The 72,089-nt window shown below is 37.5% G+C and overlaps 1 pseudogene; it reads right to left on the reverse strand.

The window, feature by feature from the left end:
• Nucleotides 1-27,091: 27,091 nt before the first annotated feature.
• Nucleotides 27,092-49,253, reverse strand: LOC145633019 (rRNA-processing protein EFG1-like; annotated as a pseudogene).
• Nucleotides 49,254-72,089: the final 22,836 nt, after the last annotated feature.

Raw genomic sequence — 72,089 nt, forward strand, 5'->3', positions numbered from 1 at the left:
ACAATAATTTCCCGCAATAAAGTGTTTTATAAAATCCCAATTTAAGTTGAATAAATAGAAATTATACAAGAACTATTAACTACAACTAACAGCAAAGTTGGAAAAACTGAACTATGTTAATAAAATTGAAGCAACAATGGCGGAAACTAACCTTGACAGAGCTTAGGTTGAAGGTGAAGTTGGAGAGTCAACAGTGTTTAGGAGTGACAAAAGCCAAACTTTATATTATAAAGGGCATCAAATAGTAGGGTATGTCACACGTGGGTAAGGCTGAGCAAAACTACCCGAAAAACCGAAAACCCAAAAACCCGTTCCGTTACTGTTCCGAAAATTAAGGTACCCGATCCGATAACCATAACGGTTCGGGTACCCGTTCCGATAATTTGTTATCAGGTATGGTTTTTGGGTATCATTTAAAAATTAACGGGTACCCGTTCCGTTCCGATAAGCAATTATTTTGTTTTTTTTTCCTACTTAAATCTATCTTTTCAATATTTTAACTTTTACATTACTTCATAATCACTATAAATATCAATAATTAGTAATGTTATTAATAATTTGGTCAAGATCATGTGGTATTGTCGTTAATTAGTGTTAAAAAATATCATAATAACTAATTTTTTAAGTTTAATTATCACTATTGGATACACTAGTAGAAAATTGAAAATGCCACCGCTTAAAGGCCACCAGTTTTTGAAAACCGGTGGTTTAAAAAATGGTCGGGCATAAGGCAGATATTATTGCCACCGGTTCAAACCGAACCCGTGGCAATAATGCTTAAGGCCACCGGTTTTGAACCGGTGGCATATTTGAATACATAAAAACGCGCGGCCCTTCTTCTTCTCTTTCCCCATCCAGAATACTTCACTGTTTTATTTCGACCAAAACTCCACTACGAGCCACCAGTGACGCCGCACCACCATCCAAACCCTACCACTACACACTCCACCAGCGATGCCGCACCACCATCCACCACCTCCGCACTCCCTCCGAAGCTCCTCCACCAGTGAGCAAAGCAGCAAGCAGCCACCACCGGACGAAATTTCGAATTTTCGGGAGAACTCCCTCCACCACTGACTAGGTGCGTGGTCCGTCCACCACCTGTCAGCACTGACGCCATAGCCACCGCACCACCATCCCACAGCCACCGCACCACCAACCCACAGCCACCGTTCGAAATTTCAGTTTAATTGACGGTAATTTTTTCTGAATTTCTGGGTTTTTTTTTTGTTGTTGTTAGGGTTAAAAGTTGAGAGAATGCATCTTTAGAATGCAAGAAATTGATAAATTGTGTGCATCTTTAGAATGCAAGAAATTGATTAATTGTTCATGAATTAGGTTATTTTTTAGTTATTTTTTCTGAATTTTCTGGGTTTTTTTTGTTGTTGGTAGGGTTAAAATTTTAGAGAATGCATCTTTAGAAATCAAGAAATTGATTAATTGTGTGTATCTTTAGAATGCAAGAAATTGATTAATTGTTCATGAATTAACAGTATAATGGAAAATATATTTTGAATAATTTTTTAATTTCTTTCACTGTATTATTATTATTATCCATTTGTTGTTGTTGCTTAATTTTTGGTTAATTATAGTATGAATTATTGAATTATTTTGGAGTTAGATTGAGGAGTAATCCGTTTTAGATTACATTACATAATGATTTTCCTAATGCTTTTAGGAAATATATGGATTATGGAGTATAATTTGATATGTTGGAGTGGTGTTAAATTGATTGTTAGGTTTTATTAGGAAATTTTGAATAAATTAGAGATTATTAGTAACCTTGTTACTTAATTAGTTGAATTTGGTAGTATATTGTTGTTTTACTTTCTTTTATATTATTATTATTATTATTATTATTATTATCAATTTGTTGTTGTTGTTGCTTAATTTTTGGTTAATTATAGTATGAATTGAATTATTTTGGAGTTAGATTGAGGAGTAATCCGTTTTAGATTACATTACCTAATGATTTTCCTAATGCTTTTATGAAATTTATGGATTATGGAGTATAATATAATTTGATATGTTGGAGTGGTGTTAAATTGATTGTTAGGTTTTATTAGGAAATTTTGAATAAAGTAGAGATTATTAGTAACCTTGTTACTTAATTAGTTGAATTTGGTAGTATGTTTTAATGTGTAATTTTAGGTTGTTTTATAGTTCTTGACAAAATTACTAACTTTTATTTTTTGTTTTTGTAGGTTCATATTATGTAGTGAAGCACAAGTTTATTAGCTATTCAAGTGGGAAGTTCGAGACATTACATCCATTATACTTGCTATATTGGTATGAACTATAAACTTTATGGAGCTATATTTCTTTCTATTTATCCATTTGATAAAAGTTTGTTCATGATATTACAAGTTGTGTCTTGTTTAATTATAAATAATTACAATAATATGTTGAATGTTTGCATCATCATATGCCTAGATACCCGTTCAAGGCTTTCTCATTAGGAGAAAGTCTTGAATAGTCCCCGGTTGGGACTATTCTTGAATGTTTACTCTCACTTAGGTGGTGAATGTATGTCTTTTTTTCGATTTTAAGGAACATCTTGGCTGTTGTAGACACCCATTTGTGTCTCCCCAAAACCAAACCCAGTGATGAGTACCTTTCACGTCGAATCATAATCGAATGAAACGAAAGTGTGGAAAGGTCTAGTGTTGCGGAAAGTTTTATTTCTTTTCTTTTCTCTTCTCTCTGTTTTTGAAAACTTTATTTTAAGAAAACAACCAATCCAGTTTGGTTGGTCCATGATATGGGTCCAATAGTGGTGTAGTTGGATGGGGCTTGCAAAGACCTTTCCAACGATATATTATAAGCCCAATTCCGATGAATATTGAGGAATTTATGGCCAATTTACTAAACTGGGCCCGGTTTGAGTTTTAAGTACGGCCCAATGATCTAGGGGAGGGCCTAATATGATTTATCATTCCTAATGTAATTAGGAATGGTTTTAGTCTTCTAGAACATTCTAGAAGGTTCTTATCATTCTTAATTCAGTTAGGATTCTTCAGAGTTTTAATCAAGATCAAATAGCATTTTCGACTGAAATTATATTATTTTATCTTCCAGTACGGGAAATTTATCAGATTTTCGAAAACGCGTTGAAATCCAATTTGGCGTCCAACCCCAGGCCTTGGCGCCTGGAATCAGGATTGGCGCCAGACGCCAGCCATTGGCGCCTAGCGCTAGCCACTGGTCCTGGCGCCAATGAGCCAGGGCTGGCGCCAAGTTAGTTTTTCGATCTTCAGACTCTGTTTTGATAAATTATCTTTTTTTGGATGATTTTCTCTATAAATATCGTATCAAAAACTCCGGTTTCATTCATCAACAATCACTTTATGATTTACCAATAATCAATTCTTTTCATTCACCAACTCTCATCAAGATTTTCTCGATTATTCTCTCTCTCTCTCTTTTTCTAAACTAGCCTTTTCTCAAATACAAAATTCCGCATTCATTAGATCTAGATACACCTAGCCATATTCGAAGTTGCCTTCGCCCTAGACGTGAAAGGTTTTAATTTCTGAGGGTTTGGTCCCAAATCTCTCTTTCAATTACTTAATTTGATTGCTTTGATTATTATTTTCCTTGAAGTTACTAACGTGTGTATTTTGTTATTAGAAAGAGGTACGAGGCATCCAAGTAAGTACTTTAATTGATTTTATTGATATTATGATGTAGAAATCATGTTTATATTGTTATTATGATATTCCTAGTATCATGTCTAGGGTAACTTTAATATTAAATATGATTCCTGCGATGCTTCCTATTCTCTTCCTAATATTTATTCATGTTAGTATCATGTTAGGGTTAAAGATTTGATTTTTATTGCTTAGTGACATGCTAGGGTTTGTTATTAATCTTGTTAGTATCATGCCTAGGATCTTGCTATGCTTTAACATGATCATGATAATTTATGATTATGATTGATATTATTGTTATTAATGATGTTGATTATTTATTATGTTGCTTGATAGTTATTCTTTATTTCTTGATCACCTTTTATGCATGTTAAAGGGAATTTGTATTTGTAATCGCGCTTAATAAGATAATTAATAATCTTGTTTAGGGTTAATTGTGATTATAAATTCAAGTGGTCGCCAATAATAGTTTGTTTGTGCATTTAAATTCAACCAACATAGATTAAACAGGTTTAGGGTTAATCCTATTGATTGCATGTTAATCAGAAAGCGCGCATGAATACGAGCAGAATAAAGTAGAGGCCTATTAGGGCAGGTTCAATCTCTTTTAGGTTGGATTTGTACCATCATCCCCGAACCCTTATTTGGTTCATGACCTTATGGAGTTGACGATCTCTTGGATCGTTAAGGGGTGTAACCTTCATCCTATGAACGGTTTACAAGTTCCTTAAAAACTTGTTGGCGACTCTTTTGCTCTATCTTCTTCCCTTTTGGACGCCACCATACTTTAGTGTATGATCACAGTGGGGTTCAAGCTAGTGGGCTTTTAAAGGCTTGAAACTATTCCCTACAGCTTTCTATTTCTTCTCCATGTTCTCTGGGTACATGTGTGGGTAAGTAATTATCTACATGTTGTACTTGGAGAACTGGGGGGAAGTGCTGCCGGATTTATCTTAAAATTGGAAAGTTGACATACATTCACTAGTGAGAGTAGACGTTCAAAGATGGGTTAGGTTGGAGTGATAAGGACACTTTGGAAACATGCATTTGTTCACTATATGAATGGTATATTCACGGTGTGTACTTGAAGTTGATTTACATAAGATATGTAGCAATTGTACATTATTGATAATATGTTGCTATATATGTTTAGAGACACTTTACTAAATGGGAAAGGATCGTGGTTGGATGTATGGTAGACATGATACAATGGATTTTTGGAATGGGGTTCAAGAATTTTGCGAGACGGCTTTATCTTATCAGCGCAAAATTAGTGAGGAAGGCCTATATTGTCCTTGTGTTGATTGTAATAATGTGAAGGTGGTCAATAGTGTTGAAATCATTAGAGATCATGTACTTTGTCGTGGGTTTAGACTTAAATACCATGTGTGGATTTGGCATGGTGAAAGTGGAGAGTATAGTGGGGATCTTGATGGGAATGATGTGCATGATAGAAGCAATGAGATTCATGTGGACGAGGAATGCGAGAATGATGAATATGTTATTGATAGTGGTGAGGATGAGGTCGAGGATAAGGACGTGGATGAGATGTTGCATAATGTCGAAGGTGATGTGTTTGAATTACTATCGGAGGCTTCCAACAAGCCTTTGTACCCTAGGTGCAAAAAATACTCCGAACTTTCTGCCGTGCTAACACTTTTTAACATTAAGTCGAAGCATGGGTGGACGGACGTTAGTTTTACTTCTTTGTTGACCGCATTAAGTGATATGTTGCCTGATGGGAATGAAATTCCTTAGTCTTACTATTATGCAAAGAAGCTTATGTGTCCATTTGGTTTAGAGTATAAGAAGATACATGCCTGTCCTAATGATTGTATTTTGTATCGTAATGAGTATGAACAATTGGAGGAGTGTCCATGATGCAAGCAATCGCGCTATAAGCGCATGAGCTGCAATGCTGGTACGAAGGGACCTCCTGCTAAGGTGTTGTGGTATCTTCCTATTATTCCAATGTTTAAGCATCTATTCTCAACACCAAAAGACGCTAAAAACTTGAGGTGGCATGCCGAGGGAAGGAAGAAAAACAGAATGCTGAAGCATCCGACTGACTCCCCGCAATGGAAGAACATTGATTTAAAGTTTCTAGAGTTTGGTAATGAAGTCAGAAATTTAAGACTTGGGTTGTGCACAGACGGGATGAATCCATTTGGCACTCTTAGTACCCAACACAGCACTTGGCCGGTTCTTTTAGTGATCTTCAATTTGCCTCCTTGGTTATGTATGAAACGGAAGTATATAATGCTTTCATTGCTAATAACGGGGCCTAGGCAACCTGGAAATGACATAGATGTTTACCTTGCGCCACTAATTGACGATTTGAGAAAGATGTGGGACGAAGGGGTTTCTTGTTTTGATGCTCATAAGAACGAGGTGTTCACATTGCGTGCAACCCTTATGTGGACCATGAATGACTTCCCTGCATATGGCAACCTGTGTGGGTACAAGGTTAAAGGGAAAAAAGCATGCCCCATATGTATTGATGAAACATTAAGCATATACCTTAAGAATTCTCACAAAGATGTGTACCTAAGGACTCGAAGGTTCCTTAGGCGTGATCACCCGTACCATAGGCAAAAAAAGGCTTTCGATGGGACAGTGGAAGAGGAGACTGCGCCTAGGCCATTAACCGGTGTTGAGGTTTATGCTCGAGTTAAGGGTATACGAACAGTGTTTGGAAAATCTGAAAAAGCTCCGGTCCCAAGAGCTCTTTTTAAAAAAGAGTCAATTTTGTGGAAGCTTCCGTACTGGAAAGAACATGATGTTAGGCACTGTCTTGATGTGATGCATATAGAGAAGAATGTGTGTGATGCTCTTGTGGGAACACTTTTTAATATTTCAGGCAAAACAAAGGATGGAAAGGGTGTACGGTTAGATTTGGAAGAGATCGGGATACGTCCGGAATTGTGGCCTCAAGACAAGGTTACAAAGGGGAAGGATAGAAAGGGAAAGGAACCGGAACAAGAAACTGTAAATGTTTCAAAAAAAGGAAAGGGGAAGAGCAAGGGAAAGGGAAAGGCCGCAGATGCTTCAAAGAGTAGAGATGAGGGTAAAGGCAAGTTTGAGAAGACGTATTTACCACCGGCTTGCTACACATTGTCAAGGGTAGAAAAGAGGATGTTTTGTGCATGTCTTTACGGCATTAAGGTTCTATCTGGGTACGCATCTAACATGAAAAGATATGTATCCTTAAGTGGAGAACTGAAGCTGACAAGTATGAAATCCCATGATTGTCACATGTTGATGCAAGTATTTATACCGATTGCAATACGTGATATTTTACCGAAGCACGTGAAGGAAGCTATTACAAGCATATGTTCGTTTTTCAATACAATATGCAGCAAAGTGCTTGATCGTTGTACACTTGATGCTTTGCAAATGGATGTGGTTGTGACTTTGTGCAAATTTGAGATGTATTTCCCACCCTCATTTTTTGACATAATGGTGCATCTCATTCTTCATTTGGTGCGTGAGATTAAGTTGTGCGGTCCAGTTTTCTTGAGGTGGTGCTATCCTTTTGAAAGACACATGGGCACATTGCAAGATAAAGTAAGGAATCCGGCTCATCCGGAAGGAAGCATGATTCAAGGGACCGTGAGTGAGGAAATTGGTAATTTTGTGGCCGACTATTTAGCCGTTGCTGAACCTATTGGTCTTTCTGCTTCTCGACATGAAGGGAGACTGGATGGTCATGGCACAATTGGGTCGAAACGAATGTCACCGGATCGAGATCAGTTCTTACAAGCACACCTTTATGTGTTGCACCATGTTGCAGATGTTCACCCATATTTAGATGAGCACATGGCTAGTTTGCGTGATGAATTTCCATCGAAAGGTGAAAGGGCACTAATGCAGTTGCATAATAAGAGGTTTGTGAGTTGGTTTAGTGAACGAGTGATGAGTCGCTTGGATGATAGTGTCACCGATACAGTAAGGTGGCTTGCTTTTGGTCCTAGGGATGATGTTCGCTCATTTGAGGGATATGACATCAATGGGTACACTTTTTGGACAGATGGTCGGGATTTGAAATCTTCGTCGACCCAAAACAGTGGAGTAACGCTTGTGGCATCGTCAAGGGAGTTTGCAAGTGCTAAGGATAAATCACCTGTCGATGCAAAATTGTCATACTACGGTCGAATTCAAGAAATATGGGAGCTTGATTATAGTAACTTCACGGTTGCTCTTTTCAAGTGTAAGTGGGTTGATAATATCAGGCGTAATGTCAAGTATGATTACTTTACTCTTGTAGATCTTGGCCACTTGAATGATAGTGCGGAACCGTTCATCCTAGCATCTCAAGCTAAGCAAGTGTTCTATGTAACTGACCCATTTCAAAATGGTCCATTGTGCTAGCTGGGAAAAGAAGAATCCTAGGCATTGGAGATGTTGAAGATGAGGAAGAATACGATGCGTTTGATGATTCAGCACCTTTCACTGTTCCTAGACCTATTGCATCAAATGACATAGACGACCAGACATGTTATATGCGGTCAGACCACAACGAAGGAATATTATAATGAGGTACTGTAACAGTTAATTTGAGATTGTAAGCAATTAAAAGTATTATTAAATTTAATCAGAAGTTAGGTAATTTTATGAATAGTTTTTGGGGAAAATGAATGACATTGTTATCTTAGTTGCTAAATTTTCACAAAATCTTGTTAATGAATTAAGTATATCTCAAAATGCGTCAAATATGATAGAATTTAATTTTTTTAGTGTTAACGGTACTAGAAAATAACAAGTTACGTCAAAATGCGTCAAATTTGATAGAATTTCATATTTTATATGTTAACATGTATTATGACCTATATGTCAACATTTTTATCTCTTATGGACCTAATATCGTGTTATGTTTGTAATGATAGGTGTTTATAACTCATGGAGGACGATTATGACCCACTAGTAGAGGATTTGGAGGATGATGAGGATGGCTATGAGGGTGAGGATGAGGACAAGGACGAGCCATATGATTTCAACAAGGAGACTGGTTTGGGGGAGCCAGAAGATCAGGAACAAGATGCTTTTGAGCGCAGGCTTGATGAATATGAAATTTCAGCTGAATGTGCGCCAGCTATTGATTCCACAATTGTTGAGATTGTTGGTGAGAACACTACTCCTCAAACTCAAAGCCAAGGACAGGAGCAATTGAACACAAGTGGTGGAGTGGGGGTAAAGGCACCAGCTAAGAGAAAGGGTAGGGGTCCGACAACAAGTTTTAAGAAGCCAACCGGTCCCATGGTGCTGGAGTATGACAAAAGAAGCCGACCTATTGGCCAATGGATTCGAAAATATGCAAACCAAGTTGGCATATGTTCGCGCAAAATCCCCATTACACTTAGTTGGCGGTAAGTACCTCCAGGCTTAAACTTAGTAAAATGCTCTTTTTCTTTGATTTCAAGGCTTAGCCACCTATAACTAAGTATAATTTGACATGTTATGAGAAAGAACTTGGTCATTAGTTAAAAAATGTAGAAAATGGGCAAGTAGAAATCATTTAGGCCTTATTTAGGCTATTTAGGACGAAAATGCTACCTTAAACTTAGTAAAATGCTCTTTTTCTTTTATTTCAAGGCTTATCCACCTATAATTAAGTATAATTGACATGTTATGAGAAAGAATTTGGTCATTAGTTAAAAATGTAGAAAATGGACAAGTAGAAGTCTTTTAGGCCTTCTTTTAGACCGTTTTGACCTAAGTATTTAATTTTTTTACATATTTATTACTCACATGTTTAACTTAACTAATTTAATTTATTCTAACATAATTTATATATATATTCCAAGTTTTGCAAGGTGCAAAAGGGAGATCCGTTAACAAGCAAGGACCTTAATGAAGTTCGAGGCATGTTGGCATCTTTCATCACCTTCAATTTGTAAATGTGACATCATTTTGAATTTATACTTTGTTAATTATTAACTTTTAGACTACAATATTGACTAGTTAGTATTGTTTGTATTTATGTATATCACACTTTATTTGTTGTATTGCATTTGGTTTTTAATTATTAATGTCTAAATATATATTTTTAATTCTTGTTATGATTATTAATAATAATTATATTATGGCAGAATTTATAGCAATAATATGGCAGAATATTATAGCAGGATCAGTTGCAGGAATAATTGCAGGCAAAACGAAAAAAAAAAAAGAAAAAAAAAATTACATCACTATTATTGCCACCGGTTTACCGGTTCAAACCGGTGGCCAAAGTGAGTCTTCCAATCCCAAAAAAAAAACGCGCCATTTACATTGCCACCAGTTAACCGGTGGCCATAATTATTATTACCACCGGTTAACTGGTGGCCATAAGGACTTTTGCCACCGGTTTTGAACCGGTGGCCTTGTGTTGGTTTATTGCCACCCCCTAAATGACCACCGGTTCAAAACCGATGGCAATGGGGGGTTTTCAACCGGTGGCCATTGCATATTTTCGCCTAGTGATACTTTATAGGGTACCCAATAACCGTTCCGAAAATTCGGGTACCCGAACTTATCGGTTCGGGTTATGGATATCACTTTTAGTGATATTGGTTATCGGGTACCCAAACCGTTAGTACTAACGGTACGGGTACCCATCCCATGCTCACCCCTACACGTGGGACCATTAGTTTTATGTATTTATTTTAAATGTAATAAGTAACATGTCAAGGTCCTTTAGCTTTAGTTTTATGTAATTAGAATACTGGTTCGTATTTTAATATGTATTTTAAATATATATTTATTTATTTATTACTTTTTTTTCTTAAAATGAAACTACCAAAAACCATTGTCATTGATGCTCCCTTAAATAAAATTCGATTATTAATTATATAGTAATGTACCTCTTCTTTGGGTGTATTAATTATTTTGGTAACCCCTTTGTAACTCGTGCTTTAAGTTTAGTTTAATTCTATCACAATTAATTGTAGTCCAAGGTATGTTCACTTAATTCATATTGAATTCCGAGTTTTATGAGTTAATGTAAAGAGATACTATATACTAATATCAAAATTCTCCTTAATAAGGGAGTTACAAGGGGGGTTAGCAAAAGTTGCAAAGTTGCAAATTCACCTTAATAAAGGGTATATTCCATCTAATGACTTTATGTTGAGTGATTAAACCAAAGTTGCAAAATCATTTGCTTATTAAACCCAACTATTGTTACAAAATCGACTAATTTGATCGATCAATCATAGGGGTGAAAGTATTTCGAATTAAAACCGAACCGAAACGAAAACCAGAACAAATTACTAATTCGCGATGTTTTTTTTTAATTCGGACTGGATCGGATTAAAAAAATCAAAAAATATGGATTACGAATTCGGATTAAAGTGCGTTTTTTTAAAATGACCAAAGCGTGGTTTGCGGTTTGCGGTTTGCGGTTTGGTGCGGTTTCCAAAATTATTGACCATAAACCGCATTTTAATGCGATTTCCAATTTTTATACAATATTTTCATTAAAATTATATAAAATAACTAAAACATATGACCTATTAGTTAATTAATGGTTAATAAAAAGAGTTTTTCATTTACAAGAATCAACTAATTATTATAATTTAAAATAAAAGTTTTGTTTTAAAAAGAATAATAACAATTTTAATAAAATACGATTAAACCGCAAACCGGACCGCACCAGAACACATTTTGGTATTGTGCGGTTTATTTTAAAGTGCGTTTAGGTGCGGTTTGAAAAAAATAGAAATCGCACAATTGCGGTTTGGTGCGTTTTATGATTCAAACCACACCAAACCGCACCGCGAACACCTGTAGTTACAACCATTGTTACAAAATTGAGTGCTTTGATTGATTGAACAAATTACTTAAATCTAACCGTTCTTACAAAATTGACTAATGGATTTTAATTAAATATGAAAAGGAAATATAGTATATATATATATATATATATATATATATATATATATATATATATATATATATATATATATATATATATATATATATATATATATATATATATATATATATATATATATATATATATATATATATATATATATATATATATATATATATATATATATATATATATATATATATATAAGTTAGTTTCATGTAGTAATCCGGGGCATAGCCCGTGGTCAAACACTATTTAAGTGACTAAAATAAGGATTTGTTCACATACGTTTAATTTTCAATTCATGGGTGATTGAAGGAAATATGGTCATTCATTCATTGTTACAAATTCGACTTATTATGCTATGAACAAAAGACTTTAGACTATAATAAAGTAGTGATCTAAAAAGTATTTCCTATAAATTTAAGACTTTAGACTACTTATGCTATGAACAATAGTCTTTTGACTTTATCACAATTGTACTTCTCAATGTAAAAAGTAGTTATGTACAAAAAAAAAAAAAAAAAAAATCAGGACTTCAGAGTACAAATTGGTCAATTTCAAAAGTTAATATTGATTTGACAACACAATGCAAATAAGATTTTGATAAAAATGTGAGCTTGAGTTAATAAAGTAAAGTAAGTGGCGCATGTCTTGGTAACTTGCAATCCACTTGGTATGTAATTTTATTTTATTTAATATAGTTTTTAATATATTAAAAAAAATTTATAAATATTAACACTCAAACTTGATAGACTAGGAATGATTATCTATTAGACTACAAGGAAAGGGTTTAGACTAGATATTGTACTTGTCTGTAATAGAAGTTTTGATTTAAAAACATAAAAAGTGTCGATTTGACAACACAATGCACCCTTTTGCTAAAACCAACACACAACCTTTTGCTAATACCAACACAACTTCATCAGATTAATCAGTCATTAAAAAAAAAATTATTACATAAAGAAATAAAATACATTAAAATTCTTAATCATCACACCCCATTAGCGAATATAGAGCTGTCATTTCGGGTATTCAAGTCGGGTTTGGGTAAGGTCAAATCAGATGTTGGGTTTAAACAAGAACAGGTTATGTCCGGTCAATCTAGCTTTAGAGTAGGTTCAACATCGGCTCGTGTACAATTTCAGATCGGGTACAATTTCAAGTTTAAATTAAAGTCAAATTCAGATCGGGTACAATTTAAAGTTCGAATTGAGTCATTAGGGTTTTGGTTTAAGTTCAATTGTAATAAATATCATTGTTGTCAAATTGAACTATTTGGTCAAGCTTCACCAAAATTTTATTAAACCTGCAAACGATTAATTGGTATATAAGCTAAAAAAAAGATTTTAAACGGGTTGTAATTGGTTCAGGCTGTAATTGATTCAAGTTGACCTTAGTCGGACTATAATATTGTACGTAGCATAAGAGTTTCAATACCATAAAAAATAAAAAATAAAAACCTTTTCAATGTAGTGATCCGGGCATATCCCGGGCCCAAAACCAAAAACCAAACATCCGATAAACCTTTGGTCGGAATCAGTTGACTGAAGGACCTTTGACCAAACTACCGAGTACTCTGATTGATCGAACAAAATATGGACATTCATTGTTACAAACTGAATTCAACATTTTAATAGTGAAACACTAGAACAAACTTGGTAATGGACTATTGCAATGATCGAACAATCAATTGAAATCCAACCATTGTTACAAAATAAAGAAATTCATTCATGATTACGAAATTGATTACTTTTATTGAGGGATCAAATAGTCGAGTTAAATTATTTCTTGCAAAACCGAGTAAAATACGGAAATTCATTCATTGTTACAAAATCGACTAGTAACCAAACTACTAATAAACCTTTGACCGAGAAGTACCAATAAACCTTTCACCAAATAACCTTTTACGGGAATCAATTATGACGAATCAATTCTTTCAATAAAAATTGAATGCGTTTAATTTTTTAATTCGATTATGATTATAATTTATTGAATAGTTATTACTAGAATTTTTACATTATACTTATGATTCATATTGTGATCGAATACGTTATACGAATTTGCAATTTGATGTGGTCATTTGAAATAATTTATATTTATTTAGCAAAACTATTGTAACAATATCGAATAGCATATGAATTGTGTCATTGAATTGAATATGAATGGGGTCCCAAAATTATAATTTCAATTTTCCCCCATAAGTGGCCACATGTCACTTTCATATCTATAAAAAGGAACTTCATAACTCTAAAAGTTGCTCTTCCCCTTCATCTAATATTTTCCACATTCGAAAGCCACTCACTGAACATGCCTCCTATATTAAGCTTCACCTCTTTAGGTAGCCTTGTAATTCTCTACTACACCGCCCCACAAGGTGGTTTGAATGCCGAGTTTGACATGAATGAGATGGTTAACTATACCCAAACCAACCTCAAAACTAGCCCAACTAAAATTAAGGACCTTTGGAAGGCAGTGTTTGACCCCTCATTCCGTTTCAACAATGAACCTTCAAACTTGAAAATGGCCCCTAAAGCTAGTGGTCCACTATGACCGGCACACCTCCCATCCATCAAGGACTGGCTGGAAATGGACGAGAAGTTTAAAATCTTGCTCGACTGGTACTTCATCTCAGCACTAGAGAAGGAGGATTCACAAACCCTATTGCCGTCGTTCTTGATGCATTTAATAGACCCTGAGCCTGTTATTAATTTTGCAGCCCCTCCATTTATTATGCAGGATGATGATTTGCGCCTCTGGATGGCTTCATTCTGTGATGCTTTCCAGGTGGTCTATCTCCCCTCTGCACCACGCTTCCTACATCTCTATGTCATTGAGTCTCTCCCTCTAGAAGTGCCAAGTTATACTTGTGCAGTCATTCAACCAATACGGTGCAATCGAAGAGATAAGCACATGCTTCTAATGCCTCCTGCAACTAAGCTTGTTTGTTGGAATGTGCGGGGGATGGGTCGACCTTCCTTTGTTCGAAATTTCAATTTCATGTTAGAAATGCATCATCCTGATGTTGTCATTCTGTTAGAAATTAGAAATAGTGTTGGTAATCTTGTTGAAACGATTGCAAGGCTTGGTGGTAATTTTAGCTACGCACACTCTGTTCTTAACTCCTTTGAAGGAGGGGCAGCGCTGCTATGGCGGTCTGAAGTCCTTCAGACTCAGACCTACTACCAGGGTCCGGGGTCGCTTTGCATTTTAGAAGCCTATGTTCAGGTGATGGGTTAACCTATGTGAGTTAATTAAATGTTTTTTATTTTTTTTTAATTAATTTAGGTAATTATGAAATAAACTCTGTTTTTTACCTAAACATTAACCATTAAACATATTTTTGATTAAGTATACAAAATAATTTTAGCGTCATGTTTTGTCACAGGGCTATCCCCCAACAGCGAGGTGAATGACCAAGAATGGTGTCCAATGGCGTCCTATGATCTATCTAGAGTAATTTTGGTTGATGTTGTTGTTTTTTGGTTGTATTTTTGAGGAAGCCATTGGTGGTCGAATTGAGCGAAGCTCGGATCCATGTTATCATATTTTAAGTAGTTGTTTTAATTAATTAATTAGAAGTTGTTATGAAGAACTCCGTATCCTTTTTTGTAATTAAGGGGCATATTTTGTTTTTCTATCATACTATTTTGCCTCATTTATATAATTAACAATGCTTTTGTGCAATTTAGTATGTTTGTGTAATATTGTATGTTTTACATTAATTATTAGTTAGTAATTAAATGTAGTTGTTGTTAATTCAAATTAGAGTGATAATTACTATACTTAGAGGGTGATACTACGAATAATAATTAATAACTAATAATTAATGTCAAACATACACAGTAGTTAAGTGATATAAATAATTAGCTAATATAGTAGGTGATAAAGTTAAATTGCTAAATTACTAGTGTAATTAAATATTTAGTTAGTTTAATTACTAAATTTAAAATTAAAAGTTTAATTAAGTATTTAGTTAGTTCTATTCCAAAAAAAAAAAAAAAAAAAAAAAAATTATTTAGTTAAATTAGTAAGACTAAATCATCAAAAATCATTAAACATGTAGTTCAGATACAGTAAATTTCGCAAAAATTGGCAAAAGGTTGATCATTACACTTACATTGCAACTTAGTTTAGACTAGAATTTTTTTTTAGATTAGATCCCTTTTGGGTGTGACTTGTCATTGATGGAAATAGTCCTTTTTTTTATCCTAAATTCAACACCACAATTGAGTGGTGCACAATTCAAGTACATCAAATCAAGTCTATTGGATGACAATTTGAAAATGCTTTTTTTTTAAAGAACAATTTGAAAATGCTTAAGTATGGTATACATTATAATTTTTTTTGCAAATTATTATTTTTTGAATAGAAGTTTTTTTCAAATAAATTAGTGCAGTTAATTATGGTTAAAGTAAAAAATTATTAAATATAACAACGAAAATTCATTCATAGTGTTATACGACATTACAAATTAAAAATAAGGTTTTATTGTACGCACATTCACGTCTTAATGTAAATTAGTATTGTTAAAGGTACAAATTTCCATGTCATAATTTTAATTTCAAGCAACAAAACACAATAATTGTACGCAAGATTCTTTTATTGACGGGTCTCGTCGTTACTTACTTTTCTATCCTATAAAAGGAACATGGACAAATCTCATAACTCAAGCATTACGGTATTATCAACAAATTACCAAAGGCTAAAATCTACAAAAAAATTAAAAGAGTGTTAGCAATATTTTTGATATGGTATTGTTTTGAATGCGTAATCTCGTGTGAACTTCGTCAGTATGATTTGTTAGGTTTTAAATATTTAACATTAAAGTTTAAACGATATTTTCATAATTTTTTGTAGGCGACATGGAATCACCCAAATTTTGAAGTGGAGGTGAACGAAAGAAGGCTTGTTGGCATGGTAAGTTTTTATAATATCTAGCATTCGTTAATAATATTATGTTTTATTTTTTTGTAAAATCATGGTTTTTTGGACACCGAATTGTAGCGTATTCCGGGTAATTTAATTGAAGAAATGCAAGGTGTGAATGGAAATCTTGAAGTATTTAGGGGATATGGTAACGCATCGTGGAACGTACTCCTCCGGATCGTGGATTTGGGATCCAAGTGGAAATATTCTTTGGAAGACGGTTGGAAAAATTTTGTGATCGAAAATGACATAAGACTTGGTGATGTCTTAAAAATTTATTTATGTCACAACACATGTGTTCGTGTTAGGGTGTTTAGAGCAAGTGTAGAGGTTGTGGATCCTATTGTCTTAGCCCCAAACGATATCCCAAACGTTGTAGAAGAAGATAGACCGTGGTTTTTATCAACTTTTACGAGGTCTTACATGCATCTAGGCGTAATGGTAAAAGGCTAATTCAATTTTTTACTTTATTTGTCTTAAACAGACCCATATAATCATGTTTTTTATTTTTAAATTATTGTGTAGAGTGTTCCAATTGAATTCGCTCGGGAGAACTTCATGAATTTCCCTGAGGACACCGCTGCTTTATTACGATTTGGAGATAATGAGTGAGATGCGAATTTGCAAATAGAACGTGATGGTTGGAATAAAATCATTACTTGTTCCATTAACAAGGGGATTACGGATCTGATTCAACAAAAAAATATCCAGGCTAAGCAAGAATTTATTGTAGAATTTTACGACGATAACCCTCCTATTTTCCACATGTATTACCATTAGGATTATGTTACAAAACTAGTATGATTCTTTTTATTATGTTTAACAATTGTAAAAGGCATGCTACTTTAATTCAACTATTTGTTGTTGAACATTTACAAGCCATTGTAATAGTTGATCTTCTAAATGTTTTGTTATTAAATTAAATATTTGATCTTCTAAATGTTTTAAATTAAATATAATTTATTATCTCATTTTGCTCTTTATGCATTGTCTAATCAATGTAAGAGTTATGAGTAGTGTATCAGTTGGGTTGGTTTTCGCAAAAGTTGACATTGTGTTGTCAAATCGACAAATCTAGTCTAAAGTCTGTCCCTGTAGTCTAATAGATTTTCAATCCTAGACTACTTTAAGTTCTTCATTTTATATTAGTCACATTTAAAGTAGAGTTTATAACCAACATTTATGTTGGTTATACTTTACTTTAAGTATGAAGTAAATAATGTATGTAAGTCTTACATATAGTCAATATACGAATATGATTAAGTCCAAATTAATCGCAACTTTGGGATATTATTTGTGAGATATAAAATATTTCAAATTTGCGAGTAATTTGGACCGGATGTAGTAATATTGTTAAGTACATTTTAAAGTTTGAACACCTTTTTAATTTTTAGAAGTATGTAGTGTAAATACTGTTGTTGTTGATTAGTCATAGACTGTCGTAGACTCATAATAATGTCATAGACTCCTAATTGAGTAGTTTTGATTTTAATTTTTATTTAAATTGAACACTCTTGTTTACTACTTTTATTGGGTGAGAAGTGTAATACTTTTAAATATACTACTTTTAAGTATGATAGTTTTTAAACAAGAAAAATTACACTACAAAAGTTGATTGGAAAGGTTGAAAGTCAAGAGCATTGTGTTGTCAAATCATAAAATATTTTAATAGCACTACATCTTTAATGAAGTGCAATATATGGTCTAAAATCCTTTTATGAAGTCTAATTGATAATACTTATATGTATGAAAAATTGTTTGTTATTTTTTGTATATCAATTATTAAAAATTGATATTACTTAAATGAAAAGTTAAATATTTATATACAGACTAATTTTAAGGAGTGTAATAGGTTCTCTAAAACAATTCAATAACTTAATTAACATACGAGAATGGTATAAAATTTTGATTTATTAGTTTTATTAATTAATCAAATAATTAAGACAATTAATCTTGAATAATGAAGACATCTTTGTTAATTGAATTGGTTGGTTAATTGAATTGGTTGGTTCAAATATCTTAGAAAGACATCAAAGACATATGCATTGATAAATTTGTATGAAAAATTGTATTGAGCTTAAATAATTTGGTTGAAAAGGTACAAACACATTTGCATTGTGTTGTCAAATCAAGCCCTTTTTAATACTTTTCTACATAATCTCTATGCATTGTGTTGTCAAATCAAGCCCTTTTTAATACTTTTCTACATAATCTCTATGCATTGTGTTGTGTTATTATATTAAGAAAGTAAAGTTTGCATTGTATTGTCAAATCAACACAATAAGATATTGAAAATAGTAATTCTAGTCTAAATCACAACTTTAAGTTTATTGAGGAGTGCAATATCAAGTCTAAAGCCCTTTCATGTAGTGTAATTGATAGGCTAGTACTTTTTTTTTGAAGCAAATAGGCTAGTACTTATAAGTATGAAATATGTTGTAAAAAATATAACCAAATATAATTGACCTCGTAAAAGAAATGAAACATTTAGCAAAAAAATTAGCCCATTCACATTTAACATAAAACCCGGGTTAATTATAAAAATTAATAAAAAATTATACAGGAAGTAATTTTTTAAACTCTTTTAATGGATGATTAAATGTAGAAGCTAAGCTAGTTGAAGGTCTGATAAAGGTGGAGTTATAGTCTAAATTGATGTCTTGTGGTCTACTAGAGAGTCGGTCCTAATGTACTTCTTTTCAGTTTTCACATCCAAAACTTAAAGTATGGCATTTTGCTTGTAAAAATATATATATATATATATATATATATATATATATACTTTACAAGTTTCAACAATCTAGTAGAGTACCTTTACAAGTGTCCAAATATTATCAACCAAGATCTTTATATAAATTGGAATTTTTTAACAACACACTCCACTCCCTACCAAACCTACTCCCAGTACCTCTCCAATTTTATTTTTTTTTCGAAATCGATGATGAGACGTGGACGACGCACACAAGTAATTAATGACCTTGCTTCCGCAGTGGTGTTGAACACACCTTTGTGTGGTTGTCACCCACCCAGAATCACTGATGTTCGAGTTTCACCAACTATTACAAATCCAAGAAAGGCAACCACGACACAATGTTGGAGCAAACTGTATGAAGTGGGCGGCTCTTATAATTGTATTAGTTCTAGTGTTGCTTATTAAAGGTTGAACCATGTGTACAATGGCTCTTATAATCCTAAATATTTGTTGTGAATGGTCTTATCAATACACAAATGTATAACTCCCCGGGAATTTCAATTGCTTTTAAAATAAGAGTAAATGTTATTAGCTGTTAAGAATTGTACTTTTATAAGTTGATGTGACTATAACAAATTAACCCTTGGGGTAATGAAGCTGTAGAAGTGTTTAATATATTATTATTTCAATTGAATTGTGATATTAATTAAGCAATTGTTGTAGAAACAAATATTTGCAAAATGAATATAATTATTAATATTCAGATAATGATATTAAAATTAAAATAAGTTGACAAACATTCATTAGAACTAATGATATTTATATTTTATTTAGCGATAAGGTATAAAAAACAAATGGAACATATTACCAACTTTTTTAGATAATGTTATATTAGTCATTTTACGACATTTTTGGGTTTTAAATTTGTTCAGATAATGTTATTTTAGTAATGTTATTTTAGTAATTTTACGACATTTTTGGGTTTTTGAGATAACGGATTATTATATTTATAGGTAAGGGTATAACTATTAAGTATATAATTTTCATGCAAATTTTATGCGCAGTAAATCAAAATACCATGTAAAGACTCCTTATGACTCGATAAAGTGTATCGCAACTTAGTATTAGTATAAATTGAGTGTTGAATTCAATGTGAAGTTTATATGATGATGTAAATCGCACATTTCATAAGTTCAGTAATCTTAGGACCTAAGGTAGGTCATCAATTGCAATGAGAACTCGTCGATAAGTCATACAAAGATAAAATAATTATCATCCCGTTACAATTTATGCCACCATTTCATCGATAAATTGTTCACATAATTGTAAATAACATGATTGTAAATATTCAAAATACAAATACTTATCATAGATAGATCATTTATGTAAGTTATTAAATTTATCTAGAATTAAATTAATTTAGAGTATATGATTAATACTTTATTTTTACTCCAATTATGATTAATCCTTTGTATGACAAGTGTCAAATGGTTGATAAATGAGAAATTGCTACATATGCCCAAAATATGACAAGTGTCAAGTGGTAATTTGGTAAGAAGCCAAGGTATGAGAAATTGCTACATATGCCCAAAATATGATTAATCCTTTGTATGACAAGTGTCAAGTGGTTGATAAATGAGAAAATGCTACATATGCCCAAAATATGACAAGTGTCAAGTGGTAATTTGGTAAGAAGCCAAGGTATGTAGTTCATTTGTTTTGCTATATATAAACACCTTTCTTCTTCTTCTTCTTCTTGTTTTTCTAGACCTTTCACTAAAAAAAACTAATTATAAAATTTATAAACATGGCACCATCAAAGAAGCGTTCCCGCCTCACTTTGCCTTCAATAACTTGCGCAGGTGAGTCTTTAGGTAGCCAGCCGCAAGGCCCCCCACTGCCTGCGCTTACCTCCCAAGCACAGCAACAATCTACTGTACCTCTACCTCTCCGACCACCTACGAATAGGAGGAGGTCCAGAAGACGACCTCGTCGGATACCGATTGTTGCTGGCTTACCTGCTTTACGACCAAGAATTCACTTTATCAGCAGGGAGGAATCTTTGCGGCTCCCACGAGCCTTCATGTTTCCTAGCTTTTCACGAACACTATCTCGACGAATGAATGTTGATACTACGGGTATCCTCGTTGAAGCTGATATGCGGGTCTACAATGGGGATGTCGATACTTCTGACTCTGATGATGAACCTGAACCTAATATCAGGGAACCCGCGCCTGATATTGATATGGACCTTCTTCAGCATCCAAATATTGAAGAAGAAGTTCCAAGACATTCAATATTGGTTAAGAGCGAAGAACCAGGTGATCTTGGAGTCATTTATGAGATTGCTGATAATCAAACCTTCATGGGAATCTATAGAGACTACTCTTCAAAGATAGACGTTGGACCTCATCAAATTAACTTGTTCAAGCTTGGTAACCTTATTGCGCGCCATGCTACACCAGCAACTACGGGTGTTCAGACTGGGGATGTGTTGTTGGTTCATGGACTGGTATTTCTTTTTTTTTTGTTATTATTTTATTATGTTTTCTTTTTATTTTATGTTAATATGTTTTGTTTAAATTAATTATCCCAAAATTGCACTAAGCTCCATTTAATTTAATTTTTTTTCCGACATAATTATATTTAAGAACATGAATGGAATAGAGACTTTGTTTTATTTTTCAGCAAATAACTTTATACTACCTCCGTTACATATTATTTGCAACGATTGACATAAAGTAGAGGGGAAAAATGTCTAATCGTTGCAAATAATATGTAACGGAGGTAGTATTATAACTTTTCATGATAATTTTTCAAAGAAAAAAGAAATAAATATATACATTTCGGGATAAAGCATTTGTGAAGTAGGGTTTTTTTAGCAGTGGGCCTATGTTGATGGGCCAATCACATCATAATATGGATGGTCAAAGCCCAAAACTTATACCCTTTTATTATATTAGGATGGTGAAAGCCCAATTGTTATACCCATTTGAAAACACAATGTTCTCCTTTTGATTTATCGATTTGATAATTAATCAAAATTATTTTTTTTTTCTAAAAAATTAGTATTTTTATTTTTTTAAAAAATAACTTAAGTCAACATTGATACATGTAATTTGTATGACCAGGTGGGCGTAGTGAACCTTGATACAAGAATCAAAAAGTTTACTATTGTTGATATATCGAGAGATCCTATTGAACAGAGGGTCAAAGGTCGTATCCACACTTGCATGAATCGAGTGTTCTTCGTGTGGGTAAACAGGATTGGAGCTGACCATCAAACATCACACTTATGCATGAGAGGAAGTACTTAAAGCCAAGCCAGACCGTGAGCGATGCTAGGATTCGTAACAATGATAAGGCGGTGGCTTTTAACAATGCTTACTAAGTTGGATGCGGACTAGGTCCACCCTTTTGGAAGTGTTAAGGCAAATGTGAACCTCGAGTATCATGGACTTCATTGACATCCACCTTCTTTTGCTGTATTAAATGGTGGGTAGTATCCTTGTAGGTTTGAAGTTGATTAGATAATTTGTAGTCTGATGTTAGTACACCCATATGTGTTAGTACTCAACTTTTGGTAAATTTGGATATGAACTTTTGTAATATATTATAATGTAGATGGGATGTTACTCTTTATTTTGGTAAGTTTGCCTTTTGTGATTGGTTTAATTTTGATTCTTGGTAACTTTGCTTATTGTGATTGGTATAGTTTTGATTTTGTTTCAATTATTTTGATTGTTGGTAGAATTTGAAATAAGTACACATCATATCCTATAATTGATCTGGTTAGAATTTGAAATAATCATTGAAATTAAATTGATCTCATTAGAATTTGAAATAATCATTTAAAATAGTTTCGGGTAAGTAGTTGAGTTGAGTTGCAGTTAAATATGATTTGTTAGAGTACACATCATAAACTAATTTTGGTAGTATTACTTATATATGGATTATGATCTCGGAAGAAATTTAATTAAATAATCATATACTGTACAATATTTTTGGATAAAAGTTGGGCATTTTGACATTTGGGTAAACTAGTCAAATGGGTGTAAAAGCTATTTGGCCCATATTATAAAATGGTCCATATTTAAAAATATCAAATGGGTCCATATTATAAAACGGTCCATACTTAAATGCAACCCATATTGAAGCAAATGGGTCTAAAATGGGTGTATAAGCTTTTTGGGCCCATATTATAAAATGGTCCATATTTAAAAATATCAAATGGTCCATACTTAAATGCAACCCAAGCTTTTTGGGCTCATATTATAAAATGGTCCATATTTAAAAATATCAAATGGGTCCATACTTAAATGGTCCATACTTAAATGCAACCCATATTGAAACAAATGGGTTTAAAATGGGTGTATAAGCTTTTTGGGCCCATATTATAAAATGGTCCATATTTAAAAATATCAAATGGGTCCATACTTAAATGCAACCCATATTGAAACAAATGGGTCTAAAATGGGTGTATAAGCTTTTTGGGCCCAAATTAAAATGTTTATATTTAAAAAAACATAACAATTTAAATACAATCCATACTTAAATACTGCCCATATTTAAAGAAATGGGTCCAAAATGTAGTCCAAAATGTTGGGAAATTTTTTTTGCCCATTACAATGGATATGTAAGCATACAATTACACAATAGCCCATTACAATTACACTATAGCATAAAACACCCCATATGGCCACCACTTCAGAACTCAAATGAATGGGTTGGAGATGACACCTCAAGCACACGTTTATATCGTTTCCTTTTCACGACAGTATCACCATCCTTTGTTGCGCGCTTTCTGTTTCCATTACTGGCTGTAGCAGCCTTGCCTCCGTTACACCTCTTACCGCATTTTTTGTTTCCTTGAATTCATAAATCAAAAATAAAAGACAACAAAATCATTACCTCAATAACACACACTAACATAAACATAATAAAAAAATATTAACAAAACAACTGACTTGATTCTTGGGAAGCACCCGGTTTACATTTAGGCAACTTGAAACTTGTCTCTGCCATCGACTTGTTCCTACTTCCCTTAAGACGACCCCTTGGTCTCTTCAAAGAATTTGGATCCTTCACAATATTGGTGTTGTTGGACTGAAAACATACCCCCATCAACGAAGGGAAATCTGATCTAGCAGCCTGATGCCTAATCACGAAACCTGATGTAGGAGTACTACCATGTTGTTTCTGTTGACTGTTGGATCCAATTTCAGAAGGTGGAGGTAATTCCGAACAGTCAATTAGTTGTCTGTTCCTAAACTTCTCCCTGCTTTCCTTAACATCAATTTTTAACTTAGCTAAATTGTTCATAACAATTTCAACTGTTGCATCATCGGCCGTAGCTGCATCATCAAACACGGCCTCATACTCAGACAACATCAAGTTGAACCTCTTCACTTCAATACTTTTGGTGGGGTCATGATATGGCACTACGACCCGGACATGCTTCCTTGGCAAGTCTTTCCTCCACCGATCAAGGATGTAATTCTTAGGCAAATCATTGACGTAATTTTGATCAAGTACACGAATGCAGTGTTTGCAAAGGATGCCAAATGTTTCAAACTTGCAACAGTCACATTTTACTTCTTTGGTGGCAGAATTAAATATCACAGAGTACAACCTTCTCATCTCCGTCAGTTTTTCCTCGCTACAACCTTTGGGAACAATCCAGACCTATCCTCCATCACATACTCCCAATTAGTTTCATCTATTTGTCGATGAAAGTGATGAACAGCGTACAACATGCGTGCGTACTCCTGTTGCACTTCTTAAAATTTTGCATCGGTATACAGTTTTTGGAATAACTCTTCAAGCCTAAAACCACTAACTAGCCTCCTCACATACTTCATCCCCTTGTCATCTGCAGTTATTTCATCTTCGACACGCTTCTCCATAGCTTTGCAATACTGTTGCAAAAACTCAAATAATTTGGTTTTCCTTATAACAAATCCATCGAAAAAACTGTTGATGCTTTCCACCCGTTGGGTCGTCTTCATACCTGCCCAAAAATAATCTTTCATGAAGGCTGGCACCCACATGTGCCTCTCATCATACAAACCCTCCAACCAATCATTTCTCTCAAGGTCATACTCTTTCATTAAAGAACACCCACTACTTTCAAACTCTTCCGTCGTAAAGCTCTCGTATATGACAGCCTTCAAGGGATTTTTGAAATCATGGTAACTGCTCAAACATTACAAAATTAATGAAAAAACCTTGACATAAATGGAATTGATAATTGGTACATGTTAGATCAGTAGGTGTTGCTAGGTTGAGTTATAGAGAGCTGTAAAAGCAATGATGCGACATAGATTTGCTAAAATACACATGACACCCTTTGATTATTAACCTAAATTTATAAGGCAAATCTTGTATCATTTCCCTAACATCCTCAATAATTATATCTCTTTCAATTAAACAAATGACAGTGATATAATTATTGATGGTTGATGGTGTTAAACAGTTTACGCCGCGAAAAGCAAACAAAATCAATTAGATTACCAGCAATTAACCATCAAATCTATATTGTAGAAAAATAATATGGTCTACCAAGGTCTGAAACAAAAGAGCACCAGTGTATGGTAAGCTATAAAATATCCACCATTAAGGGTCTAAATTCTATAACAATTCAATATGCTTCATAAAAAAAAAATTAATATTAATATTGAATAACATAAATTGTTTTACAATCTTTATAATGGCATGCTTTGTCATCATGATTTCTTTGTAGTTCATTTATGTGTACTTAGAAAAGACAAAGGTCAGATGCATGTTCTTATTTATGTATTAGCAACCAACTATAGCAAAGAATATACGTAACTAGCAACCATATAGGGATAATCAATTTTAAACGAAACTAATAAACATTAAAACATACACAAACAAGGATAAGTGAACAACTTACAACTTCAACTTCCCAAGTTTCTCTGGCAGGTTCTTCAAACTATGCCAAATGCACCATCTGTGCCTAGAACCGGGCATAACTTCAGTCAATGCTCTACGCATTGCAGGTGCTTGATCAGTGAGCATTGGCCGTGATGGTTAACCCCCACAAAATTAGCAAACGACAACTCATACTCGTTCGTCAAGTACGTTGCATCAAAACAAACCGCATCACCAAATTCCTCATAAGCAACACGGCTACGAGCATCAACCCACATAACGTCTTTCAATCAACCCTCTTCATCTAACCGAATAGCATGATAAAAATTTTGGTTGTCCCGTTGCATGTATTGAAAGTACCTCATCATGGCTGCGGCATCTCCACCTTGCATTTTAAGCCTCCTCTCCTTGTACACCTCATGTTGGAGGTCCTTAACATTTGGCATGTTTTAAACACCGCCTTTATCCACAACTAAGCAACCATGGATCTTTTTAACAGGAATCCCTACTTCATAATAGTTGAGGCACCTCCTCCTCAATGTAGCGGTGTAATTCTTCATACGGTATTCTTTGACTAATTTAGACAAATCAGGGTTCACCTCATGCACATGATTCAACTCAACCTTTCGGACCTCCCAAGAACCTTCTGCTGTAACACCAGTATATAACATTGCAAGACAAAAGCATTTCTTGGACTTCCTTTTCCCACGAGCAAGCTCATCCTCACCAATTACACCATTCACAACACCTCCAGTACCACCCTCACCCATGGCCTTTGCCCGTTTTTTTCTTCCCTTCGGCCCTGAGGTTGGGTGCACCCCAACACTCACACCTCCAAGTACAACAAAGCTTTACATTCTTGTCTTTCTTAGACGAAGACCACTGACACCTAGTCACCCCAAAACCAACTTGTTCAGCATACTCTTTATAATACCTTTCAACATCTTCCCATCTTTTGAAAATCATACCTAACTTCGGAGGCTCTAACACAAGGACACCCCTATTACTAGAATGTATGGTGTCAACTGTTTGAACAGTACCATTGGGTGGTGACATAACATCAGTGCAAGTTTATACAGAATCTGGAACCATTGAAGTTCCACTCTGGGGAGTAATGCATTTATTTTCAAGAATCAGAACCAATGGGGATGTATTAGGACTGCTACAAGAGTCATTTTGCATAAATGCCATAGAATCACTCAAATCACCATCAATTGCATCCATTTTTCCCTACATTCACAAATAAACCATAACTAAGAAACAAAATTATTTCCACACTGCAATTGCAGACCAAAAATAAAACAACAGAAAATTCAGCTACAACATCCAAACAAAATTTTAGGTAATAAGTGCACAATCAAACATTCTTCAAGTGCTTAAACTCAAGCACACTAAAATGGAGTACAAAATCAAACCAAAAGAAAATACAATGCAAACTCAAGTAATTGAAACACCAAATCATTATGCAATTGCATTGCAATGGAGTGCTTGATAAAAACAAAAATTGATTGCAAGCTAAGCTCATTAAATCGATGAATCACCAGAAATAAAACTCAACCAAAACAAATGAAACCAATTCAGCTAACTATAGTAAATTCTAACCAAACACCAACCAAAATCACCATCAATTCAGCGATTAATTCACCAAATAACACCAAAATCAGCAATTTTAAACTTCAATCAAACAATTACAATCAAATATGTCCGAAAATTTTGATTTATTTATTGTTAAAATAGGTACAAGAGATCCGAAATTACGCACCTTAAACAAGACGACGAGAGTAGATTCACCAATCACTAAGCTAAGCTAAGCAAAGCTAATTCAAACACCATAACTACCGCCGTCGGTCGTCGACCTATGAGTCTCTCCAATTCAGGATCTATGGAATTTTTTACACTTAAACTTCTTACCCTTCAAAACTTCAACATAACGACGTTAACAAATGTACTGTGCATTTCCACTTGCCAACTAACCTACCCAAATTTAAAAATAATATTAAATTGCAAAGCAATGCACTTATTTACGCTTATTGCCATTTGAGTTACATTTGTTGTTACTCATAATGAGTAACCTGGACAAGCTCATTTTATACATATTAAGTTCTGATTGGTTAAGTTAATTGATTGTCAATTTATGACATGACTCTAAGTAAAGAAATTATTCACTTGAATTATGCAATTATGGTTGATGGTTTCCTAAAAAAATCAAAATAATTTAAATAAGGTAAAACTATTTATGAATTGTTTTTTACTTTGATGTTAGATTCCAAATATTATTCTTTTTTTATTTATTTTATGTGATTGATTCCATACGAGACTATCATATTGAAACAAAGGGAGTACTAAATAGAATCATTCAAAAGGAAAGCCAGACAGTCAAGATGTTAGGCAATACTTACAAGACAAACATATAGCTAAATTCTGGCATAAACTGATGCAATGTATAATATAATGAAGGCTGCTATTACAGGATATATAGATGATTTTCATAATTGATAACTACATGATTATGCATACAGTACAATACTACAATGTCATAATCATGCATGAATAATCAACTATTAGATTAGATTCATAAACACATGATTAAGCATATTTATTTCTTCTAATTTCTAAGCCCAAAATTCATGAACTATCACCAACATTAATTTAAATATCTATATTAAGATGATAAGCAATTGTTACCGACGACAAGGACGATGAACAATGTTGTTTGGCAGTAGGTGTCAAATCGAAAGGGGCTCACTGCACAAAGCTTATTATTATTATTATTATTATTATTATTATTATTTAGTGTTAGTACTATTATTTGAACTACTAGTATAATTTACTGTTAGTACTTTATTTATTGTTAGTCGAAAATTCAATAGTAAATGACGCGTACTATTATGTACCACTAAAGTAATGTACCGCAATGTACCACTATTAAATTTAATTAAATTTATTATATATTTTTTATACGGAGTATTTCTTTATCATAGTTTGACTCTAGCTAAGATAGTGAATTGCATTATTGGGTTGATTAGTGGTTTAAGCATCAAATCTTTGTGCTCACCATATTTTTTTTTTCCTTCTCATATAATTTTTTCCAAAATTGATAACTATATAATTAATGTAGTCCCTTCTCGTATTTTTAAATTTTTTTTCCATTATCATATATTTTTTTTCGAAAATTGATAACTATACAATTAATGTAGTCCATTCTCATATTTTTAATTTATTTTTCCCTTCTCATATTTCTAAATGTTTTTTCCTATAGAGCACCAAATATAAATACATATTTGATTTATTTTACATTATACAACCTATTTAAATTACTCGTAGGACTACATTAATTATAAACTTATCAATTTCGAATCCTTTGCAATTTATTAGATCCATTTTGTTCTCTCTAACTACCTTCAAAAGGAAATAAAGAATACTTGTTTGATTTATTTTACACCATACAACCTATTTAGATTTGAGTGGTTTAAATTCGAGCTCTTGTCATTTTACATGTTTTATTTTTCGATAAATTATGAACTTCATCATAATTTCTTATTACGAAGTATATTTTATACCCGACTCACATCTTACTTTTTTTTTTTTTTTTTTTTTTAGTTTAATCCTCAAATCTAGTTATTTATTGATCTAATATAATTTGCACCAAAATTTGTACAATCTTCAAATACGTTGGCAAAATTAGTTTTGGTGGTGTTTAAAATCATTGGCACACATACACCTTAAACTTTATTGAAAAAATAAAAAATACTTAAAAACACAAAGCCCTAAAAAAAGCCTAACTGCCATCTCTAATCTCCACATTGCTCATTTGCTCTGCTCTTAGTCACCGGCTACCGACTCCACGCTGCACTTCATCACTAGTCATGAATTTCTATAAACCCAAAAACCAATTACACTAAGAGCAATGTTGCTGCTAATACTATTATTATTATTATTATTATTATTATTATTATTGTTATTTATTGTTAGTACTATTATTGGTACTATTATTTATTGTTAGTACTTTATTTATTATTATTACTATTATTGATTATTAGTACTTTATTTATTATTAGTATTTATTTATTGGGTAATACTATATGTAACCCTAAGGACTATATATAAGTATTAAATACACTCTTGGAAATTGTATAAAATTAGGAATTTATGACAAAAACACGCGTAAATTAGTGTAATTAGTGTTTATATTTTCATGATTTCCTAACTTTTTACGATTTTCTAGTGTAAATTTAATGCTTGTATGTAGCCATAAGGGCTATGTATAACATTTTCCTTATTATTACTACAAGATTAAGAAATAAGATTGATGCTAATTCAGTTAATTAGGTGGAATGTCAAAATTCTGTTTCGTTTGAGGATACATATTAGCGGGCTTCGCCCATTAAAGAGGCAGATGTAATGACGTATGTCCACTTCTAGGTAGGGTCTACTAATATTTGTGTCCAATAGTTATCCTGAACCACAGCATGTCTTATTTAATCCCAAAATAGAACTAAGGCTTGAATTCACCCCTTTTTACTTAGGTTCTAGATTCTTGATAATAGGGGCTCGCCCATTAAAGAGGCAGACGTATGTCCACTTCAAGGTAAGGTCCACTAACATTTGTGTCCAATAATTATTAATTATCCTTAACCACAACATGTCTTATTCAACCCCACAATAGAACTAGGTTGCTAATTGAGCAGGGCAACTCGTGAGCAGCTCGAGCTCGACTTGGTCAACGCTCGTTAAAAACTCGATTCGAGTTTACTCATGCTCGCTTGAATCAGCTCAAAATTCGATAAGTGTACAAGAAATTCAATATTTTTCTATTATTTCATCATTAAAAACAAAAATTAACCTTGACACTTAATAAATTTAAAATAAGGGTAAATACGAGTTAATCTCTGAAATTCACAAAATTTGTTTATCACATGACAATTTTGTAAATAAATCAACAACTTTTTCCATAAAAGTGGGTCCTACAGTGATGATGACTGGATAAAATTGTTGATTTATTCACCAAAATGCTATGTGATAAACAAATTTTGTTTATCCCAGAGATTAACTGGGGCTTCCTCTTAAAATAATAAGCTTACATAGAAAAAATTTATACAAAGAGAAGAAAAGATCATCATCAAATATTTGAATTTCAAGAGACAAACCTTTAAATGAGCAACTCGTGATCGATTCAGCTCGAAAATTAACGAGCACGAGTCGAGCAACCCTCTGCTCGCGATCGACTCGCTCGATTAGCACCCTAAATAGAACTGAGGTTTGAAATTTCAACCCCTTTTTACTTAGGTTCTAGATTCTTGATTATAAGGGCGTTATATATCATTCTGAATTTTTTTTTTTTTTTTTTGAAGGGGCCACTAAATGATATGGATGCATTAATAAAATAAGAAAATACGCTTAGGTTTTAGATTCTTTCTGTCAAAAAAAAAAAAAAAGGTTCTAGATTCTTGATTTACAGGGGTGTTATGTAGCATTGTGATTTTTTTTTTTTTTTTTTTTTTTTTTTTTTTTTTTTTTTTTGGGCCGATATGAATGTATTAATTAATTAATTAATTTTTTTTAGAAGGGGCCACTAAATGATATGGATGCATTAATAATATAAGAAATTACAGAGTATCATTTTTACATTGGCGTGTTCATAACTTCATATCAATGTTTGATAAGTTGTTGTATTGTTTTAGCTATATTATTGTACTTCCTCCATTTTTTTTAATTGCACCATGAAAGATTTCACGTTTGTCAATGCATTTTTTTTAGCTATTAATATCTTTAATTATACTTTTGTAAAAATTATAAAAAAATTGATATTTGAAAAGATGATTTCGAGACGAATCTAACTAGATCCCACATGACTATATTTTTCCGAATAAATAAATCACAAATGATGGTCAAAGAAGATTAAGTGAATAGTGTAAAAGTCCTACTAGTGCAATAACATAAAAGCGGAGGAAATATAAAAAACAAAAAATCAATAATAGAATCTAAAGGCATGGACAAACGAGAAGATAACAACTCTGTGTGTTAGATTCAAATGATGCACTAAGGGCCTGTTCCGATTGACTGAATTCAGCTGAACTGAACTGAACTGAACTGAACTGAACTGAACTGAGTTGAACTGAACTGAACTGAACTGAGTTGAATTGAACTGAACTGAACTGAACTGAACTGAATTTCAACTGAACTTATTAATTAGTGATTTTTAACTACGGATTAGTGAACTTTGATTATTTATTGATTATTTATTACTATACATATGTGTATATACAAATGTACATATTATTATTATTATTATTATTATTATTATTATTATTATTAATTACTATTATTATTATTATTAATTATTATTATTATTATTTATTGATTATTATTATTATTATTATTATTATTATTATTATTATTATTATTTATTGATGATTATTATTATTATTATTTATTATTATTATTATTAGTATTATTATTTCAATTATTATTATTGTTATTATTATTATTATTATTATTATTATTATTATTATTTTTATTTATTGATGATTATTATTATTATTATTATTATTATTATTATTATTATTATTATTATTATTTATTACTTATTGATTATTATTATTATTATTATTATTATTATTATTATTATTATTATTGTTGTTGTTGGTGTTGTTGTTGTTGTTGTTGTTGTTGTTGTTGTTGTTGTTGCCGTTGTAATAAGAGCTTAAAAGAATGAAATTTGGCTTTATATCATTAGCAATATCATTAGACGTAAATTAAGAGCTGAACTGAACTGAACTGAATTTCAACGGAAGAGAACATACCCTAATTTACTACTTTTGATGTTATATTATAGTGTTTACGCACTTAGGATATGTAAATTCAGCATTTTCCAATTATATTTGTAATTAATCTAATTATCATGATAGCCTTTGCTAATTTAAGCAAGGCTTGTGTTGTAGCCCTTTTGGAGTTTTCTTATGTTTCTTCTAATTAACTGATATAGTGACGGCACATACTTTCCTTATAAAATCATACTCCCTCCGTTAATTTTAAAAACATCTATTGATCTAACCTAATTTAATTAGAAAGACACATAATTGTCAAATGTACTTTATTTGCGTATGAAAATGAATGAGCGTTATTTAATTTATTGATTGCAATTATCAGTTTTCGGCCCACTTATAGCATTGCTTCCGTACATTTATCAATATCAGTAGTACTATTACATCCTTGTTTTTCCACTATATATAAAGCATGCTAATATCACCAATTTCTCACGTCCTTCAATTCATTTCTCAAATCCTCCTTACACACATCAATAAAAACAAAAATGCACATCAACCATATGGGAAAACTAGATACTTTAAAAAATCAACTTGCAAATCTAAAAGAAAAACGAGCTGAAAAACATGAAATCATGGTTAGTTTAACATTATCTGATTATCGTGATAAAAACCGGGCTAATCGCCTTTAAACATCCAAATTGAAATAGCAAATATGGATAAGAATATTAAAGGTGTCGAAAAAAAAAGCCGCTATAATGGTTAAGGAAGGCGGAGGTTCATCATCAACTTGAGCCGAAATTTGCTATTTCAGTTTAGATAGTTTGAAGGCGATTAGCCCGGTTTTCTTCACAATAACCAAATAATGTTAAACTAACCATGATTTCATGTTTTCAGCTCGTTTTTCTTTTAGACTTGCAAGCTAAGTTGATTTTTTGATGTGCTTTTTTGTTTTGACGATGTGTGTAAGGAGGATTTGAGAAATAAATTGAAGGACTGAGAAGAATTAGCATTGGCTTCTTCCGTTAATAGAAAAGGGGGATACCTTCCAAGTCCTTTCCACTGGCTGCAGCAGCAATTATGTAAGCTTTAATCTGCTTACGCAATCTATTTCTTTTATCTACTATGTCTGAATTTTCATCTAGGGTAAATAATGACACATATTTTTCTGTCTTAGGGAAAAACTGCAACACAATGAAGTAGCTTAATTAGTGAGAAACAAAAGAAAGCATAGACAACTACAAGACTGACATTTCCAGAGCTATTCAAAATAGCTAAAATATAAAACAACTAAAGAGCAAGACAATTTTGTCATATGCAGAATCTATATTGATATCAAGGTGTGGGCTTTTTACCCAACATGCAAGCCATTACTAAATTAGCAATAGTGCAAAAGCTTAAAATAACATCATACTACCCCCGTTTCATATTAGATTAAATGAATAAGAGCAAGTGTTTTCTGTTCCCACAACAATACATCTTTTCATCGTCAAACATAAATAATGTCTTTCATTTATTCCAATGAACCTTGATTTTCTAAATAAAAGACTACATTCAAGTGTTAAAAAATGATTTTTATAGTACAATAGACAAGATTAAGCAATACCAAAAGCACCTTTTACTCCACTCACAAATAATTAATACCATACTTAGTAAGGAGAAACAGGGTGATATTGTTTTTCCCTGGACATCAGAAACTAACAAGCAATGAGGTGCAAGACAGTTCAGCTTGAATCAAAATACAGTACATAAAATAGGATTCAAAAGAGCATTTTCCTGAGTACAAATTTGAGAAAAAAGAAAAACAAAAAAACAGAGGCATGACTCTCAAGTATAAAAGGTAATTCAAGACGAATCCGTGATTGTTCTTTCTTCACTAGATAGACTAAGGTCACTTGGGAACTTCAGACTTGAGGTACCAAATCTTCACTATAGTTTTATTGGTGTTCATGTACAATTGTTCAGGACATGGTAGTGGCTATTTGTGCTACCTAGCCTTCTGAGGTTGTAATTATCCTAAATAAATTCTAAATAGAACCCAAATCACGATATAGTATGAACACCAGAGATTACAAAGTAAAAATGGGATGGATTAGCAAAGCCTGAATTACAAACTCTACCGACCCCTATGATACTAACTTCAGTTATGTAATCAAAAAACAATTATCTCTGTCAAAAGTTATGGCCAACCTAATGAGTTGAAATGTAAACTTCCATACATTAGCCCAAAATGGAGTCATCCTACACTTATTACAGCTAATTATGACAGTAACACGTACTTCATACACTGCTTACCCGAACGTATTCCAGATCTTCTTTCAACTGAGCTATCTCTTTTTCTTGCACTTGACCAGAAGATGAGTGTAGATTCTTCTCCAAACGCCTCATTCTTCTCTCTATCTTTCTCCTCTTTAAAAACCAAAATTTAACAGCCATAAACGACTAAATTTTGCCTACAATAGAGAGGAACAAAGATAAATAAATACCAAAGAATTTGATCTTCCTATCTCAAAGGAAAACTTTACACTCTACACTTCTACAGCCAACCGAGTGTGAAGGTCCTGCTGCTTCTTCAGCCCTTCTAGCTTCTTCTCTTGAGCAGCCTTCATTTCAGGTGGAAGATCCTTCACAATGAGACCAACAAAATAAATTAGATGACAATATATTTATTCAACAACACCCCTTGATAACTACTGAATGTATATACTTGCAATACCTATAATTTTAAAAATTACATCCTCCTATCTTACTGACTTGGATTCTATTTTAAATGATGTTTTTTTCTCTTAGCTATGCTTTTTGTTGAGGGTAAAAATACCTCGTATACGTGGATCAATCCCGTAGTGACACATGGCCCAGTTATAGGGTGACACGTGTCACCACGGGAAACAAGAGCACCCAAGGTTTCAGGCCAATCTCGTAGCGACACGTGGCCCAGTTAGAGGGTGACACGTGTCGTCACGAGAATATGCCATGTGTTTAGGGCATGTGTTCCCTTTATTTCAGCACGCAAAAGAGGCCTAACAACGTCAGGACCCAAATCCCGAGAGATATCAATGAAAGCCGCAAAGCGGCGCCCCCAAAGTAACACGTGACATTCACTGATTGCGCAGCCAATCACGTCACGTAAATCTAGGGTACAAACCCTAGAAAGGGGCACGAGTCCCACCCCTATAAATACCCCAATCATTTATGATGGGAGGGGTGGATTAAGACGTTTACAAAAAACAGAGCATTAAATAGCTCCAACTTTTCCTACTTTCTCTCTCTAGCCTTTTCCGTTCCGATCACAAACTTGATCGTCAGAGGCGAATATTTTGTTAACCGGAATATTCGTTGTTTTGCAGGTTGGACCGTCTCATCGCCAGGAGAGCGTGACCAGTATCCAAGGAAATCCAAAAAATACCCGAAACATTTGGCGCCATCTGTGGGGATACTCGTACGTTATGGCGATAGACGGTCAGACACCTAATCCAGGCGAGGATGGACATGTAGAGGATATAATCCCTACAATCCGTACCAGCGATCCGCTGATAGCCACATTTCAAGAAGCTGATGACCCTCCTGTTACCGCAGCCTCTCTTAAGGCCGCGCTTAACAAACTCAGAAAAGAGATTGAGAGCAATGGAGCCTCTACCTCTAGGCAGCCGCCCAGGAGAGAGGAACAGAGGGCTCCAAAGAAGACACACAGCAAAGCAGTCCATGCAACGGACGCTGGAAACACTCCCTTTCGAAGGCCTACTGGAAGGTCCCCGAGAGTAGTACGGACTAATTTCTCTAATTTGCTGGCGAAAACACAGTCGACTGGGGGGGAGGGGTAGGCAACCTCGAAGAGAGGAGCCTGAGCCGTCCAGACGATGGAAGGACGCAAGGGATTACCTTCGGCATAAGCAGCGGGAGCGTGCCGCCTACTCGGACACGGCCTCAACCCTTACTATGCCGGATGATTTTTCACATCATTCTCTCTCCCAACATACCAACACGACCATCTCCAATAGAAGTCAAGCGGTCCGCACCCCAACTCCTATTCCATTTGTCCATACTCCAACTCCTATTCCAGCGCAATCACTTCAATATCAACCTCCTCAGGGGTTCAATGGCTTGATGCAGCCGAACCCCCAGGCCTACGAACAATATGGGTCATACGGGCAGATGTACGGACAAGCTCCCTACCTGGATGGACCGTCCGTGCAGCCACAACCCATCGATTGGCAGATCTGGGAGATAAGCCGCCTCCGTTTTCGCAAGATATTTTAACTGCCCCTCAGCCGCCAAAGGTGAAGAGTGTACTTGTGGGAGCCTATGATGGCACGGGCAACCCAGAAGAACACATCACCTCGTACAGGAACCTGATGTACTTGCAAAGTGTAGATGATGCTACTTGGTGCAAATGCTTTCCGGCCACTTTGAAAGGTGTGGCGCAGGATTGGTTCTATAGTTTGCCGGCCGGATGTATCAATTGTTTTACTACTCTTAGTTTGTTGTTTGTGGAAAATTTTTCATACAACATACCACCTCGAAAGACTAGCCTTAACTTGGCGACAATCGTCCAAGGGAAGAATGAGGGCCTATGCTCGTACGTCCAACGATTTAACCAAGAAAAAGCCCAAATTCATAATCTGCCGGATGAAATGGCTTACTCTGAATTTCTCCGGGGATTAAGGCACAATGGTTTTAAATTTGACCTGGTAAGAAAAAAGATTCGGACATACGCAGGTGTCTTGCGGGAAGCCGAAGCTTATATTGAAGCAGCGGAATTTTGTTCGCTCACGAAATCAGAAGTACCGGCCAAGGGGGCTGAGAAAAAACTTTCTCAGTAAGACTCGGCCGGCCAAAAGAAAGAAGGAAAAAAGAGAAAAGAAGTCTGGGTGGCTGATGCTTAGCCACAGAAGTCCAAGAAGATCAAGACGTACGAGCCTCAGTTTGAATTCAACAAGGATTGTTATTCTATTCTTGATGGAAATCAAGGATAAGTTTGAATTCGAAAAGCCACAGCCGCTGAGAGGCCCGACTCAGTATAGGAACAAGAACAAGTACTGTCATTACCACAAGGACGTGGGACATGACACAAACGATTGTATCAACTTGAAGAGATTGCTGGACAAGCTAGCCGAGAAGGGCATGCTGAATTCGTATGTGATGAAGTCCAAATTCACTTACACACGGACAAATAACACGTCCGAGCAAAGGCAGAAGAATGATAAGAATAAAGACAAGGAAGATGATGGGAATAACAATGATTCAGGCTTTGTGGCCATGATATCAGGAGGATTTGCCTCAGGCGGCCCAACTATGAAGGGGATCAAGCAGGATGCCCGGAACTTGAGAAAGGTGATGCAAATGGATTCAGTAAAGGCCGAACCCTTCTCCGAAGTAATCATCAGTGAGGCCGATCGGGGGGAGGTCAAAGCCTTACATAATGATCCCATAGTATTCATTATGAAGATAGCCAATTTGAAGGTCGGACGAATATTGATAGACACGGGTAGTGCGACTGATATCATCAGCCTGGCCGCCTTGAAGAATCTAAGCTTCCTAGAGGATGCTCTCTAGGACATCACTCACCCGTTGGTGGATTTGGGGGGAATGTTATCCACCCGGTGGGGCGGATAGATTTACCCGTCCGATTTGGGCAAAAAGGGGAAGGAAGAGATATGGTTGTCCGCTTCTTGGTTGTGAAAGAGCTGACTGGATATAATGTCATACTCGGTCGTCATACGATGAACGCAGCCAAAGTAGTCATTGTACCTCACCTAATGCTGCTAAAGTTCGAGAGGATGGACGGGAAAATAGGGACAATCCAAGGAAGTCAGAAGATGGCAAAGGAATGTAATCAGTTGGCGGTTAAGCCTACAGCGCGCGGACCAAAGGCGTCCGAGCCAAAAGAAGAAGGAACCTCACTCCCAACACACCAGGTCGGCCAGAAGCGTAAGGCGGCCAAGATAGAATAAGCATAGTAGCTAATGACTGTCGGTCGACCAGAAGAGTTATGACCCCAGCCGACCGGCATTCACCAAGATATAGTGCTTGACCCCGATCAACCAGGTCGAACGGTTAGTGTGGGCACTATAGCTTTGGGTGTGCTTGGGGATGAGTTAATTTAATTGTTGAGAGAGTTCAAAGATGTATTTGCATTTGATGTTGGCGAGATGCCAGGAATAAGCCCTGGCCTGGCCGTGCATAAGTTGGCTGTAAACCCAACCATTAAGCCTATCCGCAAGAAGAAGAGGAATCATGGAGAAGAGAGGAACCAGGCGGCCGCAGCTGAAGTAAAAAAGCTGCTAGACGCCGGTTTTATTCGGCAATGTTATTACCCAGACTGGGTGGCCAATGTGGTTCTTGTGAAGAAGCCAAATGGAACTTTGAGAATGTGTGTGGATTACACCGACCTGAACAAGGCATGCCCTAAGGATAGCTTTCCCTTGCCCAAAATCGACCGTCTGGTTGATTCAACGGCCGGGCATGCCCTGATGAGTTTTATGGATGCATACTCCAGATTCCATCAAATTCCATTATGGGAAGAAGATCAAGAGAAAACAGCGTTCGTAACTGAGCAGGGGTTGTACTGTTACAAAGTTATGCCATTCGGCCTTAAGAATGCCCCAGCTACCTTTCAACGACTCGTTAATACAGTCTTCAGAGATCAGCTCGGCCGGAATATGGAGGCGTACATTGATGGCATGATTGTCAAGTCAAAAGAACCGGCCGACCATCTGAAGGATCTGCGAGAAACTTTCACCGAACTCAGGCAGCATAAGATGATGTTAAATCCAAAGAAATGTGTCTTTGGTGTTGAGTCCGGTAAATTTCTCGGATTTTTAATTGATCAGCGTGGAATTGAGGCCAACCTTGAAAAGATCCAAGCCGTCATGGACATGAAGTCACCAAGGACAACTAAAGAAGTACAAAGATTGACCGGCTGTTTAGCAGCACTTAGTAGATTTCTGTCAAGATCAGGGGATAAGTGCCGTTATTTCTTTCAAACCATAAAAAAGAAAGCCATGTTTGAGTGGACAGAGGAGGCCGAGGAAGCATTCGTACAACTAAAAGGCCACCTTCATACATTGCCTCGGCTTGTCAGTCTACTCAAGAGTGAGAAGCTATTTATCTATCTTGCCATTTCTAAACACTCTCTAAGTGCCGTCCTGCTTGCTGAACGGTACGGCCACCAGATCCCTGTCTACTTTATCAGCCATGTACTTCACAACGCTGAGCTGAGGTATCCCCTTATTGAAAAATTTGGCTTGGAATTATACATGGCATCGAAAAAGCTGCGGCCATACTTCCCAGCACATTCAATTGTGGTCTACATAGACCAACCTCTGAAGAAGCCATTTACAACTCTAGAGGCAAGTGGCCGTATGCTTAAATGGGCCTTGGAAATGAGAGGCTTTGACATTGCATTTGAGCCAAGAAAAGCAATCAAGGGACAAGCCTTTGCTGATTTTTTAGCTGAGATGACTCGGCCAGATCTTCAGCTGGCCGGAGACCAGATCTGGAAGGTGTTCGTGGATGGTAGTGCAACAGCTACTAGTTGTGGTGTAGGTGTCATATGTCAGTCTCCTGAGGGAGATAAGTTTGAGTACGCTCTGAGATTCCAGTTTCAAGCCTCTAATAATGAGGCCGAGTACGAAGCCATCCTGGCCGGCCTTAGAATGTGTAAGGCGGCAGGAGCAACAAAAATTGATGTAAGCTCGGACTCCCTACTTGTAGTCGGCCAGGTGAATGGAGACTTCGACGCGAGGGAGACGACTATGATGAAATGCTTGAAGATTGTAAAGAAGGAGGCTAAGGGCCTAGATAATTTTACTCTACAACAGGTTCCTCGTTCGTCCAATCATCAGGCGGACGCCCTCTCTAAATTAGCATCCTTAGCATCATGTGATACCCCCAGGTCGGTATTTTGGGAGGTAAAAGAAAGGAGGAGTATTGATTCTGAGCCAGCTCATATCATTGATAGAAGCTCCACTTGGATGGATGGGATCATATCTTAGCTAAAGGATGGATTACTCCCGGCCGATCCTAAAGAGAGCTGGCTAATGAAAACGAGAGCGGCCTGGTTTGAAATGAAGCAAGGAGAGTTGTTTAAAAAGGCATTTGTGAAGCCGTACCTGAAGTGTATCACTCCTGAGAAAGGGCATGATGTCTTGGACGATCTTCACCAGGGGCAGTGCGGCTCTCATATTGGAGGACGAGCCTTGGCTGAAAAGGCTGCCCATCTGAGCTATTACTGGCCGAGTTTAAAGTCGGACGCCATGAAAATGGTAAAGAAGTGTGACAAGTGCCAGAGATTTGCAACCTTGATCCATCGACCCGCCAACAGTCTTTCGGCCATCAGTAGTCCGCTCCCCTTTGCCAAATGGGGGATGGATATTTTAGGACCGTACACACCAGCATCCGGTCAAAGGCGTTATGTGTTTGTAGCAGTAGACTACTTCGCAAAGTGGGTGGAGGCCGAGGCTGTCCGGGGCATCAAGTGGACGGATGTTTCAGCTTTCATATGGAAGAGTATCATTACACGCTTTGGCGTTCCTCAGTCTATGGTGTTCGACAATGGACCCCATTTCGAAACGCCTCAACTCAAAGAATGGTTGGAGGACCAGGGCATAGCTCATTGCTTTGCTTCAGTCGGCCGACCACAAGCCAATGGTCAGGTAGAGGCATACAACAAGTTGATCTCCAATGGAATTAAGCGCAAGCTTGAAAGGGCAGGCGGCTTATGGGCTGATGAGTTGGTTAATGTGCTATGGTCCATACGAACCACGACCAAGAGTTCCACAGGATAAACTCCATTCTTCTTGGTCTATGGCGCCGAGGCTGTCCTCCCAATTGAAATGTATGAGCCCACCCTTAGGGTGATGCTATATGATGAAGCGGCTAATTAGGAAGCCATGAGGACCACCCTAGACTTCCTTCTTTAAGCTAGGGGCAACGCGGCGCTTAGACACGAAATCTATTGTCTACGGATGACAAGGGCATACAATCGCTGAGTGTCAAAGCGGCCGATAAAATTGGGAGATCTGGTCCTAAGGAAGATGGAGGCTGTGGGACGAGCAAATGAGGATGGAAAGCTGTCCCCAACTGGGTAGGGCCGTATCGAGTCAGGGAAGAAGTCCGAGAAGGGACTTACCATCTTGAAGCCATGAAAGGCCGACCTATTCCGCGTACATGGAACACTGACAATTTGAAGAAGTATTATGTTTAAGTGTAAGTACTTAGCCAAAAGTCGTGTATACAGCTAGGTCTGTTGACCGAGCAATGTAAGCCGTATGACCCCAACAATGTAATTTTGACAAATTAATGAAAAGTCAAACATTGTTATATTACTTTCCATTCTATTTATGCTTATTACGGTCATAGTCTACACAGAAATGCCGCGTGAAATTTGTGATTAGGTTGCTTGCAACATAGCAACCCAGTCGTAGAATAAAGTAAATAAAATAAAATAAAAACGAGCGACTTGACCCTGAGTCGCATGTATACGTCCGTCCCTCACTGAGGCGGACGGAACAGGTAAGGTACCCTATGAAACCCATCTAATGGGGCAAGGGCATACCTAGGCATTCCAGCCCAGCCAAACTTAGAAATTTTAAGTTGAGATCATACTTGAAATTTTTAGAGCGCGTCCGAACGATAGTTTCAACGGAAAAACTCGCATAAATCCAGTCTAACGACCAAATAATGTGTTTATTCGACGTACCACCTAGTCCAAGGGAAATCATTACTATGATTTGATTGACTTGCTAGTAGTCATACCCCCCAAGGTATAAATTCTACCAAGTCAATCAAACCACTTAAAATATGGACTAGGCGAACGCCGAATAAAGGGGCATACCCCCCAATTGTACGAATGTACAAAAACGTAAAAAGTACGCGTACGAAAAAGCAAGAACATGTTAAGTGTAAAATTTGCAAAGTATGAAGCATAATAGAAAAACTTGGATTAATAAAAAGACCGCTCAAAGGGCGGCAAAGTATTTTACATTAAACCGCGCGAAAAGGCGGCAGATAAAGAAAATAAAAATTAACAAAAACAAGGCAGAAAGAGCTGAAATCAAGGGGCGGCTGGGGTAGAAGCTGGACTCTGGCCTAGGCCAGGCTCTTGAACGGCGGCAAGGGACGCGTCCTCAGCAGGCGTCTCCTTGCTCTCAGCCTCACCATCTTTGCTGGCTGCCACTTCTTCGTTTTCCTCTTCTTTTGAGGTAGTTGGCGTGACGTCCAGCTCAGGAGAAGGCCGCCCGGCCTTCTTAGCTTCTTCCCTGAGGCAAACAAAGTTAAGACGTTTGGTGAAGCGTTCTTGATAAAAGGCCGCCTCGCCCTCGTCCACCATAAGCTCAAAAGCCTCAAAGAAGTGGCTCTTTAGCCTGTCCTCAGCGTTCTGCTCAATGCGGACGACCTCATCCGCACTAGGGGCCTGAGGTGTTTGCAATTGGAGGGTTAAGTCCTCAATGGACTTCTTTAAACTTTCCACCTGGGCCTTGAGAACATCCGCCTCGTCCAAGGCCTCCTTCAAGTGTTTTTGGGCCAAGGCCACATCACTTCTGAGCTTCTCGGAGGCCTCGAATCCTTCACTCCAGCGCTGGCCGTCAAGCAGAGCCTGATCCCTCTCCTGTCTCATGGCATCTCTGGCCACAGACTCTTGCTCCAGGGCCTGGCCCAGCTTCACTAAATCTTCAGTCTGCCGCGCCGCCTTGTCGGACAGCGCGTTGATTTGGGTTTCGAAATATCGGCGCTGGACGGCCGTTTCCCCAGTAATAGCATCCTGGATCTTCTGAATCTGGGCCCAGGCATGCTTTAGTCTCTCGTTCTCCTTGTCCTTCCATTCAAGGAAGGCATTCAACCGCAGGAAGAGCTGCGTACAGGGAAAACGTGTTAGAAAAATAAGAATGAAAAATTGACTAAGTGTGATATTTAAGAGAGAAATTACCTCGGCATTGCAGTTGATCATTGGACCAAGGAAGCCCTCATGGATCCCCCGCAGCTTGTCTCGCTGCTCAGCAGGGACCGCCCTGACCATGGCCTCCGTCATGGCCTTCCTATCAGCGCCCGTGAGGGATTGGCCGGGCAGCTTCATGTGCAGCTCCTCTGCAATGTCTGTGTAAGGGCGCAAAAAATAAAAGTTTAGCTCAGGTTTAATTGGACTTGAAAAAAGCCAAGTGGAGAATTCAAAGTTACTCGGACTGACCGTCAGAGAAGCTTGGAGGGGTAGGAAGATTGAAAGTGAATGACGGGGGCGGCGCAGGCTAGTCACCCTCCTCCCCCGTCCGGCCAGGCTGATCGCCGGCCGAATGAGAGGCTTCGAGCCAATCAGATTCTTTGACTCTTTGTACGGGCGGAGTCACTTCTGGCCCGGTCGGTTTTGTCGGGGTCGACTTAGCCCTATCGTCCGATTTCTCGGACTTATCATGATCCGGCATGGCGGCCGGATCTATGGACTTGGAGGCCCCGCTATCACTCAGCCGGGGTTGTTCTCCTTTGGACTGCTTAGAGGCAGACCGCGACGTGGTCTTGGATGCGGCCGTCTTCCTTTGCTTGGACGCCCTACCGTCCTTGTCCGTCTTGGTTGCAGGGGACGACTGCTTCCGTTTGGACCTAGGGGTCGGAGTTGACAACTTAAGAGGCAAAATTTAGCGAAAAGAGATCAAGATAATACAATTGATTGGCCGTGTCTAGTTAGGAAGAAGATCTCTTCCATAATGCCTACACGGACGATTGATTGGCCGTGTCTAGTTAGGAAGAAGATCTCTTCTGTAATGCCTACACGGACGAAAAGAAGAAATGGAGATGGGTATACTTACTCCTTTAGATTGCTCGTACAACTTCTGACGAGCCTTGTAGCGAGCCAAGTCAATATCCGACATGTTCACATCCCCTTTCTGCTCTGGGTCAAGCATCTTGTACGCCTCAGCTGAAAAAGAAAAGGAAAAAGTGTTAGAAAACCCTTCAACGTTAAATAACCTATGTATGTGTAAAAATATGCATCCATGCGTCCACCTTGGGGCAAGTTCTTGTATAGGCCATAGGCGGACATGAACGTGGGATCCCGCAGCCAACTGGATAAGGGGACCCAGTTACTTGAAACGCGCTCAGTTTTGCCGTTCCTTTTCACCCTCTTGACCTTGAAATATTCAAGCTGGTACTCTTGGCTGGGGTGGACGGGTGGTTTATCAGGCTTAAGGTCCCCGCGTCAAGGCTGAATTGGTTCAGCATTGAACCGATTCATCCGCAAGTTAAATTCAACATCTTTGGTCTTGATGCGGTAGAATCGGTGCTTCCAGTCGCGCCATTTTAAGGCGCGGTCCACCACCATCATGTAGTCTCTGGTGGAGCTCAGAATGAACTAGCCGTCCGTATCCGCGTCCAGCTTGGTTAGTGAGTGCATCTCACAGAAGACTGCAAAGTCTGGCTTGAAGCCTTTGTAGATTCACGTCACCAAATACCCAAAAATGTTCAACCAGCTGTTCGGCATCAGCTGGAAGAGGGCAATGTCGTATTCGTCCAGGATGGTGCGGACGAAAGGGTGGAGGGGGAAGCGCAGTCCGACATCTAGGGCCGCCCTATAGACACTAAAGGAGCTTTGGCGCGGCCTCTCTTCCTCCCAAGAAGCCACAACGCGTGACTTCCTTGGAGGCTGAATATCGAATCCCTCCCCAAGGTGGAGGAATGCCTTGTACGTCTCAAATTTGTAGTTCAGGTAGCCCAAGGCTGTCCTACCCACTGTACAGGCGAACGGATCCTTGAAGTTGTCAATGTTGGTAACATCCTCCTCGGCCGCCTCTTCGCCCTCAGCGGCCGCCGCTTCACCCTCGGTCGCCTTCTCGACGTCATCTTCCTCTTGTTGAGGAACACTCCCAAACTCAGAGGACAGCACCCTATCCAGATCGGCTGCCTCTGCTGATCTGCGACTCCTAGAACCACGGCCGCCCTAGGAAGAGGTGGTGTCTTCATGAATTAGGGGCCTTTTGCCCTTGTCCTTGGCCCCGGCCGCTTGACTTCCGGTAGGAGGAGGTCTGCGAGGAGGCAGGTCGGACGGTTCGTTAATTAAGACCCTATTCCTTGGCCTGTCCGACCTGCCATATCCGAGATAGAGTTCTGAAGGAGTGGGGACGGACGGATCAGCGTCCGCCTGAGAAGAAGAAGAAGGTCCTTCACAGAGTAGCAACTCAGCCCCATCCATGATCGAGTTGGCATATTGGGGGAACATTAATCCCGGAGTTTGCCCGGACTTTCCCCCCGCAGCAGAAGCGCCCTGAGTTCTTTGGCGCTCCTCAAAAGAAGAAGTCACTTCCACGGCCGAGCAGTGAGTGCCCGTGGAAGGGCTCGTAGGAGTATTAGAAAGTGTTTCTAAGTTAGGGTTGTTAGGGTCATAAGGAGGCCTAGGGTTCACCAGACTACCGTCTGGATTTCTGGCCGCATGACGATCATACGTCTGCATCGTTCTTGCCATGTTCGACTGCAGGGACAGAGAAGAATGGGTGGAAGTGAGTTGGTACGCACTAGAAATGGACCCACTCCACGAAGGAGACAACTCGTCTCCGTCCACTCTAGACTCCTCAGTCTCAGGCGAACGGCCGGCCTCATGAGGAGAAACGGACGAAGCCGAGTGTTGAGCTAGATTTTAAATGAAGAATAAAGAAATAAAAATACAAGGAAAAGAAAACAGGCAGCCTACCTCTATACGTGTAGAAAACTTGAAAGTCATGAAGGTTGATCGGAAAACTCAAAGAATGTGCCCGGAAAACTCAAACGCACGGCGGAGCTCTTGAAGATTCAAGGAAAGTGGCACTTTCTCTCTCTAGAAGCTCTGACTTCTCTATAGAAAATGGAAAGTTCCAAAGTGTGAAAATGAGGTCAAACCTCTTGTATATATAGGCCAAATTTATGGGGGTAAGACGGTAAATTCATCTTTCCCGCCTAACAAAATTGAACGGTTATAATTGAAAATTTAACCTAGAATTTGAAGGGGCAAAGAGCAACGCCGTTAGAATAGGCAGAAAATAAGACGATCTAATAAACGACACGTCCAAAAATAAGCTAACGGAGCTAAAGCTCCCTCCGCAATGGCAAGACGGCCGCATCTCCCAAAAGCGAGACGGCCTACCATTGTCCGCGCCATTCGTATAGATAGGCGTTCACTCTAAATTGTCAGGCGGACAGAAATCTGTCAAAACCCTAATACACTTGTACGCCCCAAGGCTATTTGAGGTCAGAGGAGTCGGCCTGTAAGCATATGAGCCACCCCCTCTGAGGGGCAAATGTTGAGGGTAAAAATACCTCGTATACGTGGACCAATCTCGTAGTGACACGTGGCCCAATTATAGGGTGACACGTGTCACCACGGGAAGACGCTACACATTCAGTTCAAGAGCACCCAAGGTTTCAGGCCAATCTCGTAGCGACACGTGGCCTAGTTAGAAGGTGACACGTGTCGTCACGAGAAGATGCCACGTGTTTAGGGTATGTGTTCCCTTTATTTCAGCACGCAAAAGAGGCCTAACAACGTCAGGGCCCAAATCCCGAGAGATATCAATGAAAGCCGCAAAGCGGCGTCCCCAAAGTAACACGTGGCATTCACTGATTGCGCAGCCATCACGTCACGTAAATCTAGGGTACAAACCCTAGAAAGGGGCACGAGTCCCACCCCTATAAATACCCCAATCATTTATGATGGGAGTGGTGGATTAAGACGTTTACAAAAAACAGAGCATTAAATAGCTTCAACTTCTCTCTACTTTCTCTCTCTAGCCTTTTCCGTTCTGATCACTAACTTGATCGTCGGAGGAAAATATTCCGTTAACCAGAATATTCGTTGTTTTACAGGTTTGACCGTCTCGTCGCCAGGAGAGCGTGACCAGTATCCAAGGAAATCCAAAAAATACCCGAAACACTTTTGATTTTATGTCTTGGTTGCATGTTAAGAGGGATGGAAATTGTATTGTCCATCACCTCTCGCTAATGTAGTGCCTTGGGTGTAGAATAAGTTTGGGAAAACTTTTGTCCTTCTGTAATCTCGCCGTATGTTCTTATGGACAAAATGTCCATTAATACATGGTACTATTACTTGGTTTCATAAAAATTTCCTCCTATTTCCATGAACCTAACCGGACTTCCAAATAATTCTTAATTAAGTCATTAGGTCAAAATGCATAAGATTTCTTCACTCACCAAATGAAGCAAAACTCGATTCCTGAATAATAAATTAACTAAGTAGCTCAATTTCTATACATAAACCGGATAAGCTCTATTTCTATCATCAAACTAAACTCGAATACTGAACAATTATCAATCAGATAACATTAAGTTCCATTCCCAACAACTTATAGAACTAAATTGACAACCAAATATTTTAAAGTAAGACAAAATGCATAAATCAAAATTGATAGTAATAGCATAACATACATTTCAAACAACAAACCATAAAAAATCACTCAAAATGTAGCCATAAAACCAAAAAAAATGAAATAAATTTACAGAAGAAAGAGAGTGAAGAAAACAATACCTTGCAGAGCATACGCTCAATGAAACGAATTTGATTTTTAAGAGAAGCAGCCTTGGGTTTCTCGGTAACACCTCCAACAGCCTTGGAACGATGACTGCTGCTGGGCTTCCGTTCGGCAACTCAGCGTTTGCCATAGCCACCGTGCGGCATTTTGGGGTGAAAGTGAGATTAGGGTTTCAGAGAAGAGGCTTTCGGAGAAAAAAGTATGGTGAGTTAACTAACACACGGCTAGAGTAGTGATAACTACTACTAGGTATGGGCTCATTGGGCCGATACTAAGGGCAACAATGTAATTTCACTTATTACTTACCTATGTTGTAAAAATGTAATCTCTCCTCTCTTAAGCCCCCTGTTCTCTTCACCTTAAAAAAATAATATTAAGTAAAAATAATTTCAGTTCAGTAAAAATAAGTTCAGTTTAGTAAAATTAATTTCAGTTTAGTAAAAATAAGTTCAGTTAAGTAAAATTCAATTTTCTTAAAGAAGAATTATAATTGAAAATTAGTAAAAATAATTTCAGTTCAGCAAAAATACTTTCAGTTCAGTAAAATTAATTTAAGTTTAGTAAAAATAATTTAAGTTCAGTAAAAATAATTTCAATTCAGTAAAAATAATTTCAGTTCAACAAAATTAAGGTGAAGAGAACGGGACCTTAATAACAGTATTCAACACTATAATAACATTATAAAAATAAGTTTAGTAAAAATAATTTAAGTTCAGTAAAAATAATTTCAATTCAGTAAAAATAATTTCAGTTCAACAAAATTAAGGTGAAGAGAACGGGACCTTAATAACAGTATTCAACACTATAATAACATTATAAAAATCAAGAGTAACAGTAAACAAACCAATAATAACAATATAAAGAATAATAATAACTGAGCACTGACAAACAATTACCGTCGTCAATTTCGACCGAACTCAGACGATTTTCAGCATAGAACTCACCGTTTTTAATGGCTAGAGCCATAAGTTTATGTCTCTCATTTTTGGATTATGTTTTTTTGGGTAGTTTCCGGTGATTTTTAATTGAGGTAGTTGCGTGTGTTTGGATTTCGACAGAGGTAGTAGCTGGTGGGGTGGGTTTCTTGCTGTCGGAGGTGAAGGTGTGGTGGGCAGAGGTTTGGCCAGCAATGGGAGCTATCCATGGAGGTGGGGAAAAGGTTTAAGGGAGGAAGAAGATGAAGAGGAAAGGGAAAAAAAAGGAAAAGAAAAAAAAATTATGTTGTGGTATTGGGTAGAAGGACCCATACCTGGAAGTGGTAATACTTACTCCACACGGCTAGACCAAATTCATCGACAAATAGTGTCCTATTCAAATTGGAAATATGGCGAGTTTTCTTTTTAAGTTTTGGTGTACAGTCATTGATTAGGGTAAAAATAACCTGACACGTGGCCCTATCAGAGAAGCCCACGTGTCAAGTCTGGACAGGTCCACATGGACCACTTGCCAGCTGACACGTGGCAGGCTCAGATATCTGCTGAATTGCGACCTTCAAGGCCCAATTCCCGAGAACATTGCAAAATGGCGCAGCCCACCAAATCCAGGTCAGAGTGACCTAGGAGAGGGCACTTTTCCCAATGACCCTATAAGTAGGGAGATATTCCCCCATTTTGAAGACACATTCAATCATTTATGACACCCCCACATTCTCTCTCATTTGAGAACTCCTGATCTCGGAATCCGAGAAAATCTCACCTCAATTTCGGCACCTTTTCTTATTCTCCTTCAAGTACTAACTTGATCATCGGAGGCGGAGCTCCAACCACCCGGAGTCTCCGTTGTTTTGCAGGTACAGGCCGCGCTCAACTAGTCTTCGAGTTATAACTCTCCCGAGGGACAAAAACACCCAAAACATTTGGCGCCGTCTGTGGGGGAGAGTACCTCAAAGATGGTTCAAGAGTCTGTACCAATTCCTGATCCTTATGATCCTCCACCGGGTCATAAGCCGGAATCTCAGCCGGTAGCCAGACTCTCATGACAACCGGAGGTCTTTACAGTCCAGGATGATGACCCTCAAGTTAAAACGTATGTGGCCAAAGATGGGTCATTTGTTTCTAGATACATATGTTCGAGGGATCAACTAGAACGAAATACCGACCAAGCAGGTCCAAGCAGGCCCTTTGAACAGCCGGAAAGGGAAACCCACACGGCAAGGGGATCAGCCCCATTCACCAGGGACAAACTCATGAAATTCATGACCAGTTTCAATGGTGAAATCAAGGAGCTGATCAAGATTAAGAACAAGGCTGACTCTAGCAAGGGTTAGTCGGCAAAGAAGACACCTTCAACTGAGATGAGAAAGCCAGTCAAAGGCAGGAAACCGACTCCACATACCAAGAAGAAGGCAACCGCAAAACTTAACAGGACTAAGATCCTCCTTCCCTAGAAGGGTCCGATGAGAAACCCCCGGCAGGACCAACCGGGTGGTAGCAAAAAGTCAGTCTCTGACGCTTGGCAAATTATTGAGCGAAGGAGAAACCAACAGCTGTCTAAGTCAGCCTCCACCTTGATCTTTCTAGACAGCTTCAAAGCAACATCTACAAGGAATACTCAATCCTTGCTTGAGAGCCATACAGGCGGCCAGTCCGTCCATACATGTCCTCAAATGATCGGGTATGTCTCGTGTAAGGAGGGTGTTCCCATTGTAGGGGATCTTCTCCTTAAATGACCATGGCCCTTTAGAAGCCTAGGACTTTACACTTGTTAGGGTGTATTAGGATTTGAATTCCTGACTGTATGGGGGACCTTGAATTAGAATTTCTATCACCACGCTTTTGTGTAAGAAACAAGTAGGGAGTCGCCAATGAGTTTTAGGAAAACTCATAAACCTCGTTCATGCCTTTCTCCCATGTGGAGTTCATGGAATAATTAGCACAAATCGTAAGTTTACCCATGCCCAAATTGGTATACATAAACCAGAAATGAGTTTGGGAGCGAGGGTACTAAAATATCGTTCCCTTTAGGGAGGAATTTCTATCCTAGCCCTAGTGCGACCTCTACTAGCTCTTCCTTTTTCACAATTTCATCACCAAACAATATATGCAACGTGATACCTAAAACTCAGTTATTTGATTTTATTTACATGCATCAATCATGTAGGAATTACATTGCAAAGTCGTTATTCTCTACTTAATTCAAATTCGTGAAAGGAACAAAATTAAACAAGATTCGCCTTGGCTTAAGTGATCAATCAATCAATTAATTATTTATTTCTAATCCTTATTTAACACAAGATACTATGTGGAATTGATTAACCAAGAAATCCTTTTTGGTGATCAATCAACACTAATTAATTTATTAAAATTCTTTTAATCAAGAAAATAAAGATGATTTATCTAAGTGCTCGGGAATTTACGACTTCTATTTGCTAGATATTCGTTTAGAATACTTATGGACTCCTTCTTATTCAGGAACCTCCACCGTATTAACAAAACATCACAGGGGTGAGTGTTTAGGACAAGAGGGGTTTGGTAACATAAGTTCACAAGCTTTATGCCAGGATTTTAGGTTAATTTATGTGTGTTTAAGCCTCGGATTAAGCCTCTATTTATATGGAATGAGTAAGATTTGGGTTTTGAACATTCTGCCGCGGCAGGTGTCACGCGCAACTGGATGAGTTGCGCGCGGCATTTTAGCGCAAGTAATCTGGGCAGCGCAACTGAATGTCTTGCGCGCGACATTATTGTAGGATTCGATTTTATATTTTCGTAAAATTTTGAATCTTCCGCGAGCGCATCTCTAGTAGTTACGCTGAGTGTCGCGCGCAACTAAATTAGTTGCGCGCACCTGCTCAGCGCGACTCTTTTTGATTCGCGCGGCTTTTTCTGCAGCAGCATTAATTTTAACCTAGGCGCTTCTAAATCCGCCATTATTGGGTTTTAAGCACGGGCTTAAACCTAATTATGATCGAGTTTTAGTGAATTGGACCTTGTTCATACTTGTTTTTTGGGCCGGGTTAGGCTTGTATTTTGTGTCTTTGCGGTTTAACCAATTATCCATAAGCATTCTTTACTTCGATCCAACACAAAGATAGTTTTATTTATCGTCATTGTACTTCCTGTAGGGACAGGGGGCCAAAAGTAGATGTCCATAGTTAGCCCCCACTTTGATCGAGTCTAGAATAGACGAGGATCAAAGTAGTTAAGGAAATAAATCCGAGACTTACTCTGCGAAGTTCTCAAAGGGTAGAGAATCTTTCAGAAATGTTTAAGGATGTCGAAACGATCCTTGATTTGCTAAATGTTTAAAACAAGTAGCTATTAAGGCCAGAAAAAGTTATTTCTAGTCTTAATGCACTAAAGAATCTAGATTGATCCTTTGCTTTTGTAGAACGCTTTTATAAGTAAAGGTGTTCTGGGTGATGTCAAATCATGAGAAGAGATCGGTTTTTAAAAGAGGAATAAAGCGGATGATTTCCTCTCAATCATGTCATCGTTGGTCTAAAGTCCCTCGATATGTCATTGAAACTTTAGCCTGACTTTAACAAAGTAAAAAGATGAAAAAGGTGTTTTCTGCTTTCGTGGCCTAAACGTTTCGGCTTTGGCAGTCGGAATAAAGTTCTTGACAATTTTCTTGTCAAAACGCAATACTCGATGTCCATAAGATAGAATTACATGTCTCAGAACTAGAGGCATATATCCAAATCCAGTGAGAGAGAAGAAATTCGGCAACACTCTCAACAGTTTTGTCCACAAGATGAGTACACGTGTATCAAGAATGGGGGCACGTGACTACATAGGTGTGACATAGTCTCATCGCTCTTTATACAGAGGGTGGACGAACACCCTAATTGTTCGGTAAGCCAGTAAGCTCACTAACTACCGTATTTGCTTCCAAAGAAGAAGTGTCTGTTCTTGGTAGTTCAACGCGCCTGTCGATTTGTGAGCTAACACCTAAATTAATTCTCTACCTTTTAGTTCCGAGAGGTAGATCTCACAAAGCTGGGGAAGAAGTGAAATTTTACGCAACACCTACGCCATACAATTTTGCGCTGTACGATACACCTTGCATTTTTACGCTGCATGATGATGCCTTCCTTTTTGCTATGGACGTGAAAAAAAGAAGAAAAGCCGGACATTTATAACGTCATTATAGTAAAATGACGAACCTGTCTATGGGAACTTTTACGTAAAGCACCACTACGGAACGTCTTAAGACATTTTTACGGAAAAACGTTCAAAACGTATGCTTAGGGAAGGCACATAGCACGGTGTGCATGCAGGATGATGCAAAAAACTAACAAAGAAGAAAACAAACTACAAAATGCAAAGCAATTTAAAAAAGATTTTGATAATTTGCGCGCCATTACATCTAATAACGAGCAAAAACCGTTGAAAAATGATCAAACAGATCAAAATCTGGATATCGGTCATTTTAGTGACCAATATCCGCACACAACTCAGTAGGTCGCGCTAGCCCGGCGCGCGCATCATTCTGAGTTGCGCTGGTCTGTGACGCGCAACTGATTCAGTTGCGCGTGAGTACGCGACACTTAATTCAGCAAAAAAGAAATCGTTGAACGCGATTTTCTTTTCATGTTCTCTCTCTTCCCCTTTTTTCATTTTAGACCCTTTCTCTCTCTAGAAAGCTTAATTTCTTGCGATTTTTGAAGCCAAAAGAAGTAGATATCGCTCTTTATTCACATTTTCCACAATCCAATGTATGTTTTTTGCTTAATTTTGTTCGTTCTTGGCTGGCATAAAGCGATTTTCGAACCGTTAAAACCCCATTTCAAATTTGGGGGTTTTTTATTCGGTCCATTATTCTTGAAATTATTTGTTCCATGTTATTATGCTATGTTTAAGGAGTGGTTTGCAACAAATTTCGTGAAAAATGGTTAAGTATTGAACCTTGTATGAGCATTTCTTTGTTTAAGTTCGTTCTTGCTTTTTCCTTCGAATTTTGCTTGAATCTGTTGTTTTTTCTTGCTCATTTTGGTTATATTTACTGAGTATGAAGTAGATTATAGTATTGGAACTAATATTACTTTCATAATTCACACTTTGCAAATTTTAAACTTGAAAAATGGCGCGAAGTATACTCTTAGTTCTTTTTTGCCATGTTTAAACCTCAAAATTGTTTGGTAGACGATAATTATGTTTGTATTACTGTTATTCGTCTAGGAATAGTTGATTCTTTGAGATTTTGGAATATAATCCCTTTAATGCTTAGTTGAAACTAGTATAGGATGGCTTTTGTGGGTGTTAGAAGCCCCCATTAACTGAGTTTAACTGCAGGTATCGTAGCCCCCAAGTATGGGTGGCATTCAATTTTTGTGTTTTGCCCCTTAGCAGCCGTTATGCTGCCAAAATGGGTCTAGAACACATATATTAGCTTAGTTTAGAAAGAAAACAAACTAATAACAAAAACTTATCCATTCGTAGCATGGATTCCACTCCATGCGTTGATGTTGAGGAGGTTCTTGGAGGTCCTACACCTAACAAGGTAGTTCGCCCTCGAAAGAAGGTGACCCGTCCTCTTGAGGAGGTCCTACACCTAGCACGTTCTTACTTTGATTCTGTTTGTTTGCAACTACAAAATAATAAACAAGTCAGTAACTTCAAGAAAATAATAATAAAACAATAATTAGATTAAATTAAATAGAATTGATTTGGGGCCAAACCCTCAAATAGTTCTACCTTTCACGCCTTGGCTTAAGGACAGAACCACGAGTAAAGTATGGACTCCTGGGAGTGCTTGAAGAAGGAATTTTGAAAGAATAAGGGTAAGCTAGTGTTTAGGCTAGAGCATAGAAGAGAGAAAAAACTAGAGAATTAATTGATGCCCCGTACATCAGAAATGAGGGGGTATTTATAGAAAAAATGTGCCGAGGGAACACACGGAACCCTAAAAAGATAAAAACCCTAAAAAACTATGCCGCGACACGGCAAAGTATACCGTGACACGGGAAACCCCACCGTCAGACGGGAAACATTCCCGTGACACGGTGTACTTGTTGTGTGACGCGGGAAATATTTAGTAAATGGGGGAGAAAACGCGTTAAGGGTTTACGTAGAAAGGACACGAAAACTCCCGTGTCACAGCAGGTGTCCCGTGTCACGGGGATTCCCACCGTCTGACGGGACAGGTTCCCGTGACACAGTGGACAGCTCCCATGACGCACGAGTCTGTGGTCCGTTTTTTCGTCTAAATTCATTTTTAACCCTAATTTCGTTCAGCATTTTAAGTGCCGATTGATAATTTCGGGCCATTTCTGATTTATTATTATTATTTGGGCTAAAATAAAAAGTTTGGGCCAAAATAAATAATAAAACAATAAAATGAAAAAGGTTTGGGCTGAAATTAAAAAATCTATGCTTTGACCAAACATCAAGACTGATCCATGGACTATCCAAAAATTGAATTTAATTAAATACGATTTTTTAAGCACTCTCGGGATTAAATACTGAACCCGACCAATAGTGACGGTGAAAGGTTGTTCATCATCGGGTTTGGTTTTGGGGAGACATTTTTAGGTGTCTACAGAAGCCCCCACTTTGACTGAGTTTGTAGAAACGTCAGTTTCGAAAACAATAGTCAAAGTAGCCGACAGGGACGGAGAATGATTTAAGACGTTCTGCGATCCTAAACCACTCTGTATACGCCGATACCTGCAGAAAAATGTTAATTCCACAGATAAAAGAGTAAAAGGATAGAATATGTATCTGGCACCAGTGTATCGGTTACAAATGAGTTTGGCAGCTTCCTATGCTTGAAGGAATCCACCGGATGACGTTTATTGAAACGCTTTCCATGCCTGAGGAAAGACGATTATGAATTTGGTAGCTTTCTAAGCCTGAAGAAATTTACCAGATGATACTTTCCATGCTTGAGGAAAGCCGACATATGAATTTGGCGGTTTTCTATGCTTGAAGAAATCCACCGGATAATACTTTCCATGCTTGAGGAAAGTCGACAGATGATGAGATTGCAAGTCTCTGTGTATCGAGAACCTTGCACCGTAAAATGATGGTGGTTAGATTGTCCCCGAACGTGGGCTGTAGTTGGTTCGCTTGTCCCCGAACGTGGGATGTAGATGGTCCGCTTGTCCCCGGACGTGGGTTGTAAATGGTCCGCTTGTCCCCGGACGTGGGCTGGTTGTAAATGGTGCGCTTGTTCCCGAACGTCGGCTGTAGATGGTCCGCTTGTCCCCGGACGTGGCTGGTTGTAATTGGTCCGCTTGTTCCCGGACGTGGGCTGTATATAGTCCGCTTGTCCCCGGACGTGGGCTGGTTGTAAATGGTCCGCTTGTCCCCGGACGTGGGCTGTGAATGGTCCGCTTGTCCCCGGACGTGGGCTGTAGATGGTCCGCTTGTCCCCGGACGTGGGCTGTGAATGGTCCGCTTGTCCCCGGACGTGGGCTGTAGATGGTCCGCTTGTCCCCGGACGTGGGCTGTATTTGAGACTTGCAAAATAAAATTTGCCAGGGGACTCGTATAGACTATGATTGACTTGACCAAGTTTGACTTGACATGACATGACATGACATGAGTATGACTTGTGATTGTGTGTGTATAGTTTGAGTGTGTGTGTGCGGACATAAGCAACCGAAAAGTCAAAAGCAAAAATTTTCCATCATTTTTGTCATGAGACGAGTGGAGGGTGCCGACCAAAGAAAGACGTGAAAAATGAAATATTATTTTCGAACTTCCCTCGATAAAAATTTTGAAAAAGTTTTTGAACTTCCCCAAAATAAAATAATGAAAAAGGAAAGAAGAACTTCCTCCTTGAGCAAGACGAAATGAATCGTATTGATTTAATTGCTTGTCCTGAAAATAATGTATGAATGATGCATGTTCTTAGTCTAGGAGGCTAAGGACAATTACATCATGTAACACGATATATGAATGAACTTAAGTCATGGAGCTAAGAATCATATATGGTGTAAAGAAGCGATTTTGAACGTCACTTAGGTCTGGAAGCTAAGCACGTATATAGATGAAGTGATTATGAACATTGCTTAGGTCAAGGAGCTAAGAACGATATGCTTTGTATTATTACAAATCATTGATATAGAAATGTTACTCAGCACATTATGCGATGCATGAAACAATGAACATTGCTCAGGTCAAGAAGCTAAGCAAGTATACAACGTTTCTTCTGATGAATGTTGTCTTGAAATATGATGAAGCATGCGCGGTAGGGAAACAATATTTCATGATAAAGGGTTCCTAAGGGAAAGATGATATGGATATGTATGTGTGAAAGAAGTGTGTGAAAGTGATACTAAGGTGAGGCTGCAAAGGTTATGGTGATGGAAATATATGCGTGAAGAGTCAAAGATGATGACTCTTTAGGCTGGGTAAGCTAACGTGATTTGGGTTCAAGCCCCCAAGTCTAGCTCTAAATGGGTAGGGATATAGAGATAAGAATTGAATATTCTTTGACTTGATCATGCATAGATATGAATATGAATGTGGCCGCACCTCAATGTTAGGTTGCCTACGTATCCGTTAGGAATCAGGCCGAACGTAGCTCTAACCGAACTTTGCACAAGTGTATGTACACCTCAAAGAGGTCTTTCAAGGGTTGTAATGTGGTTAAGTTGATGGTTTAAGGAAGAAAGGGGTAAAAGGCTCAAGACCCGAGAGAAGCCCCCAAGATGTGTAATTGTGAATTTGAAAATTTTGAATTTTGCAAGTTTATTTTCAACATTTTTTTTTTGCTTTGATTTTTTTTTTCCATTCTTTTGAATCAATGTAGGCAATCTCAAATCATTCGGTCCATCAATCACTTAGCATTCATGTTTCTCAAGCACGGTGCCGAGCACTCGATGAGAGACACAATTTGAGACGTGTTCATATCAAAGACATTGGAACACTTGCCTTTAGACATTGTTTTATTGTTGCTTTGCTGCTTTTTTTTTTACTTGCTTTTTGAATGTTATACAATTACACATCTTCCAATCCCAGGGTTAAGTAAATGTTGGTTGAAGAAACGAAGGCCAAATGTTAGACGAGTCTCAAAATAGTTGATGAAGAAATGGAATGTGATTGAACGGTTAACAGAGAATGACAGGGTTGCAAAGGTGCCTCAAGTCATTGGTGTACCTTGGGTTTAGTTCGGTAATTGAATTATTTTTTTTATTATTTTTTTTTTATTTTTTGAGAATGAATGAATTAATGAAAAATTCTATGATTGAGATGTAAAGGAAATTTGTTTATTTTATTAATGGAAAAGGTGAACGAAACACATGAAACATATCAAAATTCAAAATGGAAAACCTATGCTAGACATGAATGGGGGAATGGAGATGAATGATAAAGAAATAAATCATGAAATCTTGCACGAAGGATCTGCTGTGCGCCTTGTGTTCATTACTTCTTGCCGCTTGGAGGGACAGGAAGTTTGTTTGCATCCACCAAGTCTTGAATGACGTCCTTTAAATTCCAACATTGCTCCGTAGTGTGGCCCCTTCCTTGATGGTACTTGCAATGGGCATTGGGATTCCATTTGGTGCTCCTTTCTTCAGGTTTTGGCTCTGGAAATGGTCCAATAGGTGTGATCAAGCCTTGACCGTAAAGGCGATCAAAGGCCGCATCATAAGTCATTCCTAAATGAGTGTAAGTTCTTTTCTTCTTGGGCAATGGAGCATCAAGAGCTAACACTTCATTGATATCTACTTGGCTTATATTGTTGGTAGTATTTTCGTGCTTAGAAGACGAAGAAGAAGGATGGTCGTTCTTCTTGTTTTTCAAAGTGTTATTATTGTTACTACCAGCAGTCTTTATTAGCTCATCCTCGATATTGATGCCGATGTCGTATACAGCTTCGAAAGTGTTCAGTGGAAGAAATTTGAGATGTTCCCTATATTTATGAGTCAGATTTTGAATAAAGAGGCGAACCATCTCTCTTTATTTAGGAGGATCTACCAACAGTGAAGCTGTTTCCCTCCACCTGTTCAGGTAAGCAATGAAGTCTTCATTCTCTTTCTGTTTGAGAATGGAGAGTTCACGTTCAGAAGTTTTAGTTTGAATGTTACACTTGTAACGATTCATGAAACTGTCGGTGACATCTTGCCAAGTCGCAGTATGCTTGGCATCTAAGGAATAAAACCATTGTTGGCAAGCATGTTCTAAGGAGAGAGGGAACACCGTAGGGAAGAGTGTTACATCCAATCCCTTAAGAGCCATGGTTGCAGAGAACGCCTTCAAATGGAATATTGGATTGTCAGTAGGCTTGAACTTTGGAATATCAGGAGTGGAGAACTTTTCCGGGAGTCTGTCCTTCACATCCAAAGGAGTGGGAGGCCGTTCCACATAAGTGAAATCCTCATAAATCTTACTCATTTGTTCCTTTAGTTTGTTAAGGGTGGAAACAATGACCTTGTTTTGTTCCATGGTAGTGACCCTGGTGGTAAGGGTTTGCATCATGGCAGACAGTGCCTCGATGGATTTGTTGATGTTCTCAATATCTTCTTTAGTGGCCATTGAAAGGTGATGAGTAGTGGAGATGGAAAAGTTCTCTTTGAACGCCTATTAGATATGAGAGATTGCTGCGGTAATGACACGAACCATATTAATCTATCCCTGTTCCTTGATCAAGTACTGTGAAATAAAATAATTCACTTAATTGATTGACTCATTGCTCAAGATAGGAAAGGAAAAAAAAGACATTTGAAAACAGGTGAGAAAACTCCACTCATTTTTTTATTATGACGAAAAAAGGGTGCATGAACCTAGTATACGATCATAAACGATCTGGTGCACGACTCGAGTCGGAACATAAAGAAAGTGTGTGGACTATACTTGACTCTTAAGTGACTAAGTGATGTTATAAGACTCGTGGTATGATCGTATGGCTAGACATGTGAACAATAACCAAAATGACTGACGCGAGGACCAAATTTAAACGGAAGACTTAAAAAAAAGCTGACTGGACTTATTTCAAGGGCACCGTGACAAGGCAAACTGTATCGTGTCACAGGACAAGCTACCGTGACGCGATGGGGTTTTTTTTGGAAATCCACCGTGCCACGGTGGAAATTGCCGTGGCACGGTGAACTTTCCCGTGCCACGGTAAACTTTCCCGTGCCACGGTGGATGCTGACGTGGCACGAGAATTTTTTTTTGTGCTGGAAATCCACCGTGTCACGGTGGAAATTTCCGTGACACGGTGAACTTTTCCAGTGGCATGGTGGATGCTGACGTGGCACGACATTTTTTTTTTGGAAATCCACCGTGCCACGGTGGAAATTGCCGTGACACGGTAAACTTTCCCGTGCCACGGTGGATGCTGATGTGGCACGGGATTTTTTTATTTTTTTATTTTTTTTGCTGCAGGTCCACCGCTCCACGGTGGAAATTTTCCTTGACATGGTAGAGTTTCCCGTGGCGCGGCAAACTTTTTTTTTTTTTTTGCAGGTCCACCGTGCCACGGTGGAAATTTGTCGTGACACGGTAGACCTTCCCGTGGCGCGGAAAACTTTTTTTTTTTCACTAATTACTAAATGAGTACGGTCCATTGGCAATCGTCAGTCATAAAATAATCCACCGTAGACAAAGTTTGATCGTTAAGGTTAGGATCAAAACGACCAAGCATAAAACACGTAGGCACAATGATGCAAAGAATAGTTCGCAACCTAAGGTCAAGTTCTATGTTTGACTCTGGTTAGGTTTATTTAGTGTCAATAGGGTACCATGGTTAAGAGTTTGGACGCGTTAGCAAGGCAGCCTCCCTTGAGGGTGTATGCCAACATGCGGCTCCGCGAGTTCGTGATGAAATCGAACTCGACTCCATGGTTTGGGGGGATTTAATAACTCGGATGAACCCTTATTGCCATGAGCGTTTTTGGGTTGATAGAGCTTAAATCCCCCGAGGCTAAGACGCATGTAGAACACACACGTTTTTTCAGAAAAATCGAAGGAAGTTAACTGTGAGAAGATAAAACAAGCCACCGGACTGATTTTAGGACTGCCGTGACACGGTAGAGGTTCCCGTTCCACGGTACTGCACACCGTCAGACGGTGCACTATACCGTGACACGACAGTTTCTGCCGTGGCACGGCAGTCAGAAAATCTGACTTGTACCCTGTTTTCGTACGCAATCAAGTTATTCAATTTCTCCTACGGGACAGACCTAAATGCGACGTTAAAACGTCTATGCATATTCTAAAATGGCAAATTAATCACAAGAATATTTTTCAAGAATCTTTCAAGTCTCATCCACTCATCTTAATTAAATACCGATCACTCAAATCGATAAATAACCAAGAATCCTCCCCAGTGGAGTCGCCAAATTGTAGGTGTCGTTTGAAGTGCGCCTACGTTAAAGCATGTGGTTAATATGCTTGGCACTCATAGGAAGTGGGAATTGACATAATACGATTAGGGACAAGGAAGAGTAAGGAGCCGCCAACAAGTTTTTAAGGAACTTGTAAGCCGTTCACGGATCATAAAAGGCAACCACGAATAAGGGACAACAATAGGCTACAACGATTAACCCGTGAAGGTTACACCCCATTCATAATCCATGATATTACTAACTCCATATGGTTCGGAACCACGAAAGGAGGATCGGGGATGATGGTACGAAATGAGTCATGGAGTCACATTCGCCCGTATTGGCCTCTACTCGATTCTTATAGTGAAAAGCATTCCCGCGATCTCAAAGGCATACAAACAAAATATTCAATTTGCTCCAAACTATTATTAAGCTAAATCGGTTGAATATTAAGGCAACACGTAATTCTAAAATATCGTGATCACTTCAATTAACAACAAGATTAAAAAGGAACCTAAACCGGTTGTCCAAATTATCTTATTAGGCGTGATTTTCAATTACATATTTCCTTTAAACATGCAATATGGTGATCATAATAACAATAGAATAACATCAATATTGGAAGCAATTTAACAATAATTCTTACAATACAAAATTGTTAGAAAAATAATAGAGATAAAAGGAACATAATTCTTACTTTGATTCTGCTTGTTTGCAACTACAAAATAATAAACAAGTCAGTAACTTCAAGAAAATAATAATAAAACAATAATTAGATTAAATTAAATAGAATTGATTTGGGGCCAAACCCTCAAACAGTTCTACCTTTCACGCCTTGGCTTAAGGACAGAGCCACGAGTAAAGTATGGACTCCTGGGAGTGCTTGAAGAAGGAATTTTGAAAGAATAAGGGTAAGCTAGTGTTTAGGCTAGAGCATAGAAGAGAGAAAAAACTAGAGTATTAATTGATGCCCCGTACATCAGAAATGAGGGGGTATTTATAGAAAAAATGTGCGGAGGGAACACACGGAACCCTAAAAAGATAAAAACCCTAAAAAACTATGCCGCGACACGGAAAAGTATACCGTGACACAGGCACTACAAGAACATAACATTTTCGTAGCGATTATTTTAACCTTTAGTATCGATTGTAATTGCAACAAAAAGCTTTCCCAATGAATGGTCATTCGATACAATATTCCCCGTTGCCTTAGCCTTTAGTAGTGGTTTTCAATATCGCTGGGTTTAACCTCAATAATCGATATGAAAAACTACATCTAATCGTGGTGGTTATTGTAGCGATTACAATCGTTATAAATGTTTAACTCATTTTCTTCAAAAAAAAACATGCGTATGATCTTTACAAGATTCGAACATGCAACCTCAAACGCTTATATTAAATGTTTCACCAATAAGCTATGACATATTTTATGTATTCTTTGTCAAACAATATTTATACATCTAGTTTTGAAAAGGCTTTTTGTATCGATTTTTAGGATTTAGTGGCGATTGTAAATGAGACGATTTCTCAAAATTATATAAATGTGTAAAAATAGTGTGGATATGTATTATTATGTTTTCCGTATCGATTTTTTATGGGAAAACCATGGCGATTGTAAAATGATACGACTTCCTTAATTAATTCACAAATAGAGTTATATATTGTAACGAATGTATAATCACTACGAAATAATCGCTACGTAAAGACATTTTTCTTGTAGTGGGGAAACCCCACCGTTAGACGGAAAACATTCCCGTGACATGGTGTACTTGTTGTGTGATGCGGGAAATATTTAGTAAACAGGGGAGAAAACGCGTTAAGTGTTTACGCAGAAAGGACACGAAAACTCCCGTGTCACAGCAGGTGTCCCGTGTCACGGGGATTCCCACCGTCTGACGGGACAGGTTCCCGTGACAAGATGGACAGCTCCCGTCACGCGGGAGTCTATGGTCCGTTTTTCCGTCTAAATTCATTTTTAACCCTAATTTCGTTCAGCATTTTAAGTGCCGATTGATAATTTCGGGCCATTTCTGATTTATTATTTTTATTTGGGCTAAAATAAAAAGTTTGGGCCAAAATAAATAATAAAACAATAAAAATGAAAAAGGTTTGGGCTGAAATTAAAAAATCTATGCTTTGACCAAACATCAAGACTGATCCATGGACTATCCAAAAATTGAATTTAATTAAATACTATTTTTTAAGCACTCTTGGGATTAAATACTGAACCCGACCAGTAGTGACGGTGAAAGGTTGTTCATCATCTGGTTTGGTTTTGGGGAGACATTTTTAGGTGTCTACAGGAGCATTTTCCCGAGATATTATGGAGTGTCTACGAGCATTGGAGGAGCACGACCAGTTTTTATAGCCTAGGGCCGGTTAGAGTCATCAAACCGGTGATTAAGGGCTTAGCATTCGGGATTATGAGGCATTTGGACTGAGTATTCAAGACCCGAAGAGGAAATCCGGATTGGGCCGAAGAATCGGAGCCCAATCAATAAGTCCAAGCTAGACCAAGTGCTCAGGCCCGGCCAAGTATGCTTCCGCCCGAAGGCGCACCCGGCCGGGCGGGGAAGAGAAGTTCGCACCCGGCCAGGCGGGGAAGAGAAGTTCGCGCCCGGCCGGGCGTGAGAGAAGCACTTAGAAGAGAAAAGGCGGGCCCGATCGGGCGCAAGATTTTTAGAGTTCTAATTCCGGTGATTTATTTTTGTTTTAATTAGGAGTAATTGTTTTAGATTTAAATACGATTTTAATGCTTTTGCTTAGTACTACTTATCTTAGACTTTCTAGTGCTCTCTACTTAGCTTTAGATTAGTTTCTCTCTCTACAAATTTGTTCTTAATTCAACTCCTTAATTCTGATTATTTTGGTAACGATTTCTTCTACTTTAATCTCATTTATCTTACTTTATTTCTTTCATCATGTTTCCTTTAATTGCTTTGTTTAGTTTATATTTAATTATGTGTGAGTAGTTTTATTCTAGGGTTTTGGGGAATCCATAATTAATATGAAGGGATAATTTTTTATTGTTGATTATTGATATTGCATTATAATTTCTTATTGAATTGTTTTAACGCTTTACAACCAGATTATGAATCGAGCAGATGTGATTTGCTTGTAAAAGTATAGCAATATTGAATTGATGAATCGAGCAGATATTAATTTGATATTAAAGGCTATTTCCAAAAGGAACTTAGATCTAGTAAATTGCGAGAGCCTGTTAGATCTATGTTGATTAATAAATTGTGAGAGCCTGTTAATCATGTTATTTGTGCAATGTTAATTGTTAGTTGTTATGTTTTATCCCGGAATATTAATTATTGGTGAACCTGTGACCCTAGGCCTTTTATTATTGATTTCTCCCTACCCTTAATCTCCTTAGTTTAGTTCCTTTTTAATAACAACAATTTTGGTTACTTGGTAATCTAGATTATATTAATTAAATAGGAATAGAAAGACTTATTTCCCTGTGGATTCGACCCTACTTCCCTATCTACATAGTTAGTGGATTTAGGTATTTTTTTTTATTAGGTGATTGTGACTTTAGCCTGTCACAAGGCGACCCGGGTGATGGGTCCTGCGACAACTACTAAGGTGCCTTAGATCTCCCTTACGTTGGCATGGTCGTATCCTTGAGGTACGTTCTTTATTCTTTAAATTTTCTTCACCATTTTTACTTTTCTCTTTTTAACTTAACATTTTTCAGTTTTCTTTTACGCTTGGGGATACTCGTACCTGCCTTTATTAGCCCCCAGGGTGCTCGGGGCTGCTCGCTTTCCTATCCGCCATCGACTGGTTGCGAGGAAGAGGCGAGCCACTTCAGCCGGCGACTTTTGCCAGAATATCCTTTCGGCGACTCGTGCGTCGGTGAGTATTTTAACAACACGTGTGTACCTTTCTCTTTAATTTTATTCTTCCTTTTTGATGATTTTCATGTGGTTGTATTTTGTAGATTGATCTCCGTCTTTGGAGTTTGATGGACGGAGTCCCTGAGGCTGTCCGGTCTGGCATGATTCGTTGCCGTTTTCGAGCCCTTAATCAGGGACTCCCAATACATCAGAGGACCGACGCTTGGTTTTTAGGCGAGCGTGTTCTCTGGCAGTCTACATCCAAGTAGCCTTTGGTTCCTGCGGATCCTCCGATTCGGATGTTGCGTCCGAATTTGTTGTCTACCGAGGACTGAGCTTAGGCAATCCTTGGTTATCCATCAGAGCAGTTGGTGCTGCCGGATGCATCTTATCCGACCTTTTATTGCATCCAGGCTGACTCCTTTCCCAGCTTTTGTTCCGGACAGTATTTTCAACTATATTTTTTTTTTATTATTTTTTATTTATTTTTCTATTTTCAGAACTTTGTCCCTTTTATTGCATTTTCAGCGGGTCGAGCTAGGTGGTTGGGTGCCTCCTACGACGGAGATCACGTATATCGATGCTATTGGATCGGTAATTCGTGAGATTCTCCCAGCAGCGGAGGACGAGGAGATACTGTTTGTTCCCGAGACGGTTGAGTCGGTATGTTCCTTTTGTATATGTATTTATATATATATTTTCATATATACTTGTTTGCTAACAATCCTTGTATTTTTGGAACAGGTTGAGTCGGTATGTTCATTATGTATATGTGATGACTTTGCGTGCTTTCCGAGCTGCTTATCGGAGAGCCCTCGTGACTTTGTCATGCCGTGATCATCGGATGGTCAAAGTAAGTTTATTTCTTTTTCTTTTAACAAAGTTATTACACATTTTATGTATTTACCTTTGATTGGATTTTGTAGGATGTGCAACAGTCGTCTGGGAGTCGCCGAGCATCCTAACTTCCTTTGTACACATTTTTTTTTTGGGAAACAGATGTACATTTTATATATTATTTTTTATTTATATTTATTTTTTTATTGCACATATGACACACATTTTTGTATATATGTTTCATTATTATTTTTCTTTTGTTTCCATGCGTACATTTTTTATTATAAAAAAAAGAAAAAAAATTTCCGAGGGATGGAAGGGTTCCCGACTTACCTCCCTCGAAAAATTAACAAAAATAAACAAAGGAAGGAGAATAGGTAAAAGAAAGGGAAATGGAAAAATAAAGGAAAAGAAGGAAATAAAGAAAAAAGGAAAATAAGAAAGAAATAATAAAAAAAAAGAAAATATCAAGAAAAAAGGCACAAGAGTTAACAAAAGTCAAGAGTATGATTAGTCTTAAAATTTCGTCAATATTCCGTTATTATGTAGTCCAAAATGCGGAAATAAATCTAACCCACATTCCGCGACAGACCAGACGCGCACAACTGGATGAGTATGATGACTTGCGCGTGCCACATGCTGGTCAACTTTCCTTTGAGCGAAAATTGTCAAAAATTTGCCCCTCTTGGGTCTATTTAAACGTGGTTTCGTGTAGGTTTTTTTTTTTATTATCTCGCATTCATTCGCTTAGTAATATTATAAGAAACTAAAAAGAATCAATCTCTCTAAATTCTCTCTCTTTTTTTTTTTGTATTGAACAATGGTGAAAACCTTTGAACAACGTTTAAAGCAATGGGTCACTTCCTTTTCAACCGAGGACAAATTAGCTTTCAAAATATACCACCTAGACCCTCTATTGAGTTACATGCAACTAGTGATAAACTTTGATTTTCTCCATGCCGCCGTCAATCATTGGGACTCTAACCACCATCTTTATCTTTTTAAAGGGGGAACCTGGCGAGTTTGAGGCTTTACTAGGCTTCCCTGCAAATATTCTCCCCGTGACCTATGCACCTACCTTGTCAGATCCTAAACCTGTATTTCAAAGATTTTTTGGTTTAAATGACAATGATATGACTAACTTTGGAACTGAAGAAGGCGTGAATTTGATCCACTTTATTGAACACTTTGTCGCCCCTCGTGACAACTTGACTAAACAACGTTTTAAAATTCGTGCTTTGTGTTATTGTCTTGTTGTTAATTGTTTACTTACGACAGGTAAAGAGTATGGTGATTATCCATAGTAGAGCAAATAGAGGGATGTCATTCACCTGCTCCTTTAGCTTTGGCGGAAACCGTTCTATGCTTGAATCGCCTTAGAGGAGACCCTAACGAGAACGATTTCACGGGAAGTCCACTCCTATTACACGTACGTTTGTTTGTTTGTTTTTTTTCGTTGTATAGCAGCGCAGGAGAAGAAGTTATGCTGGCCTGACCAGCGCAATCTTCTACGATGCGCGCGCCACCTTCTTGTGTAAAATCGCAAATTAACTTTCTTCTCTTTTTTTTTAGATTTGGCTCATGGAGCGTTTGCGAATTGTTGATCAGCCACAAAACCTTGAGGCAAATGGAGTAAGGACATTCCCTGGACGTCGAATTCTCTACAAACACAAGAATGAAGAAGAATGGACGTCGTTTTTCTGTCACGGGGTTCCTAACATACGCTTTGTGATTCCTTGGTGGAATATAAGTAGTATGGTAGGGAATAGTTTTAGTTGCCCCTATATTAGACTTCTAGGCCTATCTAGTACTACTTATATCTTTCCTTGCAGGGTGATGAGATAATATGGGATGAAACAAATTATTCCCCTGCAGGATTGTAATGCCCCTAAAAATGTGATCTTTAAACCCAAACGAATTCCTCGTTGGATGGAATATTGGTCAAGTCTTCCTATATGGGTAGTACAAAATCCTACCGCGAGTATTGTGTTATCTTCCTTCTACAAGGCTTGGATTAACGCGCGCGGCGGATAAGGGCGAACTAAACAAGGCTCGATCACAACATCAAGCCGCCACGACTCGTAATCCACCCAAGCCTTTGATGCATTCGGCCACCACTACTCTTCCTAGTGGCCAAAACAAAGGAGTGAGAAGAAAATTAGACTTCTCATCTCCTAAGGCTCGTTCAAAGGAACCAAAGAGAAAGGCTCCTTCTAAGCCCGCGCAACAAGATGTGATAATTAAAGAACCATCGCAAAATACTCGCGAAAAGACCCCACCAAATGCTAAAGGAAAGGGGAAAAGAGTTGAAAAGACCCCAATTCCTAAATTGAAGAATAATGTGTGGGTTAAGAAGAAGGGTGAAGGGGAAAGCTCTAAGGTTACTGAAACTATTGCGATGGAAACTACTCCTTGCTCGTCTGTGACAATCGAGGACATAGTAAAACCTTAGAGTGTTACACAATTTTATTATTAGTTTAAATTGAATAAAGTGTAATCACTACTATGTTTTTTTATTTATTTATTATCTAGTTCAATAATGCCTCTTGTTTTGAATTTTGAATGAAATAAAAAGAGCTTTATATTTTTTCTTTTGATATGACCGAATCATACAAATTACCTACGTATTCGTATTACGAAATCAGGTCTTTGCGTAGTTCTTTGCAATGTTTACTATTATTTTTTTTTATTTTTCTTTAATCTCTTATGTAGAAATTAAATGAAAAATTAATCAAACTTTGTTTAGAAAAAACTTAAATCAAAGTTCGATTTTTATTTTCCGAGTATATGTTATTTTTGAGAAACCCCCTCTTTTTATCGCAAGTAAAATTCGCAACTCTATTCAAGCATAAAAAATTCAGGGTTCGCACTTCGTCATCAGGTGGCGCGCGCAATTTCTGAGGTTGCGCGAGCCTGTCGCGCGCAACTGGATTTGTTGCGCGTGACATCCGCGCGCAACTATTCTGGTTGCGCGTGACACCTGTACTACGAGTGTTAAAAAAATTTAAATTTTTTTCGCATTATTACCCCCCAAGTGTGAAGAGTTTTCGTCATGTTCGAAAAAATCTGAACACTTAGAATGGTCTTATTATTTTTAAATTACCCCCCAAGTGTTATGAACTTTATCGTGTTATTCGGTAAAGTGCGTAACACTTAGATTCTTTCAATTGAATGCCAAAAATGATTTATTTAATGAATGAACGAGTTTATCCGGATTTCATATGTAATATCTTTTAAGTCGGTCAATGTTTTTTAATTGGCGAATTTCATCACCTCCAATATCCATTAATCTGACGGCTTCTCCTGATAGAATTTCAATTACGCGATAGGGTCCTATCCAATTAGGCTTGAATTTCCCTCTTAGGTCAGTTGGTGGATCCCTAACTTCCTTTAGTACAAAGTCACCTTCTTTGATATTTCTAGGTCGTATCCTTTTGTTAAAATGGCGCGCAATGCGTCGTTGGTAGACTTGTACATGATGCAAAGCTCTTAATTTTCGTTCATCGAGGAATAAAAGCTCTTCATACCTCGCTCTTACCCATTCAGCTTCTGGTAGCTTATTTTCGAGTATGATGCATAAGGATTGTATTTCCAGTTTGACTGGTTGGACTGCGTCCATTCCAAAAACTAAGGAGTATGGAGTTACTCTTATTGATGTTAGTATGGACGTTCTATAACCCCATAGCGCGAAGTGTAGTTTATTCGGCCAGTCTCTATAACTTTATGCCATGTTCTTAATGATGACTGTTATGTTTTTATTTGCCGATTCTACTGCTCCATTCATTTGAGGTCTATATGGGGATGAGTGATGATGTTTTACTTTATAACGAGTTAAGAGGGTCTCGACTTCAGCTTTGAATTGAGATCCCTGATCACTAATTAGTTCATGTTGAATTCCATATCTACAAAATATGTTTTGTACGAGAAACTTTGTGACATGTTTAGAAGTGATATTCACGTAAGAAGAAGCCTCAATCCACTTGGTAAAGTAATCGATGGCTACTACTACGTACTCGTGCCCTCCTACTCCTGTTGGAGAGATTTTACCGATTATGTCAATTCCGCAAGTTGAAAAAGAACAAGGGGAAGTGAGATTGTATAGTTTGGATGGTGGAAGGTATTGTAAATTAGCGAACATTTGACACTCTGGACATTTTTTTTAGCATATTGTATGCAACCATGTTCCATAGTGGACCAATAGTACCCTTGTCGTGAGATTATTTTTGCAAGCATTTCACCATTCATGTGAGGTCCACAAACACCTTTGTGAGTATTCTCCATAATGCGTGTGGATTCGGGTTGGTTTATACACAATAAACTTTGACCATTAGATCCCTTTTTGTATAATTGACCATTTAATAGACCGAACTGGGCCGCGAGTGTCCTCAAGGCTCGTTGGTCTTTCGATGAAGTATTTTTAGGATATGTTCCATGGGTAATATATTGGAGGATATGATCATACCAAGGATTGTCTCCTTCGATGTCACTTATTTCCTCTATTGCGTTGCAATGTGCTGGTTCTTCTCTTCTATCAACGCACAATGGCATCATATTTAAGTGATCTGGAATGTTGACCATTGAGGCTAATTTTGCTAGCGCATTGGCAAATTGATTATCATCCCTTGGGAGATATTTAAAATCATTATGTTCAAAATTCTCGATGAGTTGCTCTAGGTGTGCTTGGTATAATATCATTATGGAGTTCTTTATTTCCCATTTTTTAAGTATATGATTTATAATCAAACTAGAATCTCCATATACCTCTAATTTTTGCACACCTATGCTAGCTGCTGCTTCTAATCCAATAATGTACGCTTCACATTTTGCGAAATTATTAGTAACCTCAAAGTCTAGTTTGACAAAGATTGGGGTATAAGCTCCATCTGGACTTATGAGTAACACTCCTACGCCACATCCTTTTTTATTGGATGCACCGTCGAAGTACATTACCCATTTGTCATCTTGTGTCATGAGAATCTCTTCATCCAGAAGATGAGTAGTTTATGCATGAGTTGTTTGAATAGGATGTTGGGCCAGAAAATCAGAAATTATTTTCCCTTTTATTGATTTTTCAGGAATATACTTTATTTCAAATTTGGCCAACATTACCAACCACTTGGATATTCTTCCTTATATAGGTGGTTGTTGAAATAAATACTTTATTGGATTTTGTTGAGAAATCACATGAGTAGTGTATGGTAGCATGTAATGTCGTAGTTTTTTAGTTGCCCACACTAATGCTAAACTTGTTTTTTCCAAGGTGCTATATTTTGTTTCATATTGAATGAATTTTTTTACTTATGTAATGTTGAGTCACTTAAGGTTTTGAGTGATGACAAACAGCTGACTAGCTGGTTCTTGTTGGTTTTATATCATATCAACTGACATTTTGAACAGGAACAGCTATCCCAAGTACTTGAGGCAATATGAAGTCCTTTTGAATCAAAGCATTCAAGAAATATGTATCAGAATGTTCTATCAAGGAAGGCCGTCAAGACTTGAAGATTATGAAGTCTCTCAGATTAGGATAGTTGATCTTTGTAGTCTTTATAATGTTAAGTGTGCATGGATGTTTGTACGTGAGCTATCTGTATCCCTTACTTAGAATATTTAGTGTTGTAGAGATCAGGAAAAGTTGACCTGATCTCTAGGACACTAACAGGTTAGGAAACAGCTGCTTCGTAGCTTGTTTCATGAACCTGGACATTAGTTCAGTAAATATTTTCTGGAATATATATTTCCTATCCTTAGAGAATATTTACTAAACTAATTGATTCAGTTTATGCAGAGTTGGAGATGAATTATTTCGCATATAACTTAGAATATATTATTCTACCCATTTATGGAAAGTAGAATAATATCTTAGAATATCTTTTATTTACAAAATAAAAGATA

Source organism: Chenopodium album, chromosome 5 (assembly GCF_948465745.1).
Source record: "Chenopodium album chromosome 5, dcCheAlbu1.1, whole genome shotgun sequence".
NCBI lineage: Eukaryota > Viridiplantae > Streptophyta > Magnoliopsida > Caryophyllales > Amaranthaceae > Chenopodium > Chenopodium album.